Below are 60,948 nucleotides of genomic sequence, written 5' to 3' on the forward strand. Positions count from 1 at the left end.
TGGAATCTGTCCACTATGGAAGGTCCATCTGTAACGACTCAAGGAAAAACGCTAGCGACATCTGCGCTATACTTTAAAAGGACTAGTCACAATTAAGGTTCCTTGTAGTTGTTAATAAAGCCCAGATCTACCCAGTAAATACTCGATGTGGGACTCATTACACACCCACACACATCACACAATCAATCAAATTGGGGTATCACAATCTGCTACCCGTCTCCCTTATATCCATTTAATTGGAATCTGTCCACTATGGAAGGTCCATCTGTAACGACTCAAGGAAAAACGCTAGCGACATCTGCGCTATACTTTAAAAGGACTAGTCACAATTAAGGTTCCTTGTAGTTATTAATAAAGCCCAGATCTACCCAGTAAATACTCGATGTGGGACTCATTACACACCCACACACATTACACAATCAATCAAATTGGGGTATCACAATCTCCCCCACTTAAATCCTTAACGTCCTCGTTAGGGCCCACTTTGTGGGATAGTGTCTCTGAGCCCACACGGGATTGTTGGGCTGGCTCTGATACCATATGTAATGACCCAAGGAAAAGCGCTAGCCACATCTGCACTATACCTCAAAAGGACTAGTCATAATTAAGGTTCCTTATAGTTGTTAATAAAGCCTAGATTTACCCAGTAAATACCCGATGTGGGACTCATTACACATCCACACACATCACACAATCAATCAAATTGGGGTATCACAATCTCCCCCACTTAAATCCTTAACGTCCTCGTTAGGGCCCACTTTGTGGGATAGTGTCTCTGAGCCCACACGGGATTGTTGGGCTGGCTCTGATACCATATGTAACGACCCAAGGAAAAGCGCAAGCCACATCTGCACTATACCTCAAAAGGATTAGTCATAATTAAGGTTCCTTGTAGTTGTTAATAAAGCCTAGATTTATCCAGTAAATACCCGATGTGGGACTCATTACACATCCACACACATAATACAATCAATCAAATTGGGGTATCACACCATCCATCTTCCTTCTTCTCCGTCCTGGACATAAACTGTTTCCTCCGTTGTCTTGTTCGTATTTTCCGACCATCCCTTTCCTTAATACCATCACCTATGGTTGGCCTTATTGAACGGATCTGTCTACCTCAATTTTATCCTCTCTAGCTGCCCCCTCACTCTATGGGTTCGTCGCCTAATTTTACAGATGAGCCTGTGGAGTGATGGTCTAACTTAACCCTTGGGAAAGGCGCCTTGATTGACAGGCTAGTCTAGGGTCATTAATGCAGGAGGGGCACATGACACATTTTCAGTGGTTGATTACTTGAACCAAAGCATCCCTTCATTTTCCGTGCCGTTTCCTATATATATATATGTGTGTGTGTGTGTGTGTGTGTGTGTGTGGCTTTTCCCTTTCATTTTTACTTTCCGCAACAAATTTCCAGTGTCAGAGCGCTACCATCTCCTACCGGGAATCAACATACCGTCTACTTAGTGTGACCGTCCGCCATGCCTTTTCTGTTGTCTTATCATTCAATTGTAAGTATCCTCTGCCTTATACTGAACTCTTTTTTTTTTACTATTCACTTTGAATATTGCGTGCCTGTCGCATGTGTAGACCTATAGAGTCTTAGGGTTCTATTCGTCACGTGTAGGTGATAGATGTCTAGTGAGGTGTCAAGTGAAAAATTGTTTGTCCACAAAGGAGCGGGCTACGATGAGGTGTATTCGTCAGGTCAGGATGATCCTGACACCTTTTATGATGAAAGGGTTTAGTTGGAACACCTTTCGTGGAGGAGGATGAGGACTTGGACGTGGTCGGATTAGAGGTGATTCAGGTGGGGATTCAAACAGTGAAGACGTATACAATGCTAAACCTCCCATCCAATCCGTCATAGGTCTTGATGGCCTTAGAGAGTTTCTCCTCCTCCCGTTGTGGACGATAAATGACTTCAATTCTAACATCAAGAAAAAACACTTTGAGACCCTTAGGGAAAGATACCAGACTCCCGTCGGCATCCCTATTCATTTGCCTTTCAACTCTGAAAAGTGCTACTATCGGGATGCCGAGGATGTCAGGGTGTACGAACAAATGTTTAAGGTGGGACTTAGATTCCCTCTAAGTGCTTTTCACTGCCGTCTACTTCAATACCTAGGGTTGGTCGTCACCCAGATCTCTCTGAATGCCTGAAGAGTTTTCCTTGGCGTGGAAGTTTTATATGGAGTCTTGACTAATGGGGAACGTAAGATGACGGTGGAGGAGTTCTTCCACTGCTACTATCCATCAGAAATCACCCAGTCTAGGGGTATGTATAGTTTCCTACCGAGGAAGCTAGTACTTAGGCTAGTGTACGATACCCACAACTCAAACAAAAACTGGAAAAGCCAGTACTTCTTCATTCAAGGAGACGATTGGATGTGCCACCCTGACGATCAGGATTACATGCTTGTGGACAAAACTTGGGGTATAATGCCCTCGTCTGGTATAAATTTTGTTTATTATTTGTGTCGTGTTGGCCTAACCGTCCCCTTTTTGCAGCTCGAGATCGTACAGAGGTGACTCTTGAACAGTGGAGTTTTTTGGAAAAGATCTTTAGGATTAAGTTGGCAGAGAGGACATGGGAGAAGCTTGTTACCTTGGACACAATCCACTGGTATTGTGACGGTCCTGAGCCTACCACAGCTACCCGTCGCTACAATAGTCAAGCACGCAGACGTAAGTCCGTTGCTCATTACTATTTTCTTTTATTTATAGTAGTTTACCTAACTTTTTCTTTCTGTCCATTTTGATGTAGAAATGGAAGATGACAAGAGGAGGGCCTTCATCAAGTAACAGGCTGCAGTACGGAAGAAGCAAGAAGGAAGCTTGCCTCCCAAGGGAACGGGTCCGACTAACCCGTCCACCAAGAGGAAACCATTGGACAAGACCAACTGTCTCCCTAAGAAACCCAAGGTGGTGGCGGGGTCAACCGTTGGGGAGACTCCTGGAACACATAAGTTGCCTCTGTCGCCTGGTCTTGGGAAAGGAAGGGCCTAATGATAGATCAGGGTCCCGTCATTGGAAAGCGCCTTATCCTCCTCTGTGAAGACGCACATTATGCATTCAAGCAACTCTCTTCCATTATTAAGGACGACGACTATAAGGATTTGAGCAATTATGCTACTGAGACCATGGGGGAGACAGGCCTTTTTAGTTCGGCACAAGTAGGCATATCTGTCCCTCTCTCCGTTTTGTCTTATTGTTACCTCTTGTTCTAACCTTTGTTTTTGATTTTTTGTAGGGGGTGCTTATGATGAAGGGGCTGATGGACCGTTGCACATCCCAGGGGATGGTGGTGGGCCGTCTGAGAGAGAAGGTGAAGGCCAAGGAGATGAAGTTGTGGGAGCTGATAGCCTGGAAGAAGGTCCAAGTCAACAAGCTTGACTTGACGAGAAAACTTTTAGATAAGTCGGAGGCGTGAACCAAGGCATTGAAGAAAATACTTAAGGATAAGGAGGGAGAAATTTCTAAGTTGAAGGAGCAGCTCCATCAGGCTAAGGGGGACGCTGTAAGGGAGTATCGTGATTCTGACGCCCTTCTATATGAGTTGGGTGGTTCTTTTGCTGATGGCTTCAACAACTGCTTCCGTCAAGTTAAGGCCTCCTTCCCGAACCTGGATCTGTCCGAAATCTCTATTGACACCAAGGCTTAGACCCCAGCCCGTCTTGTTGACCTCGAAGATACCGATGAGTTGTTTGTGGACGATGCCGCCCTTGACCTTCAAGGCGACGAAGTGATTGCTCCTCATGTCGATCAGGTCAAGTCTGTCGAGGATGAGACCCGTCCATTTGAGGGGAGCCAGACGGTTAAAGAGAAGGACGGAGAAACCTCTGTTGATTAGTAGATTTTTTGGATGTTGGATGTTCTCTATATATTTTTTGTTCTTTTTTCTTTTTAAATTCGTGGAAGAACAATATTTATTCCTTCCGTCACCCATTGTTTTTGGGCTTCTTTGGATGTAAACTTTTGCCCTTTATGGGCTTTCTATCTATTGTCTTTATATCTGTTGCTTATATTTTTTGTTTACATATCTGAAAATATTGTTTGCTATGGGTTGTTTCTAGGTTTTCCTGTCCCCTTGAGGACCTATAGAATTTTGTGATACTTAGGTGTATCCGACCATTTAGGGTGTATCTGTCCCTTTTGAGTGTACCCATCCATTTGGGTGTACCCGTCCATTTTAGACTTGGTATTTTGAAGGTATCCATTAGTCTGTCCTACTAAGGACTTAGTAATGAACCCATCCTCTCAAGGATTTGGTGTTTTCAAGGCATCTCTCGGGATGAACGCATCCACAAGTGGACTTTAATATTTTTCAAAGCATCCCTTTGGGATGAACTTCTCTACTTTGTGGATTTAATAATAAACCCGTGCCGTTGAGGACTCAAATCACCCCTTGGGATGAATCCGTCCACTTAGTGACTTTGTAATTTGAAGGCATCCCTTAGGATGGACCCGTCCACTTGTGGACTTAATAAATCTAAATCATTCCTTGGGATGAGCTTTTCTACTTTAATAATAAACTTGTCCACTTAAGGATTTATTAATTTCAAATCACCCATTGGGATGAACCCGTCCACTTAAAGATTTATTAATTTCAAATCATCCCTTGGGATGAACCCGTCCATTTGTGGATTTGATCAATTCAAATCATCCCTTGGGATGAACCCGTCCACTTGTGAACTTAAATAATTATAGACGTAGTTTTGTAGACATACACATGACATATTTGAATAACTCCTCTTATTGTGATAAATACGAGTGTAGAAATTGTTCTTGGAAAATGAAAAACTGCCCTTTGGGCTTAAAAAGTAATGTAGATAGTAAAAATTAACTAAAAGAAAATAAACTAGAAATGAGGAGTATCGTTGTCCGTGCCCTTGTCTATTGGTAGTACTTCTTCAGGTGCTTCGTGTTCCATGGGTGGTGCAACTTTTACCCATCTAGTGTCTCCAGGTGGTAGGTCCCTTTCCTCTGCCATGAAGCGATCTTGTAGGGTCCTTCCCAATTAGGTCCTAGCTTTCCCTGGGAGGGATCTCTTGTGGCGCCTGTTACCTTTCTCAAGACAAGATCCCCAACCTGGAAGTCTCAGTTTTCTAACTCTTAAGTTGTGGCGCTTGGCCATGAGGTTCTAGTATCACGCTAATTTTTGTTCAGCCATTGCTCCGACCTCATCTACCAAGTCAAGCTGCTAGCATATGCCTTCATTGTTCTTACTCTCGTCATGGTTTCCCACTCTGTAGCTTGTGAGTCTGACCTCATCTGGGATGATGGTCTTGCTTTCGTATGCTAGTCGAAACGGTACCTCTCTTGTAAGTGTCCTTTTCGCTGTCCTGTAAGCCCATAGAACGCTTGACAATTCTTTTGGCCATATACCCTTTGCCCCCTCGAGCCGAGTCTTGATAATTTTGAGCAAGGATTGATTTGTGATCTCAACTTGCCCGTTGGCCTGAGGGTGGGTGGGTGAAGTAGTGATTCTTGATCCCTAACTGTAAGCAAAAATCTCTGAATGAGTCGTTGTTGAACTGCTTCCCGTTGTCTGAGACCAGTACTTTAGGTATACCGTACTTGCAAATAATGTTCCTCCATACAAAGTTTCATATGTTCTTCTCTGTGATGGTGGCCAGGGCTTCGGCCTCCACCCATTTGGTGAAGTAATCTATGCCGACTACAAGGAATTTCAACTGTCTGATTGCTATTGGAAACGGGCCCATGATATCCAACCCCTATTGAGCGCAGGGCCATGAGACCGTCATTGGAGTGAGCTCCTCTTTTGGTTGTCTGATGAGGTTGCCATACCTCTGACACTTGTCGCAAGTTTTGACATATGCATGGGCATCTTTTTGCATGGTAGGCCAATAATATCCTGCCTGTACCACCTTGTGCACTAAAGACCGTGATTTGGAATAGTTCTCGCAGATTCCTTCATGGACTTCTCTCATAACATAGTCTGTTTCCTCAGAACTAAGACACCTTAGGTACGGGTCGGAGAATCCTTTTAATGGTGTAGTCCAGTTGTTCTTGGAACCTATCTCCTGCACACTGACGCCGTCTATTAATGGTAAGATCTGAACAAATGATAGTACTTGACTGGGGATGAGCATATGCTCTACTGATGTAGTCTTGGCAAGACGGGAGCTTGCTCGTTCTCCTCCCTTGGGATTTGAACAAACTTCACTTGAAGGTTGTTTGTTCATTTCTTCACTTGCTCTAGATACTTCTTCATCCGTTTACCCTTGCACTCGTAGTTGCTGTTTACTTGATTTGTGACTACCTGAGAGTCACAGTATACGACCACATTTGTGGCTTCTGCTGCTTTGGCGAGATCCAGCTCTACTAGTAAAGTTTCGTACTCCGTTTCATTATTAGTTGTAGGGAAATTAAGTCAAACCATGCATTCGATCTCGTCTCTTTCTGGGGAATGGAGTACTATACCAGCTCCGCCTGCCTATCTATTGGATGACTCGTCCGTGTGGATACTCCATTGAGGACACGCTCCTGCCCTTTGGCCTTCCATGTTGGTGAATTCCGCGATGAAGTTAACAACAACCTACCCCTTTATGGCCGTACATGGGCAATACTGTATGTCAAACTCACTTAACTTAATTGCCCATAGTGCCATTCGTCCAGCGGCTTTAGGGTTGCTTATCGCTCTTCGTAGAGGCTTGTTTGTTAGGATGACCACAGTGTTGGCCTGGAAGTATGGCTTAAACTTACGAGATGTAGTCATTAATGTGAAGGCGAGCTTCTTCATTAGGGGGTACCTTTCTTTTGCACCTTGGAGCGCCCGACTAGTGTAGTATATACGCTTCTATACACTGTTTTCTTCTCTAACCAAGGCTGAGCTGATAGCTACTAGGGAGACAGCTAGATAGAGAAACAATTCTTCCCTTGGTTTGGAGGGACTCAGCAATAGTGGGGAGGACAGGTATGCTTTTAGGTCTTCAAATGCCTGCTGACATTCAGCTGTCCACTCGAATAACTTCTTCAATGTGCAAAAGAAAGGCTGGCATTTTTCCGTTGCTCTTGAGACGAATCTGTTTAGTGCTGTTACTTTGTCGTTGAGGCTTTGTACTTCCTTGATGTTTGTTGGAGGCGTCATCTCCATTATTGTCTGTATCTTGTTCGAGTTGACCTCAATACCTCTTTGGGATACCATGAACCCCAGGAATTTTTCAGCCGTCACTCCAAATGTGTATTTGTCCGGATTCAGCTTCATGTTGTAAGAGTGAAGGGTATCAAAGGTTTCCTTGAGGTCGTTCAAATGGTCATCTTCCTGTTGGTTTTTTACCAACATGTCGTCCACCTAGACTTGAACACTCCTCTCAATCTGATGTGCAAACATCTTGTTCATCAGCCTTTGATACATGGCACCTGTGTTCTTAAGTTTGAATGGCATTTTTTTGTAGTAGAGGAGACCCTGGCTGGTGACGAATGAAGTCTTCTCTTGATTAGCCTCGTCCAGCTTGATCTAGTTGTAACCAGAAAACGCGTCCATGAAGCTCAGTAACTAGTGTCTTGCTGTCGAATCCACCAAGATGTCAATTCGCGGAAGAGGATAGTTGTCCTTTTGGCATGCCCTGTTTAAGTTCATGAAGTCCACGCATATCCTCCACTTCCCGTGGGCCTTTTTGACCATCACTATGTTGACCAGCCAATTGGGGTAGTATACTTCTTGTATGAACTCTGCTTCTTGTAACTTGCGAACCTCTTCTGCTATGGCCTTGTTTCAATCCTACACGAACACCTGTTTCTTTTGACGGATGAGAGAAAAAGAGGGCGATACATTCAACTTGTGGACTATGACCGAAGGATCAATTCCGGGTATGTCTTCGTGAGTCTTTTGCCACTACATTCTCATCTTCGTCTATCACTTGGGTTGCTGCATTAATGCTCAGATGCCTTACAAATATGAACATTTGGCAATCATAATATGCAATATTTCCTTTCAACATTCGAATCATTCCAACTGTTAAAGCAAAGAAGAAAAAGATTGGACTCTTCAATAAAAAAAATCACAGTATGTTTAATATAGTAGAGAGAGAAAATGGGAGAGAGATTTAATAAAAAGGGTTAAGTAGCTGTATATTTTCCACCAATACTTACAATTTTTTGAGTGTGATTATCTACTTAGAGCATTCATATCAGGCTCAACATGATTTTAGTTAAATTGTTCTCAAAAATTCCACTTTTTCTATTTTTGCAAACATATAATTACATAAACGTCATCATAATCAACTTTTATTTCTTTACTTAATTTTATATTATTTTTTCCTCTCTCTAACCTCCTTCACCCTTTCCCCATTTTCAATGAAAACTTCCTAGTAGTGCTGTAATAAATCTTCACAAATCACCATATAGGCCTTTATCCCAATCACATAGACTTTAAGGGTCTGTTTGAATTGAGGGGAGAATGGAGGAGAGTAGAGTAGAGTAGAATTGGCTAAAAATAGGTTAATTTTGGGCCAACTCTACTCTACTCTACTCTCCCCTTCTCTCCATCCAAACCAACCATAACTTTAACAAACCCAATTGCACATACCACCACAAAAGATGACTCTAGATCTACAACACCAATCCTTTATCTATTCTAGGCCTGTCCACGGGTCGGGTCGGTTCGAGTTTGGGCTTGAACCGAACTTGACCCATTTGAATCGGGTGGATGAATCTTAGACCCGTATTCGACCGAATAGTTGGGTCGGGTCCGTGCTTCGGGTCACCAGATGGGTGGGTCGGAGTTGTCAGTTAGGCGGGTTGGGCCATTAATATGGGCCCAGTTTTTGAACTTCAATGAAATTTTTGTTGGTAAAATTTTATCAGCCCTTTTAGCCCACTTTTAGCCCAAATTAAGGAGTTGGCAGTTTTAAAAATTATTTAGGTGTCATAATTTTTGAACTTTCCATATAAAACAGATTGGGCCTCCGTTTTCCCTAATTTTTTTATAAAAAAATGGGGCTTTCAACTAAACTTAAATTAAGCAACTTCACTTCCAAATATATTGGACCTTCAGAACAAAAACTTCCTGGAAAAATAACCTTACCAAAGGTCACAAAATAAGCCAATTTCTACCACCTGTTAAGCATTAAATATCCTGAACAAAATACCCCATAACAACACAAAATAAACCTATTTTTACAACATCCGTTTAGCCTCCACAAATGGACCACAAAAACTAAACTCATCAATATATATTGTAAAACCTAAACAAAGAGCACAACACAAGTTACACACAAAATCCTATTTTCACCACCTGTGACTTGTTAAATAGCCACATTGACTACCCAAAAATTACCACAACAAATAACCTGGACAAAATAGCAAAACAATACACAAAACGTGTATTTCCATTCCAACAACCACACAACAAGTGATTAATTATAAGGCAGTAAAATCAATGTTTCCACAAGGCAGTAAATCATAAGGCAGCAACCTTGCTGGCTATACGATGTTCCCAGCAATATAATTAATTACAAATTATAAAATATCACAGGTATTTAAAAAAAAAAATAGCTTTTCCCAAACATTAAATACAAATTCTCAAGCTTATAACTAATAGAAAAGAAAACCTATATGATTCCTAGGATTTCTTTCCTACAAGCATTAAGACTAGTATTGTTAGAAAAGAAATTTACAAAAAAGCTTCCAAAATGTTCCCAAAAGGTTCTGCCTCATTTACAAAATAAGTGATTCCGCCTACAAAAGACAAAAAAATATTTAACAAATTACTACCAAATACAAGACCAAATATAAAGGGCAGCAAGCCAGCAAGCTTATAACAGTAAGAGGCCAAAGGCATTAACATACCAAGTCAGTTATCAATCTTCAACACTAATTATGGGTCGTTTGCCTAAGCTAGAACCCAATTTGGAGCTGGTACTTGCTGATTTACTTGATGATGACTGTTGATTTAAAACTAGAAAAGAAAAGAAAATAAATACAACATATTAAATTTTGTTTGAACATGAGACATAGACTATAGGTTCTAGAATTTAAACATATTACCTAAATCATGAAATTCCTCCTCCAATGCCTCAACCTCATCCCTTGATTGGCGATGAGAAATTGGCACTGTGGCTTGAAGCCAATTTTGTGCACATACAAGGTTTTGAACCATGAAAGGAGAGAGAGAACTTCGAAATGGATCAATAATGCGGCCTTCGGTGCTGAATGCTGACTCAGATGCAACAGTCGAAACTGGTACAGCCAGCATATCCTTAGCCACTTTGGACAGCATTGGGTACCTACTAGAATTGTCCTTCCACCACCCCAACACCTCAAAATTCACATCCCTTCTACCATCACAATTTTCAGCTAAATACTTATCAACCTCATTACTACAACCTATAGATTGCTCAGCTTCTAAGAAAAGCTCATATCGAGAGTGAGCCATCACATATGGATCACTTGCGTCACCTACCATTGGTGTCCTCTCAACCCCACTTGGTTCTTGCACATTTGGGGAATTAACAGAACAGAAAAAAGTATACAACTTCATCAAAAGAGCTTTCACCTTATCAACCATCACATTCCCCACTTCATTCCCATAAATTTCAGAAAAAGAAAACTTCAAAAATCTCAATTTTTTTCGTGGATCAAGAACAACAGCCACATACAAAAGAGGATTAATTTTATCACCTTCCCCCCAGTACTTCTCAAATTTAGTTTGCATGTTTGTGGCCGTGTTTTTCAAGAGGGTGTTTTGGGATTTAACTAAATGAGAAATACTCTCCTGAATAACAAAGATCTCATCAAAAAAGGCATTTAAGGTCACATACAAAGAGCCAGAGAACTTCTTTGTTGCATTGTAAAAAAGTCTCAAGAAAGTCACAAATGCCCTACAATTTTGGAAATCACTCATACAAGGAGATCCCAAACCACCACTATCTTCCTTGCTCCTAAAATATAATGAATAACCATCATCTTCAAAGTCCATCCTAAGGAATACTTTCTCGAATTTTTCAGCAGTTTCTAACATAAGGTAAGTTGAGTTCCACCTAGTAGGTACATCTAAACAAAGAAGACTCTTGGACTCCATACCTAACCTCTCCATAAAATTCCTAAAGGTTTGATTTCTATTGGGCGAGGACTTCACATACCTCACAGCTTCACGCACCCTAGCAACAGATGCATCAATTTCTTTCAAACCCTCCCCAACAATGAGATTTAGGATATGGGCACAACACCTCATGTGCATTAACTCATTTCCTAAAACTGTCCCATTCCAATCTTTTGTTACCCTTTGTAAAAATTTAATTGTGGTTAAATTGGAACTAGCATTATCCACTGTCAAAGTGAATATGCCATCAATACCCCACTCACGCAAAGACATCTCAATCTTTCTATCTATAGTCTCCCCTTTATGATCTTCAACTTGACAAAAATTTAAAATTCTCTTATGCAACTTCCAAGCATCATTAATAAAGTGACATGTGAGACACATATAATTCAAATTTTGTAGAGAAGTCCATGTGTCCGTAGTAAGACACCCTACAACCCTTCAAGGATTTCCTTAGCTTCTCTCTCTCACTATTATAAATTCCAATCACATTTCTAGTCACAGTTTGTCGAGATGGAATATCTTTTAGACGAAACTTAGGTTGTAAGGTAGTTACATATTTCTTAAACCCATAACCCTCAACACACCTAAAAGGCAACTCATCAATTATTATCATTTCAGCCAGTGCCTTTCTAGAAGCCTCAACAGAAAAAGTTGTTGACACAAGTTTGAACCCATCATCTCCATCATTTTTGGGTTCAAAAGCTAATGTTTTCTGCCCTTTATCTTCTTTATTAGGGTTCTTAGGACAGATTGTCACATGAGCTAACAAATTACTAATACCACAACTCTTACTATCAGCCAGATATGATTTTTTACAATAATTACATACAGCCATAGTGACACCCTCGTCTACCTTTACTTTTTCAAAATGATTCCAAGCTAAAGACTTTTTCCTACCACTACCAGTACCAGTCTTACTCACTACACTAGGTGGAACTAGGGGCAACTCACCATCAGTAGCTTCAGCTTGGGTTGCAGTAGCAGCCTCTTGGGTGGCAGTGGCAGTAGCACCATCCGCTTGGGTGGCAGTAGCACCATCCGCTTGTGTAGAAACAAAGGGAGCATTAGTGGAGGAATCCATGACCTAAAAAATCAAACATAGAAATTAGCAAACTAATAATTAATAATAATAATCAAACAAACCAAAAAGGAAAATCTTTGATGCTTGAATCTAGATAACAACATTCTACATAAAACTCTAACATAAAAAAAGAACAAAATCCCAACTTTTAACACAAAACACAAAGGGAAACAAAAATCATACCTTAAAGAAACTAGGGGTGTTGGAGTTATGAATTTGAAGACTGAAAACCCCACTTGGACAACTTTCAATTCCTGAGTAAAATTAAAATAGGAGCAGAATTAATCAAACAAATAAACAAAGAACAAAAAACATGGGAGTTTATTTGATTTTTAACAGTATAAATTTTACTAAATAATAAAAGCTGAAACATTGAACACATCCACAACAGCTTAAGTTACATGCATCAACTCTACGTCTCTAACAAAAAAAGAACAAAATCCCAACTTTGAACACAAAAAACAAAGGGAAACAAAAATCATACCTTAAAAAACCGTGGGTGTTAATTTCAAGTTTAAAGACTGAAAACCCCACATGTACAACTTTCAATTCCTGAATAAAATTTAAATAGGAACAAAATTAATCAAACAACTGAAGTTATTGAACAAAGAACAAAGAACAAAAGTAAATGGTTAAGGTTTCAACTATTTCTAGTTAGGGTTTCAAATTATAAAACTTAGGGTTTATTTGATTTTAACAGTAGATTTTCATGACATATATAATCAATGAGAGACTGAAAAAAAGAGAGATGAGAAAAGGAGAACACATACCCTAGGCTCAACCCATATGATCGGCGGCAGGGAGAGGAGTGGCTGCTGGTGGCGGCGGCGGCGGCTAGGTGTGAAGAACTTGTAGTGAGAAGCTAGGGTTTGGACCTTGGAGTAGAGAGAGGCAAAGTGAGAACTGAGAGTTTGAGAGTGTGGTCTGTTCATTGGTGAGAAGACCGAAGATGAAAGCTTTTAAAGAGTGAAGATTGAAGACTGATGAAGATTTGAGATTTCGTATGAAATTGGTGAAGGGACTGTAGAGATTAGAGAGTGAGAGACAGAGAGCATTCGTGTGAGACTAAAGGATTTGGTGAAGAGATTCCAGGTTTTGAGGATTTGAGATTGAGATAGAGAGAGAGAGAGAGATACAGAGAACGTTACTTTGAGAGTGAGAGATATGAGATTGCGATTAGAGAGAGAGAGAGAGAGAGAGAGAGAGTGAGTGAGGTCTGAGGCCATGGATATGGTGAGAGAGTGATTAGGTGAAGAATGAAGAGAGATTGAGGCCGTTGATGACATGTTGATCACTTGATCTTGATTCGGTGAAGACTGAACTCTGAAGAGTGAGAGAGAGTGTTAGGATATGAGATTAAGATTGAGATATCTAATCAAATATTTCATCTTTAATTGTGACTGTTAGATTTTGATATTAGTTTAATTTTAATTGTTGATTTTGATATCTCTGACTCTCTGTGCTGTGCTAGGGGGCTGTACTGCTGTAGAGTAGACTGAGTAGTATTATAACTGTTGATCTTAAACAGCTATTTCTTAAAAAAAAAAAAAGATTTAAATGGTTGGATTTGAAATTGGGAAGTTGTGCCCAAAAATGGTTGATCAGTAGTTCAGCACGTTACCCACTAACTAGCTCATGACATGACTTATATCAGACTGAGTGGACTGTGGTGGAGAGTGGTTTATTATTTTATTTTACCAAATATTCGGTCGGGTCGGGTTATTCGGATTTTTTATTGTGTAACCCAAAACCCGAACCGATTATTCGGTTCCTCTTAAAACAACAACTGTATCCGACCTGTATATGCACTCGGATTCACCCGTGGACCTTCGGGTCGGGCGGGTCGGATTACACGGGTCGCTGGACAGGCCTAATCTATTCCCTCTCTACCATGCTCGCCGAGCTCTAACAAAGCCCTTTTCATCCTCCACGACTCTCATTGCATGCATTGATGAGTATGGATGACCAAGCAAAAAAAATCCCTACTCCTTGTCATAGCCAAGGAAGTCTCATGCGTTGATGTTACAACTAAGAGCTGGCAAGGCAGCTTTCGTCACTGAAGGATCTAAGAAAATAGTAATTTTCTTTGGTGTAGCGATGAACAGTAACTCAACAGAGGTATTGAGATACTGTTCTTCTGTTAGTTTTGCACACTAAAATGTTGAGCCTATTGCATGCAGCTTTTGACTGGGTTTAGCTAGGTTATTTTATTTTATTTTATTTATTTATTAAATGTTATTTTGACTACCCTATTGCTAATCCTCTTATCTCTATATTCTTAACGTTTATTTTAGTTTCTATCTGTTAGAATTTAAACATTACTATCCTTTTATCCACCCTCTCACTCACAACTTTATTATATCTATGGAAAAGAGAAGCACTTCATTTTTTTTTTTGGTTAATAACGCTTGGAATTAAAACTATTGAACAATAAGTCTATAACAACAAACAATGCCGGCTTTCTCTCTAGCCAGCAGCTTAGCCACCACATCTGGTGGGTTATACTAAGTTAGGAAGTCAGACGTAAATTCTGTTCCCATCCTAACTAACTTGTCAACACAGCTATTAACTTCCCTAAACACATGCGCCACCGAGGAATTAGAGAAGGTCTTTATCAGGTTCCTACAATCAGTTAAGAGAGGTTCAAGCATTAGATTGACCACATAAGGATTTGATACGAGATATACTAGAAATTCAGCATCTATTTCTGTACAAATGTTTTCTATCCCCAACTACTTGACCACGTTAAGGCCATCCCTGAAAGCCCATAGTTCCACCACGGTGCTTGTTATGTTTCCGAGCTTCCTAGCAAACCCAGCAATCCAATCTCCATTACTGCACCTCAGGATACCATCCCCGCCTGCCTTAATCGGATCCCCAAACATAGACCCATCTGTGTTTAGTTTCACCCATTCCATTGGAGGTTTAATCCATTTCACTTGGATTTGAATCCTACTTGGTTTGTTTGGGCCGTTGAGGACTAATGGCATAAAACTCCACTCCCTTTTTTACATAGCGAGCACTCGTGCCTTCTTCCACTCTCCCAGTTTGAAAGATTGCCTTTTTTCTTTGAAGCTAGATAGCCCAAACGGCTTGAGGGAACGGGGTCTTGGGAACATATTGGAAGCTCTGCAATTTTTTTCCAGCCAATCCTGCAGGGGTAGACCATAGAATTCCTGATTCGATTCCTCAATTCCCAAATCTCTCCACACTGTTCTTACCACCTTGCAATCTCTAAGGGTGTGGAGGATTGATTCAGGACCTTTTGGCATAACTCATAGGTTGGGTTAAGATTTAACCCTCTTGAACCAAGAACTTCCTTTGTAGGAATGCTGCAATGTGTGCACAGCCAAAGAAAAAAAAATAATTCTAGGAGATGTGCTAGCTTTCCACAACTGCTAATGAGGACTAGAATCAAGGTTCAAGATGTTAAATCCTTTTGCGATGAGATAGGCTGATTTGAGGGAAATGGAACCATCCTTCGAAAATGCCCAGATAAGAATGTCCTCCTGGTTGGGATTCGCTGCAATAGGAATGCCTTTCATTTCTTGTAAGATTCTGTCTGGGAGATTAAAAGAAATCTCCTCCACATTAGATAACAACATCTTCACAGATATTCTATCCTCTCCTTCAGTTAGAGGGCCTTCAATTTGCTTCCGGAGTGGCCTAAAAGGGAGCCAAAAGTCTTCCCAGGCACTGACATTTTCACCATTAGCAATGGACCATTTTAAACCTTTGTTAAAAATAATACCCCCTTCCTTACATGCCTCCTAAATATGAGAAGCAGGTTGCCTCCTTGCTCCTTCCCTCACTCTCAACGGGGTTAGGTACTTGCTAATTAGCACTTCAACATGCATGTTTAACTACATCAAACATCACAAAAACAAACATAGCCAAACATGTACTTTGCATTATCTCTAAATATTTGAATAACTGATTAAATAATAACATTGTGCATTCTTTTAAATGATTTTTAAAACCATTGCACATTGAGGTTATTTGGCCACTCAATTCAACAACTGTTTGACATTTTTCACTAACATTTTCCCCTAAATTTCTCCGAATATTATATATATATATATATATATAGAGAGAGAGAGAGAGAGAGAGAGAGAGAGAGAGAGAGAGAGAGAGAGAGAGAGGAATACCATCGGTCAAAGTTGTTATAACTTTTTGTTAATATTACATTGCTTAATAACTATAAAAAATATCATTGTTAAATAGTATGTTCTCAATATTATAAACACGCACACTAAGTTTCATGTTTATTGGGTGATATTATCTATTCAATTCATGAACTTATTTTTTTATGTATAATTTTAATATTTTATAGAAGAAATAATTATCAATCTCTATCGTATTGAAATTTTGCAAGTATCGAGAGTATATGAGAAAAAGAATAATATAAGAGTAGAATTCTGTGTTTTGGACTAAATCAACATTCAAAAATTGATAAATCTTGAGTATTAAGAAAAATATGATTAAAATGCTGCCTGGTTGAATCAATTGGCCCCGCCGGCTGTTGAATGAGATGAATTCCAAAATAAATAAGTACTTCTTATTTCACATGATTCTTGGACTATCTTGTGGATCAATTTCATATCTTTATTCACTGAAAACATTATTTTATTACGTTTAGAATCACTCTTAAATATCTTTAGTACATTTCTCAATGGTTGGTTCTTTTTTTATAATTTATTTTTTAATAAAACATAATATGTGGGCCTATTTATCCCGATGACAGGGCAACATAAACCATTGTTACCAATTGGTTAGAATTAATTAAACTAAATTATATTCTTTAATTCTAGGTTTGTCATTTTATGGAATATCTCCTTTAAAAAAAAATCTCAAAGACACAAAGAGATCTTGCTAATTAGTGGGCAGCTGCTCTCTCTTGGATTTTTGGGGGCTAAATTAATATAGATGCAATGTAAAAAGATAAGATTCTAACCTTATGAATATTTAACCACAATGGATGAAGTTGCAAAGAAGATAATGCGCTCACATCAGTCAAGATTACTTAGAATATAAAAAATTTGATAAAAATGATAGCCAGCAGAGAGAAACACGTGAAACCTATACCAAAGATCTAGTAAAAGTTCATGGAATGGGACAATGAACATAAAGAAAAAAGTCGAACACCACTTTGAATAAGTTGAATAAAATTCTGTTCCAAACACATTACTATAAGAAATGTCTGCTACTTGTTGGTAACTATAAACGTGATATATGGGACATGGAAAACTATTTATTTACTCCAGTCCTTCGCACCTGGTTAATTTCAAAGATCTAAGTTAGGTTATTTAATTAATCTTGGTGTTAGCAATGTCTCTATATGCAAGGCCTAATTCTGAATAAGGTGCACGCAGTAAGGCCTAATTCTGATTTATAATTTATAATCTTTGTCCTGCACGACCACTTTATCAACTTATTGGTTTCGTTTGACTTTAATTAGATGAATTCTATTGATGCATAATTCGTAATTTATCTGAATATGGTTGAAATCAACATCATCCATTATGTAAGAAACCTTCTTTTTTAGGAAAAAAATAATAAAAAAAGAGAAAAGAAAGCTTATTTGATTTTGGTAGAGCCATTCTATATCACAAAAATATTACTATCAATAATGGAGCCACTATTGATGAAAGTTATAGCCTTTTTTTTCTTTTATTATTATTTTTTATTTCTTCTTCTTCTTATCATCAACATTATTGTTGTCATTACTACTAGTAATATGAATTTTCAATTTACTTAAAAATTATGTGAGACAATAGGATCTTATTGTGGCCTAATCATATTATAATGAATAGGATTTAGTATAATATCAAATTTTTTTTTTTTTTTTTGAGAAACATAATATCAAAAAAATTTGATTTGCCAAAATGAAAAATGTATAATATATTGACAAAGCAAATGAGAAATGGTTTCGGCACGCAAACAGCAGCAACAGCCAGGAAGGACTTAATAGTTGACAGAGACAAGGACAATGAAATCATGACAAAACAAGGGTCTTCCATTTGAAATTTAAACCATGGTTTAAGGATATAATAAGTTTGTGTAACTTAGAGATGGTAGCGGAGGCAGGAATTTTTGTTTGGTGGCCAAATTATGACACTAATATATTTACCAAGGCAATCCCTACACGCATGTGTATATATACACACACACTACACACACGCTTTTTATTATATATACACACACTTTTTTATTTGATAAGTTATATATATATACACACTCAACCAAAAAAAAAAAAAAAAAATTTAGTATTTTCAATCAAAATTATTTTTGATAGCGATCTTTTATAAAATAAAATTCATTTTTTCCATTTTCATAGTAAAATTCTTAAAAAGTTTCATTTTAAATATAAATTATCAAATTTTATACTAAAGTAAGTAAAAAATATTTCAATTGAATTAATGAAATTTTCAAAAATATGAATGATCCAAAACTTGGATAAATAAGTTAGACTTCAAACATATTTGAAGTTACCTTGCTCTGACCCATTATGTGACAACTAAAAACACATTTTATGTGTAATTTTAGTGACAAGATTTTTTTAATGAGCCAATGACTTATAAATCGCCATATAATGAGTTGAAAAAGATAAATTAAAACATGCTTGATGCTAGACTTTATCAAATATTTAACAGATATAAGAGCACATTTTACAATAATAAATAGAATTGCAAAAAATAAAGTTATATCTTTTTAACTATTTGACCAATTATTTTTTTTTAAGAGCATTATTGTACTAATTCAAATATTTGGGAGGATCAACTCTTATTTTTGTAGACTAAATTTTGAAAACATTAAGATAATTATATATATATATATATAAATTTCAAAATTGGGGGGCCATGACCCCACCCTTGTACATACCTCCGCCCCTGCTTAGAGAGATCGATGCACACCAATACAGCTATAAATATTGTGGTTTGAGACCAATTCATCCACACTTAATTAGGTCTCTCTCTCTCTCTCTCAACACAACTCTAGCTAGAGGCACACACACCATGGAGATTTCCTTGGGAATGAATCCGAAGCTTGCAACAATGGTTCCAAAGCTACCTAAAACAGGGTCTAGGAGAAAGGGTTATGAGCTCAAAACCGTACTATGTAGAGCTAATGAGTTGACCATGCAAAAAAAGAACACCAACTTTTATCAAGTACTTTCTCTTGGTTCGGAGGATGTTGGTTTCGATGAGATAAAGAAGGCATACAGAAGCATGGCCCTTCAATATCACCCTGATGTTTGTCCTCCCTCTGCAAAAGAAGAATCCACAAGACGATTTGTTGAGATTCAAAAGGCTTATGAGACACTCTCTGATCCAATCTCACGTGAAATGTACGATTACCAGTTGCGTTTGGTCAAGTCAATGGGATCTGGAGTTTGTATGGAGGAAAGGAAGTCCAAATTTCCCAAGGAAGTTTGGGAAAGCCAACTCTACGGACTAAAGAAAAGGTCTCAGGTCCGAATGGAGAAGAAGAAATATTATGGATACAAGTAGAAAGAAGATTTGTCATTTTTAACATTTTTTTTTCTTTTATAAGATGTGCGATACCCTAGATTATATGAATTGTATGAGCCGTATATTCCATAATCAACATAGAGTCTCATATTGAAACGTTAATTAGATTACAGATTTCTCTCTCTCTCTCTCTCTCTCTCTATTTTTATTTGTGGTTAATTCGATAGTTGCACCTTGCAACTTGCAACAATATGAGAGGAAAAATTTGAACCAAAATTCTTCTCCTGAAAAAGAAGTAATACCACTCAATTACAAGACTCTTACATGTGATTTTTTTCCTTCGAATCATGACAAATATCATTTAGTGATTATTGTAGAAAATGCTAGCTCCATATTAAATTATGATTTGGGAGGAATTTATCTTTGTTTCTTCTTGAAATTAAGTTGTTAGAGTTTGTTTGGTTAGGTAATTTAGAAGCTTAAAAACGCGTTTTTAAAACTCAAAATATCATTTTGTAATTGTAATTTTTCATAGTTCTTTTACAAATGTTCATTTTAAATCCAAAACTTTATTTCACAACAACTTAATTATATAAACACACTTTTAATAGTCTTGTATCATTTTAAAGGAGAGCTTGACATTAGATCAATTTTAAGCCACTCACAACAGCTTATATGAACACACCCTTAATTTATATTTTTTTTTAAGCCATTCATTTTTCTTTTTTTAAATTAATTTTGACTTATAAGGTTTAAGAATTGTCCAAATTAATCACTCCATCTTAATTTTTGTTAACTATAATTGAGAGAAAATTGTCATGTAGTGTGCATGTGACCACTTTACTATTAAAAAAAAAATTATTTTTAAAATAATATTCACATGATCATTTTCTGTCAATTAAAATTAACAAAATTTAGATGAATGGGTCAATCTGAACAATTCTTAGAACTTGAGAGTTAATAATACAAAATTGATGGTGTAGGAGTTAGTTTGTAACTGGTCCAAACCCTATGGGTCTTTTATCATTTTCCCCCTTCCCACCATTGTTTTTAAGAAGTTTGGTGACAAGGAACAATATTTATTCCAAAAAATGGAAAAGATTATTATTAACCATGAGTAAGGTTTGGTCAAGCGAATCTTTTCAAAATTTGAAATATTTTGTTACTATTGTAATTAATTGAATGACTAATATATATGTTGATTTCCCAACTCTCAAGGGAAGTGAGTCTCGCATCATTCTACTTAAGTTTATGAAGGTTTGTGTAATTTACCCTATAGAAAATAACCCTCCTCCTCTCCTCTTTATTCTTTCAAAATCCAATGGATCACAATCCTTCAAAATACACCACGAAAATGAAAATTCCCATCTTCCTATCCCCTTCTCTTTCTTCTTTCAAAATCCAACAAATCACTGACTTTCCCTGTTTTCCCTAAAGAAGATGCCACATTTGACATTACATAGTGAACGATCATGAACGGAGACACAATTTGAAATTCATAGCATTTTTTTTTCTTCCATTTCTTCTTATCATGAACAATATTACTGCTTTTCTTTTCCTGACTTTTTTTTTTTTTAATTAAAAAAAAAAGTGACGGGGGCTATCTTACATGAACGTGGCCATAGCAATTCCTTTACCCCAGAAAAGCCTAGGATCAACATTATTGTTTTATAATTATTACCCTAAGTATTAGGATTTCTCAATTTACTTTAAAATTAAGAGATAATGGGATCTTATTGTGGCAAAATAATATAAAAATCAAGTGGATATATAGCATAACTTCAAAGAATTTGATTTGATTATGAAAAATAAAAAAAAAATAAAAAATTTCTGTCACACAATGAAAGAAATATAAAAATAGCAATTCAAATGGGTTTGATTTGGCCGCTGAATGAGCGCAAAATACAGGAACCGCTTGGAAGGATTTCAAAGTGACCAGGACAATGACATCATGACAAAACCAGGGTCTTCAATTAAAATTTAAACCGTGGTTTTAGCAAATAACAAGTTAGCATAAATGGTTTCAGCAAAAAAAAGGTTGGCATAAATGGTTAGGTAGATTAGGTAGATGTAGGATAAATTCCTTATTATTATTTATTTTTTTTTGCCTTTTCTTTTCAAAGATAACGGAAAAATGATGTTCAATTTTGATTTTTTTATTAAGAAAAATTCAAAATAATTTAGAAGCTCATATTGAAAATGTAGTGTAGTTAACATGCATCTAGTATGATGTCCCAATTTCTAAAATCCATCAATTAAATTTTTGAAAGATCACTATTGATAAAATTGGTAATAGTTAATTACAAAATAATCTAGAATTACCACAAATATAATTATGACGTTAATTTACACAATGAAATTGAACAAGCTTATGTTAAGTTTGGTATATACCAACTTTTTTTCATTTATACTTTGGCCCCTCATTTTCAAATCTTGGTTCCATCCTTGCATAAAGAGAATGTCTCACATCTGAATGAAGAGGAAAAAAGAAAAAGAAAAAAGGATATAGTTGATACAAGCACAATAATAATGGAAATAATGTAAAAAGAAACTGAATAAAAATACTTCTAAATATTATTTATTTGAAAATGAAGAGATACAAAATAACATTTCAACTATACATTAAATCTATTAGAATTATTTTGCTATATTCAGACTAATACCAATCCAAGCAAATTCATGAATAAAATGTGACCAATTAACCAACCAACAAAACTACTTGTTACAAATTATATCTTCTTGTTGCATGAAAATATATAAATGTTGACTAATCTGACTAACATTGAACTTGATAAAATTAAATGGTTGAAGAATTGAAAAATGAGATTATTTAGGAATACACATTAAATGCTAAAATCTGTTTACAACAGATACATGTAGAAGAGAAAATTTGTTGTTTTAACTTTTTTTTCCCCCTCTATATAACATGTGTGATTACAAGGTTATAGATGAATTGAATTCATTGAATTGTATGACTGAATATTGCATAAGCATATATTGAGTCTAATATTGAATGTTTATTAGATTGATCTTCTATTTTTTAATTTAATTTAATTATTATTTTTTAAGTAATTTGATAATCACCACTACAAGTTAGGGAGGCCCGTTAATTCTTCTCATAAGCACAAAAACACAGCCACGAAAGCCGTCTTAACTTCAGCCCAAGTGGACTACCAGGATCATCTCTGCCCAGCAATAGCTATTGGAGGCCCATTTCGCTTCGGGCTAGTCTTTTGGAAATATGGACCAGAAGTTGAAATTTTTTTTGTAGAAACAAACATACATAATGGTTCGAGCTTCTGAATAATATTGGACTCGAACTAAAGCCTAGGCAGACTTTGATATATCGTACTGGGCCAACTTCAGCCATCAAAACACGTCACATTGTATCCTTCTTATTTTTCCAATCATTGCCATTAACGTTTATTTCATTTTAATATCAGTCTTTTTATTTCGAGTACTAAAAATATATATATATACTTCAAAGAAAATGCCTCTGCATTTTAACCAATTTAGCTGCCATGGCAATCTCAACAATATTTCGAAAAGAATAATTTTAGAGACACGTCTAATTCTACACTAAATTTCACAATATGCCAATGCATACAACTGTGATTGGTGGACATTTTTTGCTCACTCCTATTTACATAAATCCACAACTTTTGATCATTTGTGAGGTGCTAGACTTTTGGCATGTTAAAAATTTCATTATTATAATTATTAAGACAAGATAGTGATTTAAAGTAATAAAATAAATCCTACAAGATAATTTAATTTTTTGTATTTTGTATTTTTCTTCATTGTTAAAAAAAAAATTAAAAATGATTTGGAGAAAATTGTAATTATAAGTGCCTAAATAGAGTTTTTAAACTCATAATTATCTTGAAACAAATTAAAAAAAATGGAGCTAAAATCGCACCAAATTCAAAATTAGAGCCAAAGCTGCCCAAAACACTAGGGCTCATGGAAAACATTTGTGTCTAGTATTTTGCCATATTCAAATTTTGGAGCCTATTATTAGCTCAAAATTCATTTTAAACATGCATAAAGGTAAACACAAGTTCAAAAGCTCCTAGAGGGACGGAAAGGAGGAAAATTTAAACACTTTAATCCATTTAACTCAACCTCCCTTCATCAAATTAAAGGACTTTTAAGGGGAATTTCACCCCATTTTTCAAATTATGGAAGTTTTGCAAAAATTTCTTCTGAAGCTTAAGAGAGACATTAGATTGCTTCATGCAACATCACTCTCTTTAAGCTAATCGTTCCCAACAACATTAGTCTATATTCACTCCTCAAGCACTTCATTCATACACACCAATCTCTTCAGTCATCTTCAAAACACTACTACAGGCACTAATTAAAAACCTTCTACATTTATCAACATGCACAACTCTCTCAATCACCCAAGTAGAAGACTCGTGGGTTGATTCGAAGTGCTTGAAGGAAAATTACATCAATAGAATAAATTTGCCACCAAATCTTTAGTACGGAAGTAGATCTTCGGTTGATGCTTCAAGATAGATGGAAAACTCCAAGATTTGTGTACAATAATACTTCTCATAATGTCTTGAAAAACATGCTTTTAGGGTTGCTTTTATACTTGTCTTGTAATCCAAAAACCCTGGATCAAGTGGATGAAGGAAAACATATCATTACCAAATCTGCATGAATCTCGATCAGTCGAGATTCTACTTCAATTGATTGAGTTAAGCATAACTCAATGGATTGAGTTGTGGTTGAAAATTTGGTTCTTTCGGGTCATTTATAGCTTGAATCTTGACTTACCTTGCACTTGAACATATCTTCAATACTAACACAAGACACAATAAGATTCTAAAAGATTACACAAAGTCACAGTTTACCAATCTAGTCCTATGGACCTAGCAAATATTTTTTGCTCCCTTGATTAAGTGCACCTTGACCATTCGATTCTTGGGGTTGGGATTGAGAATTTATTCCTTATTTGTTTTGCTTTTTAGACAGTAGTTATAGGTTCAGTGGTTGTGATGACTGGCATATCTATTTTATGAGTCATGGGCAATGGAAGTGAATTGTTTAGTCCATCAGTGCATATATTGGACACAATGTGATGCGGCGGTACATGGATCGAATCTTCACTCTCAGGGTGTTTAGTTACAAGGAAAGGTAAGGAATGTTTATACTGTTTGGGTATAAAGAAAGTATATAAAAAATTTGTTTGACGCATCAACATATTGAATTGGAGTTGAGATGTATATTGTTTTAAATGATTAGGAATTTTATTTGTAGTGCTACGTACTGACTAGTAATTACAGAAATTGTATTTCACCTAATTTCATGCAAGTCTATAGATATAAAAAAATTCACAACTGTTAGATCACTAGCAATGGGGAATGTAAAAAAAAAAAAAAACCTATTTTACATCCTCAAACATTACTCTATCTATTTTACCAACCCATCCAACAATACATCCAACATCCCAATTTTTATTTTTACATATAACTCAATAAAATAATATAAACTACTTGTGAGGGAGCCGAGGACCGAGGAGCCCAATCCTAGGACGAAGGTGTCCAATTCAAATAAAGAAAAATAGGAAAAAAGGGACTGCACCCACCTAAGGAGAGCAAAAGAGCAAAAGGATGACTGGCACCCTATTGAGGCCTAAGGATAAGGGAAAGGACAGCAGCAAGGGAGGACGAGGCCTGCAAGGAAGGTGAGAGGACGTTTCTTAAAGAAGACATCTCTCACCTCCACATTCAATACTTTGCACCAATCTAACCAGCTGCATTAATGAGGAAATGACCCCTGAACAACAACATCATAGCTAACAACTCTCTCTGCCACCTCTAGAAGGGTCCTGATAGGACAAGTATCTTGAAAGATCACCTGAGATGTATAGGTGGAGGGTTGGGATGCCAAGGAAGGGATTATAAAAGAAAGGGAATCCCCAAGAAAAGGGGGATGAACAATTTCCAAGAAAGAAGAGGCAATGGAGAGAACTATTGAGAACCTTGTAAAGGAACTTGAGCCTAAGTTATTAATAAAAATTCATCCTAGGACTCGCCCAAAGGGGGTATTATCCACAATTGTTGTTCTAAATTCAATTATCTGTTACTCTGGGTTCAATAGTCTTAGACTTGGGTCTATCCTACATTGCACATGAGTTGAAGACCCACTCTCTTAAAAATTTATTGTTTGGGGCAAGATTTAAAGTGTTTGTTTTAGACCCCTTAAAACACAATCAGATTAACCTAGTCATTTAGCCAAGTGATTAACTTAGGTAAATTATGCAAATCTAGGTTAACACATATAAATCATATCATTGACAAGAGCGGAATATAAAGAACACAACAATATGATAACCTAGGAAAACCAAACCGATAAAAAACCTGGGGAGGATTTAACCTAGCTATCTTCAAGGTAAAACTAAATCTACTATGAAAGAATTGAAGTTTACACAATAGCGACTTAGACCACTAACATCCTATTGCTACCTCAAGTAGGAAACTTACTACCACGACCACGTGACAGCTCTATGTCCATGGACTACTTCTTTATTGGATTCCCAGCAAGTACAAACACTCCCGCTTGTGTATCTTTAAACTCTTGAATCTGCAACTGATTTGATCACCAAGTTTATGACATAATCTTGAATCTTAGAAACCCTAAGTATGTGTGAAGGTAACCACCTCTTGATCTCACAAAAGATTCACATATACAGCATAAAGAGCAACCTAAAAACGTGGCTAGGGTTTTTCCTTTTATACTTAAGACAAAACATAAAACCTTACATGTCAAACAGGCTTGGGTTGAGTTGGAAATTCTACAGAAAAAAACAATTTGCATGACTTTTGATCGATCGAGTTTAATTCTCGATCGATCGAGCCAGGTAGATTTACACAGTAAATCCTATAGCAACTTGATTCCAACTTTACATAAAAAGCATATACTTTGAACAAGTCTAAACAAGACTAAAACGTTTTGATCATAGTTTGCCAACATTACAAAATGAAGTTCTAATACATTAGTTCCTAATTCCTTAGAACCTAACATAAAGGATAAGGTACCACTATTATAAGTGGGCTTGGGCCTTTCTTTTTGGAGTCCTTACACTACCTAATAAAAAAATAAAAAGTAAGAAAAGAGAGAGGGTGAGAGATTAAATTTTTTCTTCTTCTTTATTTTACACCCCCAATGCTAGTACTCTTAAGGTGGTAAATTGTTAATGGTAGGTAAGAAAACATGATGTTAGTGTCGTGGTAGGCCCAAATAAAAATTAATAAAAGCTTGCCCACTTAATTGTTGTGAAAATAATTGTATCATATCATTACTCAATTGCAGGTTATACGCTCGAGGAATAAGTTTAGACTAGGGCAAAACAAACCGTGGAATAAGTGGTTAGATCTTTTCTTTTTTTCTTTTGCTGAGTTGTAGTAATCATACATGCAATAAATCCAAACACATTGCTTCGAAATATTCCTTATTATATTTTAAAGAGAATCTACTACCATTACCTCCACAAATTCTTAATTACGTAATTTGGAGGTCGGAATGCATGATGAATGAGAAGTGCTACTTGCACAAATTTTTTATTCTTATGCTTGTTATTATAATTGAAAGAATGAACTATTAACTCCATATATTCCCACTTACATAATTTGGAGGTGTAAAAGCGTGATGAATAAACAAATGCTACTAGCGCAAATGTGTTAATCTTACATTTTGTCCTCACACTAACTTGATCATCGAATAAATAACCTCTGTTCCACTTATTACACGACTCTAAGCTCATATAAATTCAGAAAATCCATTGGCTACTATACTCATTTCGATATTCAATAACCATATATGTCTTTGCATCTAATAAAAAATATTTATGTATTTGTCATGGAAAAAGATTTATGTCATTCAATTCTTTATCAAGATTCAGGATTCAACTGAAAATATTATTTGGAATATAAAGTATCAAGTGGAAAATGGGCTTGGAGATTTATTTTGTCTCCTTAGTCCTTTAACAGGCAGCTTTACCTCTCAAATCTCAATAAGCTAATTTTAAAAATTCCCAAATTTTGTTAAATAAGGCTCCCCAGATTTGAAAGAGACAATATACTCTGAAAATTAATAAATATATATAGTTACGAAAGAGTAGGCAAGCTTCACTATCCGATTCTAAAATAAAAAGTATTTTTAATATTCCTTTTTAAGATGAATACGCATTTTCACAATATTTGTTGTTATTTTTTTTCTAAGGAAGAGTATTTATTTTCAATTGAAATGATCCCATCAAATTTAACCCTGTGGGCAACGAAAGGCTGGTGGACAATTTGTCGTTTACACTTAAAAGTTTAGACATGGCAATATGGTGTAAAGTATTGGGCTTGGCCGCCAAGCCCAATACATGAGACCATGGTCCATGGTACTTGTGGAGTTGGTCAGAGTTCAAGGAATTCTATGGTGGGTATATCGGCATATATTATATAATAGTTTTTCTTTTTAAAGAAAAAAAGAATTATGTACATAACTTATTTCAAGCATTTTTTTTATACATTTTTTGAAGCAATAAGTTGTGATTGGTGGATAAAAAGGTGATGGTAGTACTTGATCTATAATCCTATTAATCACAACTACAATAAATTATGAAAAGAAAAAAAAAAAAATCGCCTCCCTAACATTGCTAAAAGAAATTAAGAATACCGTATTTGAGCTTTTTAAATAAGCTTTTTAAGTTAAAAAAGGGAAATAAAGTCAAAATTTACGGAAGAAGTGTATATTTCAATCTAGCTACTTTTTCAATGATACGAAGGAAGCACATATATTCACTTAAACTAATAATTTTGGAGTTAAATTGGCCCTCTCAAAGCTTTCTTTCAATAAAGACTGCAATTCTTTATTGAATTCAAGCACTAAAGAGTGTCTTTGTCAACCAAAAAAAAAGTACTAAAGAGTGTAATAGGTTTATGTTGAGGTAAGAAATTAGAAGAAATTTTAAACATTGGAATGACCTTTTCTTTGTGCTTATAAGGTCCTATTTTCCATGCATTTTAGCACCACACCATTCTCTTCTCACTAGAAAGAGAGATATATATCTCTCCAGGTTCTCACAAAATCTTCAAAGAATTATAACTATGGTTGTGTCAGTAGTGGCCCCTTGCAGAGTAGATGAACTGCTTGACTTAGAAAAGAATGGCCCAAGTGAGAGGGCTAAGTGGGTGTTGAATGGTCCCGAGCCCCCAAGTCTATGCCATGAGCTCATGTATTCCATGAGGGAAACTGTGTTACCCCAAGGTAACATATTCTAAGCTCTCAAGAATCAACTTAGGCCTAAACGCTTGGTCTCAGCCATGCAACTAGCATTTCCAATCCTTAGTTGGAGTCAAAACTACAATATAACAAAATTCAAAGCTGATTTTATTGCTGGTTTAACTCTTGCGAGCCTCAGCATTCCCCAGGTAAACACAAGTTAAAGTGTTAAACATAAAAATGATTCTTGTTTCATGGTTAAGATTTTATTTTCTAGATTTGACAGTATATAAAGTGTCACATTATTTTAAATTTTAAATTACATGAATTTAGATATACTTTTAGATTTATAATATTCAATATAAACTATAAAACATATTCATTTTAAATGGAAAAGATCCTAATAGACAAAATCTATATTATGAAATATATTCATTTTAAATGGAGAGGATCTTAATAATTATGGACAAAACTGTTAAATTACCGATTGTCTCAAAAGCTTAAACTAGTAAGAAATTGTAAATTTAATCACTTAAACATAAGTCTAACACTCCCTCTCACTTGTGGGTCTAAACTTTCCCTTAATAAGTGGGAGTCCAATAAGTGGGAATTTAACATTTTAAATAAGAGATAGAGTAAAGTTAGAGATCGAACTCAAGATCTACTGCTCTGATACCATGAAATTATCAATTGTCCTAAAATCTTAAACTTGTAGGAAATGATAAATTTAATCACTTAACCATATATAAGTCTAACAAAAACTTTTGATGTATAGTAATCAATTAATATCTCCATTTAACTAAAGGTTGAGCTGCATGCACTGTATTGGATATACACTTATGGAAAAGCTTGAACCACAATATGGCCTATGTAAGCTGCTTTATTGAACTTGTGATATCAAGATGTTTACATATAGACGTGAACATGTTGATTTTATGTTGTATGAAACTATAAATGCTAGTGCTTCTCTATGTTTTAATCAGATACAAGCGCTGTCCCACCTCTTATTTATGCTGCACTGGGAACTTCAAGGGACATAGTGACTGGACCTGTAGCTGTGGATTTGCTGCTTCTATCCTCAATGATTCAAAAACTGATAGATCCTAGGACTGGTTTAGAGGCTTACAAGAGGCTTGTTTTTACTGCAACTTTCTTTTCTGGTGTATTTCAAGTTGCCTTTGGAATCTTCAGGTCACTACAACAAAATGTATTTTCAGTAACGAAAAAATTCATCACTAAAAGTCCAGTTTTTTTTGTCACTAAGGACCTTTAGCGACGAAATTGGACTTTTAGCGACAAAATTCATTTTGTCACTGAAACTCCATCACTAAGAGTCTTGGCGATGAAAAATTTCGTCACTAAAAGTCCGATTTGATTTTTTTTTTTTTTTTTTTTAACTTTTAGTGACGAAAACGTTTTGTCGTTAAATGTTTTCCTTGCTAAAAACACTATTCAGTGACGAAAATATTTCGTCATTGAAAACACTTTAGTTTATTAAATCATATTTAGTAACGAATAATTTCATCACTAAAACTATGTTCGAGTACATATAGTGATGAAAAAGTTCGTCACTAAAACTATTTTAAAGGAAATCCAGGCACATATAGAGATGAAAATTTTCGTCATTAAAACCATTTCTTACAAAATTTTGCTACATTTAGCGACGAAATACTTCGTCACAAAAACAATTTTTTGTTGCTATATTTGTGACGAAAAAATTCGTCGCTAAAACTTATTTTCTGTTTTTATTTTTTTCATGGCTTTGATATTAACCTGTAACCTGTCATTACATTATTAAAACCTCACATTTGAATAACACATTTATTTCAACAACAAATTTATAAAAAAAGATCTATACATTCCACAAGTAAAAAAATAAAACAAGTATCCAATTCAAATTCCTTCCATACAATAATTGTTTGCAATACATACAATAACTCAAGATGTTTTATAATAATACAAAAAGTGTAGCATAATATAATTAGAACTAAAGGAAGATGTCCTCATATGTCTTCAAGCAATGCCAAAAGTAAATCTCCTAAAAGTCACCAATAAGAAATTTGCACAAATATAAAAATAATACTATATTAAAATCATAAAGTAAAAACATTAACTATGTTATAAGAAACATTTCTAGTAATGCATTAAGAGTAGCCACACCAATGAATTAAAATCACAACTCCTAATGTATAAGTTGTAAAAAGCAAATATAGATTTTCAAGTGTATTATAATACAATTAGTTTCAAATAATGCATCAAAAAAAGTAATCACACCATGTAGTGTGGGTCAATTGTTAAAATAAAGTACTAACCAAAAAGTGTTTTAACTTGAAATTGAATCACCCCCATAGGTAAGAGCATCATCATAACCCTTGCTCCTCAAAAAGTTAAGAATATTCTTTTGGACCTCTTTTTGCTTAGCTCGTGCCTCTTGGTCCCTAGCTCGCTCCTCTTGGTCCCTAGCTCTTGCCTCTTTGAGCTCAATTATCTCATTTTCTAACCGTTGGATATACTCTACCAAGAAATTAGATGAGGCGGTGGTTACTAGAGAAGAGAAAGGTCTTGTGCCAAGTCCTTTTACAATACCAGACTTCTTCTTAAAACCAAGTTTGAGATCTCCTCTTGTGTAAGGGGAATTGCATTAGGATCTTGACAATGATCCGCTTGCACTTTGAGAATATTTTCCTATCATTTGAAAGAGAGAAAGAAACAAACAATCACAACATTAATACTATATATGTTATAGCTTTACAAACATGATAGGGATGGAATGATACACATATATATGTCGCTTCATTCTTATGGTGTATCCACATATTTGTATTTAGATTGAAATGAACATCTCTGAAGATTTTTGCCAATTCAGGAACTTGACCGTCATTATTATTTGTCTGATTAATTAACATTCAAGTGTTAGATAGATATACTTAAGTAATCACAAAATGCAATATACTAAGGTTTAAGAAAATGAAAAAACATGCACCTCCTCATCAACCCTAACAATAAGTGCCTTTATTCAATATATGAATGACTTAATCTGCCATCGGGTGTCTTACTCATTGTCATCCAACTTTTATCCATGTTTGATTACAATTACAAGATGAATGCTACTTTAGTAAAATAAGGACAACTCATGCATATTGTATTCTAACATCTAAGTTTATAAGCTACTTAGATAAAGTTCAATTCCATTCATGAATGCACAAGTCTATATTAATACTTAAACAAATATATATTGCACACTCAAACACTCCCAATATTAGTTTAAACCACCTAATAACACTATGTAAGCCACCCGCTTGCTCCAACACAACAAACCACCACAAAACCGACTTCCAACATCACAAGTATAGAGTTTTACAAGTATTTAAATCAAATAAAATACTATTCATTACATCTAATTAACAATACTCATTTACATTTGCAAGAATTGAAAAACACTCCCAATATGTATTTAAACCACCTTATAATATTATGCAAGTCACCCGCTTGCTCCAACACAACAATCCACCACAAAACCAATCACAAACATCACAACTATAATACTTACAAGTATTAAAATTAAATAAAATACTATTCATAACATCTAATTAACAAGGTTCATTCACATTTGCAAATAATTAAAAACAATCCCAATATGTATTTAAACCACCTTATAACACCATGCAAGTTATCCGCTTGCTCCAACATAACAACCCACCACAAAACCAATTACAAATATCACAACTATAATGCTTACAAGTATTGAGATCAAATAAAATACTATTCATCACATCTAATTAACAAGGTTCATTCATATTTGCAAAAAATGAAAAACACTCCCAATATATATTTAAACCACCTTATAACACCATGCAAGCCACCCCCTTTCTCCAACACAACAATCCACCACAAAACCAATCACAAACATCACAACTATAATGCTTACAAGTATTGAAATCAAATAAAATACTATTCATCATATCTAATCAACAATACTTATTATTCACATTTGTAAGAATTGAAAAACATTCTCAATATGTATTTAAACCATCTTATAACACCATGCAAGCCACCCACTTGCTCCAACACAATAACCCACCACAAAACCAATTTCCAACATCACAAGTATAGAGTTTTACAAGTATTTAAATTAAGGTGTAAATGCACTTTTAGTCCCTACATTTTGACATTTTTCCATTTTAGTCCCTACATTTTATTTTTACCACTTTTAGTCCCTAAACTAATTAACGCCCTTCATTTAAGTCCTTGAAGCACCTTTCCGTTACCAGACTAACGGGGAAACTGACGGATCAATAAAATATTAATTTTTTTTACACGTTGGTCAATAAAATAAGGGAAGAAATCAGATGAAGCCAAGCAATAACTCACGTGAAGCACTTACCTACCTCTCTAGCGCGTAGGTAAAGAAATGAAGCACACAATGGTTGACACATCCCGCCCCACTTATGTGTACTCACCTACCTCTGGCGTGCAGGTAATGACCTTTCCCAAATCAGACTTAATCCCTACTGAAGCTTTCTGCTTCTGTCGAACAGCCATTTCTGCTTAGTAATAATACAGATTGACAAAGGCACATCCAAAAAAATTAGAAATTTAATCAAACACACAAAAAAATACAAATTCTTGCATACATTCAGCATCCAAAAATACATTCAAAAAAATTTCTGCTGCAAAAAAATTTCAGCATACATTCAACATACAAAAAATATAGAATCTGCATACAAATTTCTACTACAATACAAAATCTGCAATACATTCAGCATACAAAAAAATTTTTGCAATACAAATTTTTGCCTGCTAAAATTTCTGCTGCATTGAAAATTTCTGCAATACAAATTTCTGCTGCTGATAAGTGGTTTGAGAGAGAATTGGGATTTTTCTTTAGGTTGATGATGATGGCTGTTCGGCAGAGGCAGAGAGCTTCAATAGGGATTAAGTCTGATTTGGGAAAGGTCATTACCTGTGCGCCAGAGGTAGGTGAGTACACACATGTGGGGCGGGATGTGTCAATCATTGTGTGCTTCATTTCTTTACCTGTGTGCCAGAGAGGTAGGTAAGTGCTTCACATGAGTTATCACGTGAGTTATTGCTTGGCTTCATCTGATTTCTTCCCTTATTTTATTGACCAACATAAAAAATATAATATTTTATTGATTTGTCAGTTTCCCCGTTAGTTTGGTAACGGAAGGGTGCTTCAAGGACTTAAATGAAGAGCGTTAATTGGTTTAAGGACTAAAAGTAGTAAAAATAAAATGTAGGGACTAAAATGAAAAAAAGTCAAAATGTAGGGACTAAAAGTACATTTACGCCTTAAATCAAATAAAATATTATTCATCACATCTAATCAACAATACTCATTCACATTTGCAAGAATTGAAAAACACTCCCAATATGTATTTAAACCACCTTATAACACCATGCAAGCCACTCGCTTGCTCCAACACAACATACCACCACAAATCCAATTTCCAGCATCACAAATATAGAGTTTTATAAGGTTTTCAACTAAAATTTACTTACTTTGCTCAAGCTAAACTTACAACTTTCAGAAGAAATCTAAAGTTATTGCAAACAATGTGTATTTAGCTTGCAAAAAAAAAGTTAAATTTATAAGTACTTCAGTCTTGAAAATGATCATCTCATAAGTTACTACACAAACTCATAGCTTAGACATGTAATACAGGTAGTGCTTACACCAATCAGAAAAGTGATGAGGGCAACACTCTAACCTACATCAGAAGCAACGCCCAAAGAAGATCCTTTGAGTGCTCACCATATTCAGAGAACACAACAGCGAATTGGACTTATCCAAGTAATTTATCTCATTCGGCATAACAAACAAAGTTTATATTCCATAACCAAGATATATGGGACAGCTGTTATCATGTACTGAACTCTTTAAACTACTTAATAACAGACCCATAAGCAAACAATGAAAAAACCACATAATTTATTAAAATTGTGAAATATCTCAACACTTAAATAATGTGCAAACCCATAAACCCCTTTATAAGTAGTTTCCTCTTTGGCATCCCAAGCCTTACTTTTCACCCGTTATTAACTAACATCAATAGTAGAAACCATAAAACCAAAAGCAATACACATAAATCATAATAATTTACAGCTATAAATCCTCACATTAACATCCAATCTTCAAGTCAACTATAAATATTCATTTAATTATTGCATAACCCTACAACTACAAATAAAAAAACAAATAAAAATAGTTTTAAATATGCTTTAACATACATTATCAACCTGCAAAGCAAACCAAAACACAACAGTACTCATAGGTACAATCCTTGTCTTCCCACCAGTCCTTGATCCTCAACATATAAACATAAAAGTGAAAAGGGAAGGGAAGGGAAGGTGGAAAAAAAAAAAAAAAAAAAAAAAAAAAAACCCTTACCAATTCCGAACAAAGGTGATGGTGAAAGGAGGCGAACGGTCGTTGGAGGTGGGAGGCAAATCGGCGAGCTGTGGGAGGCGAAGGGTCGTTGGATGGCGGTGACGACTTCGGGATCGTTGCGAATCATCAGGAATCGTCGCAAATGGTTGACTTCAAAACTGTCGTTAGTGGTTCGGCGTTGGTGGTGGTTCGAATCGGAATCAGTAAAACTTCAAAACCATCGCGAATGGGTGATGTATCGACGATGGTTAAGCTTAATCGGCGATGGTGGGAGCTTATCGGCGACAGTGGGTTTTTTTTGGTTTGGGAAGAGTTGAGCTTGGTATTTTTTTTTGGACAAAAATGATACCAAGAGAATGGCGCTGGGTATTGAAATGTTTTGTGGTTAGCTAGGTATTGAAATTAGGCTTTTAAGTGTTTAGCGACGAATTTCAGTTTCGTCACTAAAGACCAAAGCTTTGTTAAGATTTTTAGAGACGAAATTCATATTTCATCTCTAAAAACATATAAGTGCAAAACTATCATTACTTTTAGTGACGAATATTTTTTCGTCGCTAATTCTTCCTTATAGCGACGAAAGGATTTTCATCACTAATACGATACACAGCAACACCTACAGTGATGAAATATTTCATCACTAAAAATTTCAACTTTTAGCGACGAAATATTTCGTCGCTATAGATTAATTAAACTCGCGCCAAAGTTTCCCTCCACTGGCGCCCATTTTTCAGATCACAATAGCGATGAAATTTATTTTTCATCTCTAAATGTTATAATTTTTTTCATTATTTGTGACGAAATTCATATTTCGTCACATGAATTTCGTCACTAAAGCTTTATTTTTAGCGACGAAAAATATTTCCTCACTAATTTTCGTCGCTAAAAATACATTTTGTTGTAGTGGGTGGGTATTAATATCTTCTTGTTTCTGATCTTGGTATGTTCTCACAATTGAAATTTTTTTCTTATCAATGATAGGTTTTTCTTTCCCTTTATCTCCTACCAATCTTTCATTGCCACCCCGATTTTACAAGTTGGGATTTCTTGTCGATTCTCTCCTATGCTACTATTGTTGGGTTCATGGCAGGTGTTGCTGTTATCATTAGTCTTCAACAGCTGAAGGGACTACTTGGGAACGTTAACTTCACCCATTATACTGATATATATCCGTCATGATATCCGCTTTTAGAGGACTTCATAAATAGGTAAAGTCATATTCGTGTTATTGATCATAGTCATTCATGCAATGATTATCTGGGTGTATTAAATCATATTGTTCATTACTCTGTTTAAATAAGTTACATGAATTTTAAATAACTCAAGTGATTAAAATTATATATGGATAATCTTTTGAATTGCATACAGTGAGTTAGAGGTACTTTATTGTCCGAAATAAGCTGTTCACTTATCCTTTGTGTTTCTTTGTTTTATAGTGGCACTATCCTAATCTTATCCTTGGGTTCTCATGCTTGAGTTTCATCCTAACTACTAGATTTCTGGTAAGTGCTATTAGCAATGATTATAGATTGTTCATAATCTATCCAAATTGCCTCTCATGAAGTTGCTTATTCCATCAGGGTACAAGGAACAAGAAACTCTTTTGGTGCCGGTCGTTGCTCCTCTCCTGTCATTTATTTTATCAACTATTACTGTTTATCTGACAAACGCCAAAGACCACGGTATTGACATAGTGAAACAAGTCCAAGAAGGTTTGAATCCAAGCTCGGTGCATCAGTTACAGTTTGATGGTTCATATGTCGAAGGAGTGGCTAAGATTGGTTTCATTGTTGCTGTTGTTGCACTCACAGTTGGTGTCCAATTTTACAAGTCCATTTGCAATAGTAACAAATGAATATTACGATTATCTTTGTCGAATGTTACACTTTATACTTCACCAGTTGTCATGTACATACAGTGGAATATATTAGGTTGGGACAAAAGATTTTTATTTGCATTGTTACTGACTTAGTTGCAATTGTCTTGTGCATAATTAGGAAACAATGGCAGTAGGTCGATTTTTTGCATCCATAAAAGGACACCACATTAATGCAAACAAAGAAATGGTATCCTTAGGCTTCATGAACATAATAGGGTCTATGACCTCTTGCTATATTGCTACAGGTAATTAGTAAGCTTCCTTGTACAAATCTTTTTCCTAATACTAATATGTTTAATTTAGAAAAATACAAGCAGAATGGCTTTTCATCTTGCATGAAATTTGAGAAAGCCAAAAATGGCCGGTGACCCTGTTCAAAAGCCTTTCCTTAAAAAATCAAAATGAATTAACTTGTAGTTAAATGTTTTACTAACCAAAAACTGTGCAGGTTCTTTCTCATGGACAGCAGTAAATTTCAACGCTGGCGATGAAACCTTAATGACAAATGCAGTGATGGCATAGCTACTGTTATGATATCGTTGAAATTGTTTACAAGCCTCATGTATTATACTCCAGTGGCAGTGATTGCCACAATAGTTCTTGTTGCAATCCCACGACTCATCAACCTTAGTGAAGCAAGTAATATTTGGAAAGTTGATAAGCTAGACTTCCTTGCTTGCATTGGGGCCTTCTTTGGCGTATTGTTCTCATGTGTGGAGGTTGGCCTTCTAGTTGCGGTAACGTTCACTTTTGCCTTTTGACTTTGTATGCATAATTGACTGTAGTAGTACTAGTCAGTTGAAACAAATGATGGGTCATAAGAGGAGGATTTTGGGCTGAACTAAGTTTACCCAATATTATAACCTTAAAATTTTGTAAAATGAGCCAGTATAATACCGCCAGAGTCCTTAAGAAAAATTTGCATTTGATTTCCCCTCCCTCACTTATTATTAAAGGAAAAAAAAAAAAAATACATATTGTCATACACATATTTTTGTAGGGTTTGAAAGAAGTGATGGTAGACAGTCTTACTCCGAATTTTTTTGGAGAAATTGATTTCTAGACTTAGACTTTTGACTTATCGCTTTTGGTAGTAGGCACTTACCATCGCACTAAAGTTTGATATCTTACCTTATGCTTTGTGTTATACACATAAAATGGGATTTAAAGCTTGCCAAGTTTAACGATGTGGCATCTCATCCCATTAGGCACACAGTTCTTCTATGATCACACATTTTGTCAAAAATTTTGCAACAACTTGATGATAATATGTACGATTGTAATTGGTGAACTGTCACTTTCGCATATATCTATTACTTTTTCTCCACCACTCATAATTGCATAAATCATCAAGTTGTGCAAAATCTGTGTCCACAGACTTTTCTTAGGCACATAATGTAGAATTCTAGCATGACAAAATGGGTTTGATTCAGCAGACCATTGAGCCCTAGAACTTTTATCCTAATTAAGCTAACAATGGAAAGTGTTAAAGGAACTATCATTCAAATTAAAAAATAAAAAACTTACAAATTAATGTGATAACGAATCCAATTGTTGGCACATCTATAATATAATAATAGATTTCCTAGCCAAGAGTTTTGTAACTCAATTAATACCTCCTGGTGTTTTCAATAGAAATATCTAAGAGTGTAATTCCTTCCCCCCTAACTATCAAATTATCAAAAAAAAAAAAAAAAAGATTTCATATTTACTTTTTTGTCTTTGTGTTAAAAAATAGACACATTCATTTGTAGGACTATGTAGGAAAATTTGTACTTATAATCCCTACGTTACTTCTTCTTCTTCATTTTTTTTTTTTTTTTTTTTTTTTTTTGCGTGCTAATCCCCTAACATTACTCTTAGGACCAAAGAAATTAAGAAAAAAAATACGTGTATGCAAACAATTGACAAATCCATTGAGATACTTTTATGTGCTAATAAGAATTGAGTCAATTGCAGGTAACAATATCATTTTTGAAGATCATTCTCGTCTTCAGCCAAGCACAGAGAACCTTGGAAGACTTCCAAGAACTGATACATTTTGTGATGTTGATCAATATCCAATGGCTGTTAAGATTCTTGGGGTTCTAATAATCCATGTCAAATCTGCCTGGCTTTGTTTTGCAAATTCCAATTCTGTTAGAGAAAGGTATTCTATTAGCCATGCTAGTATACATGCACATAGAAAGAACTTTATTTGCAGAACTATCTTTTTCTACTTTTTTTAACGTGTAAATTACATGCATTTGTTCAAGGATCATGGGATGGGTAATTGAAAATGAAAAGGTGGACGTGGAAGGAAAGATCGAAAAGACTATTGAAAGTTCGGATTTGTGTTAAAATACAAGGGCTTGTTCAGACCCCCAAATAAAAATTAAGGCTTGATAGCTTTTACTCTAATTTGTACTAAGTGTGGAACAAGAGTAAATAAGTTCAAAAAATAGTTAACACTACCCTAAGCCATATTCATCCATTATCGACAATAAAATGAAAGCTTAAAGAGTAGGGGAGAGAGATGCAAACACAAGATAACACCGAGATGTGTTATCGAAGAGGAAACTGAAGAACTCAGTGAAAAACCTCTCCACGACTCTCCAAGTCGAAATTGATCTACTAGAGAATAAATTTGAAGTACACGAATAACAAAAAACTCTCCAAGCCTAGTCTACCTAATGTACTTGAGCCCTCCAAGCTCCTGCTACCAATTGACTTCTCGAACCTTTATCTTCTCTAGCTTTCCGGATCGCGCAATTCAGCCCAATTACGTTCGCCTATGAATGGCTCCTTCTAATGCTTCCTAGTAGCACCGAAATTTCACTTTATACTCAGAATGGGCGTGGTAAGTGTTTGGGCTAACAACTTCTCAAAGATATAGAGATGGAGAGGTAGGAGTTAAGGAAAACCAAAAGGAAATGTGTAGATAATTGTGGGTATAACATAGCTCTCAAGTGTATTTTCTAGGGTTTTCTCTCTGAAAAGTACTCCTTATAATTTGTGGGTAATGAGGGTATATATAGTGTGGGTAAAGACTTAGTAAAACAAAATACAACTTTTTGCCAAACGTAAAGTTTTGCGGGTCCTTCGCGGATTGGCGTTACCTGCGAGACAGTCACGAAAATTCCAGCCTAGCATAACTCTTCATCTTCCAATCATGTGGCTCTTTTCGCGGGTTGCTTCTCGCGAGACAATTGCGAGCCAGCCGCAAAATCCACTTGTTCAACTTTTGAAGTTTGATTCTTCAATGATCTCTCATACTCATCCTTTACAATTAATCCCACATACATTGATGGGACTGACGAACTCACCTTTCTTGGACGACCTCATCGAGACCGACGAGGCTATCCTCTGAGACGAACTAACCACATGTCCATATCACTGACGAAGGTAACCAAACCATTCAATACAGCTAATAATGTCCCGAGCGGTTACAAGACCAGCTGTACAGATCGTTGGATGCCTCATTAAGGCACACATTACTAAGCATGAGACGTTACCAAAAGAGACATTAAAACCACATTAACAACCACAACGGCTAGGGGCTGTGGGAGCATATATAAAGCCCTCACAACACCAACACAAGGTACACAGACACACCTCAAAGCATTTCTAGTTATTCTAATACTTTGTTATTTCCTCAAAGTTCTCTTATACTGACTTTGGCATCGGAGACGTTGTGGCAGGCACCACACCAGTGTCCACCTTAAGGGAGCTACCTTACCAGTTTCACAGTGACATCGACGAAACTACGACTCCATCTGGACGAACCTACAAGACTGACGATTTGCACTTCATTAGTTTGGCGTCATCTGTGGGGACGATATTTTCAGATTCATATTTGAAAACGTAGTTTCCATCAACTTCTACGTTCAGATGGAACCCAATCCAGATTCCACAGCCTTGGCCCAGCAAGTTCAAGCTCTTACAGCCACCATTGAAGAACTCACCAATCAAAATCAGGAAATGAAGCTACGGCTTCAACAGGTTCAGCAGGCTCAACATGAGAAGAATCGATCCAAGGATAACGTGGAAGGAGAAGGGGATAGCCATAGGAGGAGCATTCATCAAAGACCAACTACTCCAGACGAACAGAATTCAAACCTTTTTCGAGAGATGAGGAAGGAGATGGACGAACTGAGAAACGCCATCAAGGAAAAGACAGACCGAAGCGTAGACAGAATGGTAAGGGCCACAGATTCACCCTTCACCGCGGCGGTACTTCAATGCCCCGTGTCGTCAAAGTTTCGTTTACCTCAGCTTGAGTCGTTCGATGGACTCAGAGACCCTCAAGATCACCTTAATACCTTCAAGACGACGCTAGGTCTTCAACAGCCACCTGACGGGATATTGTGTTGTTCCTTTCCCACCACTCTCAAAGGAGCTGCAAGGGAATAGTTCACAAAGTTGCCGACATCATCCGTGGACAACTTTGAGCAATTGAGCAATGCCTTCTTGCGTCATTTCATAGGGGGGCAGCGTCCAAAGAGGCCGGCAGACCACTTACTCACCATTAGACAGAAAGAGAAGGAAACCCTAAGGTCGTACGTGAAACGCTTTACTCGGGAGACTCTAGAGGTGGACGAAGCTGATAACAAGGTGCAACTGACGACCTTCAAAGCAGGACTGAGATCCAGAGATCTCGTGGCTTCACTTGCGAAGAATCCACCAAAGACAATGGCAGAGATGTTCTTGAAGGCACAGAAGTACATGAATGCTGAATATGCTTTAGCCGCGATAAAGGATGTGGAAAAGACCCTGCCCAAGGGAAACTCGGCCCAACCTGGGAAGGACCCTACCAGGTCGCCCATTACTCCAGACAAGGCAGTTATCACTTGGAGACCATAGATGGGCAAAAATTACCGCAACCATGGAACATTGGGCACTTGAAGAAGTACCATCAATAGATGTAACAGACAGTTGTATTCATTTTTGAAAGCAATAAAAAATTAAACTATTCAGCCAATGACTTAGCACGAGCAAACCGAGCAGCTTAAAAAACAAAAATTGGCTAAGTAACAAGATTCCGCCTGGACGGATGTAAGTTACTGATGAAGCCAAAACTGGCTAAGTAACAAGATTCCGCCTGGACGGATGTAAATTACTGACGAAGCCAAAAATGACAAGATCCCTTCAATGGGTGTAAGTCACAAAAAAACTGGCTAAGTAACAAGATTCCGTCTGGACAGATGTAAATTACTGACGAAACCAAAACTGGCTAAGTAACAAGATTCCGCCTGGACGGATGTAAGTTATTGACGAAGCCAAAAATGGCTAAGTAACAAGATTCTGCATGGACGGATGTAAGTTACTGACGAAACCAAAAATGACAAGATCCCTTCAATGGGTGTAAGTCACAAAAAAACTGGCTAAGTAACAAGATTCCGCTTGGACAAATGTAAGTTACTGACGAAGTCAAAACTGGCTAAGTAACAAGATTCCGCTTGGACGGATGTAAGTTACTGACAAAGTCAAAACTGGCTAAGTAACAAGATTTCGCTTGGACGGATGTAAGTTACTGATGAAGCCAAAAATGACAAGATCCCTTCAATGGGTGTAAGTCACAAAAAAAATGGTTAAATAACAAGATTCCGCCTGGACGAATGTAAGTTACTGACGTCCTCAAGATTTCTTTGTCTACGTCCTCAAGATCAAGGTTCCCCAGATTCGCTCCAGTTGGGTGCTTGATGAGGAAATTTTTCATCTTTTGGTGGTCGTCATAACACGTCACGACGACCACAGAACCTGGGGGGCATCTGATGGGACTGACGAACTCACCATTTGATGGGACTGACGAACTCACCTTTCTTGGATGACCTCATCGAGACCGACGAGGCTGTCCTCTGAGACGAACTAACCACATGTCCATATCATTGACGAAGGTAACAAAACCATTCAATACAGCCAATAATGTCCCGAGCGGTTACAAAACCAGCTGTACAGACCGTTGGATGCCTCATTAAGGCACACATTACTAAGCATGAGACGTTACCAAAAGAGACATTAAAACCTCATTAACAACCACAACGGCGAGGGGCTGTGGGAGCATATATAAAGCCTTCACAACACCAACACAAGGTACACAGACACATCTCAAAGCATTTCTAGTTATTCTAATACTTTGTTATTTTCTCAAAGTTCTCTTATACTGACTTTGGCATCGGAGACGTTGTGGCAGGCACCACACCGGTGTCCACCTTAAGGGAGCTACCTTACCAGTTTCACAGTGACATCGACGAAGCTACGGCTCCATCTGGACGAACCTACAAGATTGACGATTTGCACTTCATCATACATATAGGGAAAATGATTGAAGAAATTACAATCAAATTTGGCACGGAATTAAAGCTAACACAATATAATTTGGAAACCACAACTTTACAACTATCAAACATGTAATTCTAGACATGTCCAGAAAGTGTTTGAGTGAGAAGGAAAAGATTATTGGTTCCCCATTAAGGTTCATGATGACTGAAAAACTAGTGTCAAACTAGTGCTTGGATTGCCTTTTTTTAAGTTGAGTTATTAAGTCATTTGCTTATGTACAATTTTCTGAATTATAGTTTTTTTTTTTAGGTATATATTTACGTTTGTAACATTCAACAAATAAATAAATATTTTTTAAAAAAGAAAAAAACTAATCCAATACCTTAAAGTTATTTTCTTAATTATCCCAAAAAAAAAAAAAGAAAAAAAAAGAAAAGAAAAAGATTGAGGTGAACAATGTATCCATAGAAAGCTCCAAAAGACTAGCGTGTTTCTTTCTCAACCTGGGGTCCATATTGTGGATAATATTAGAGATGGACTTGGGCATGCTCAAGAAACAAGAATGTTCTTTTAAGAAAGCTTCGGTTAATTTGAATAGAATAAGAATGAAAGGACCTTAGCCCATTTTCTTTTTAGAAGAATTAAGCAAAGAATGTGAGGTGAAACGTTAAATAAAAAATTACTTTATTCAAAGCACCACATACTAGAATCTCAGTCTTTTACATGAGGCTATGCATGTGAGTTTTTTTTTTTTTTCCTTCACCCATTCTCATTCAAGGTTTATACATTTGCCAATCATCACCAAATACATACCTTGGAGATACCCCAATTGCCAATCTCCTTTGAAACACTATGATGTACTAATTAAGTTACGAGACTTTTGGTTGAAAGAATTCTTCCAACATATGATATACTAAAAGCAATATTATTGTACATGACATAAACTTTTCTAGGTGAATATATTCATCACTAGTTCAGGCACTAGGAAAGTTTTCCCTGTAAATTTTGTTAATTCGCACGTAAACTTTACTGCCTTTGAGTCAACAAATAAATGATATATAATCGAAACCTCATCAACCAAATTTGCAAACACTTAAAATGTTTTTCACAACTACAATTAAGCTAGAATCACAAATGTCATTTCGCAATTTACATCCTCATCATATTAATCAGACTCTTAACTCTTTTGTCCTACCCCATTTCCAACTCAAGAGAGGGAAAAAATTTATGGACCTTATACGACAAATCATTTTAGATCTATGTAAAAATGAAAGATAATAACTCACACTGACAAAAGTTGTGACAAAAAATTTACAGTTATTAAAGAACTCATAAAAAGCATAAAGATTAAATGAACAAAAATATTTTAAAAAGTCAAGAAAGTTGATCTTTTATCTTGTTTGACAAATAAAAAAGAATTGTCCGGACCAGCATATATACAAACCAAACATGAGGTTGAGGAAAACAATTTGAATTGCATCTCTCTCGCTCTGTCTCTCTCAATTAAAGAATATTGGTCACGCTTTCATTTGAGGAAAACCTCTGGTGCTCCATTTCCCTAACCAAATCCACCACTGCATGAAAAAGTTAAATGTGCCATTGGATGCGTGGCCTGTGGCCACTCATTTTTGTAGTCATTCACACAGGTCACAGGTGTTAGGTATATTATAAATTTTGGAGAAGGGTTAGGATTAATTTGAACAAAAAAGGCAGTATAATATGTGCAGTTCAACATAGGACCATTCAATAAAATTAGGATTTTTTAGGTGAATTGACGAATTGAAGATGAAGCTACAGTGAAGTGACAAATCATTGTATTTATATATAAAATGATGTAAAAGTTCTTGTAATCAGTAATCACATGTTCCCCAATGTCTCAGTTCTCTCATAAAACACCGGTGGAGCCTATTGCTGTCATTTACACTGCTGATGAATCCCACAAGTCACATAGGTTATTTCTTCATCTAAGCCATTTATTTTAGTGATAATTTCAAACTTGTCTCTCAATCTTCTTTCTGTTGGTCAGTTTTGTGAACTCAATATTGTGCCTCAGTTTTTCAAACATTTAATGGTGTTGATGTGAATCAATATACAAATATATAATTCTTTATCCCAGTTTTCTCTCAAAATAAAAATTCTCTATCCTAACTTACGAGTTTTTGAAAAAAAAAAAAATGCCGACAACAATTTTAACGTATACCTATAATATCAAAAAGAGATCATTTTACCCATTAACTGGTTATGTCCAATCCCCCTTTTCATTGTTGACCCGAGTATAATCAGATAAAGAAAATGAGACCTCAACAATATGAATTAACAGAGCCATTTGCAGCTCATACTATGAACAGGTTGACATGCATATTGTGACTAGCAACATTGAAAAGGGAGTCTATCTACTAGTACTTCAAAGTTCAAATCACAACACAAGCCAATAGAAGGTCCTCAAAATGCTGGGGTCAGTCATTCACGAACAAAACGTGGAATCTATAGATGATAGAAGAGAGAATGCATACCCCAACTCGAGGACAAAGATTATTCAACCATATTTACAACACATTCGATTATAGTATTTCTTGTGCTAATTAAATTCCTCCACCTTTGCACTTTCTACTTTCCACTTTGCACGTAAGCTGAGTGGTCTAGTTGAAGAACCCAATTTTTATAGAGAAACCTTAAATTTTTTTTTTTTTTTTACCAATAATGCGCAATAAATTTCTTTTTCTTTTTTTCACAATGGTTAAAATGACATATAATAATTAAAATTAGTATAACTCTTATTAACATCATTTTTATTGTACACCAATTACAAATTATTATCTTAAAAGTTGTGAAAATTTTTGTAAAATTTGTAGTGTTCTTGAACTTATTGTCTTCTAGATCTTCTCAAAGAAAAAGAAAAAAAAAAAAAAAAACATTATTCTTTTCTGGTACATGCCATGATGAATCTCTGCTGACTTTTTTTTTCACTTCTCTTTGTGGTCCAAGTTATTTTTAGCTGACCAAATGTTCTTATACTTTTGAAGACTCTTTTTGGAACCCATCAATTAGTTTTAATGGCTTCTCATTCAAACGAAAGTAAAAGTTTCCACTAATAGGAAACTAGAAAGCGTCTAGGTTCAATGTATTTGGAGCCCTAAGTCCCTTTGGTGCGTAGTGGCAGAGATGCCATTAGGCATAGGCCATACCTCTTCCCACTTCATTCGAATCCACACTGTAGCTAATAATATCACAATATTATTAGTGACTTATATATTATCATATTCATGATGAAGGGTGCATCCATATAAAACAGGATCCTCTTCATTTCATTAAAATTAAAATTAGAATTAGGCGAGTCATTTTATGATTAATGATTTTATTTCTTAAATCTAATAGTATATGGAATACCACGTCATTTGTAATTTTAAATGACATGAAAGATTGTACTCCTTTAAATTTATAATATTCAATCTAAAAATTGAAATAGATGAATTTCAAATTGAGAAAATTCTTTTTTGCATGCGCATGTACTCATCCAAATAAGAGGGAAATCGTAAATTATATAATATATGTATAATACTAATTAAAGAAGTTTAATTTTTAGCTGAACATCTATTAGAATCTTGCCAAATCTTATTTTCTTTAAATAATTGAATATCTATTTCTATATACAAATTCAATCATTAAAAATCCCTATTAATGGTTACCATAATTATCAAATTTCATATTTATACAAAAATAAAAGAGAGAATTTCTTGAGCAAGCTCTTTCACATGATTTTCCCTCTTGATTTTTTTGAATAAAGTTCTAAGTTTCCTATCCAAAAAAAAAAAAAAAAAGAAAAAAGAAAAAAAAAAGGAGAGAATTTCTATCTTGTAAAAAAAATAAAAAAATAAAAAAGTATGAAAGTATTTATGATGTAACCAAAACCTTTCCCAAACTTCCATGTACATATGAAAAATTAGGGGCCGTTTGGTAACGTTGTTTTAGTAACATTGTTTGTATTTTTTGGAAATATATGTGGGTAAAAAAGTGTGTAGAAATGTATGTAATATTGTTTAAAAACTAAAAACATGTGTTTAAACTCCTATACCAAATGGATCCTTATTCTTTGAAATCCAATAAGCACTCATTGGAATTTCTTTTTTCCAAATTCAATAATGAGAAGGGAGATTTGAATTCCAATTGTCAAAAATAAATTTAAAAGAAACAACTATACTTCTAAGTTATAAGACTCTTTGCTATTAAGCTTTATGTTAAATTCTTGTCCACAATTACATGGCAATTATTTCACACTTGAGGCTCTTTATCCTAATTCGTTTTTTCATGTCGAATCAGATAAACTCAAACCATTTTTTTTTTTTTTTTTTTTTTTTTTTTTGGGGAGAAGCAGATATATAATTAATAAACTCAAACATTAGTGCGAAGGTTCGTGTGCTTAGCACATTAGTGTGCACTATTGCATATACCATACTAGAAATTTTGATTTTGTGTGGCCTATATAAGTAGCAGCACTATGGGTGTAACTTTCTTAGAGAATTCTTAACCTTTTGTAAATTAGGCTTGGTTTGGACTCTTTTTCTGACATAAGAAAGGGTTAGAAACACACACACACACACACACACACACATATATATATATATATATATATATATTATAGAAGTACTTTTCAAGTTGTATATAATTAAGGTGTCCTGTAATTGCTATATAACCCTATAACAATCTAGTAGACTAGTACACATTTGATGTGGAACTCAAGACACATCTGCATAATCCACACTTAATCAATCTAACAGCAATCCAGACAATTTGAGTTGTCACACTCTTCCAGCCACATACATTTCACCTTGCTAGACATTCTATGGCCGTGAATTCATGTTTGATATTTATAAATTTTATATTGTATATGGATGCCGAGAATGTGCACATTATCATTTCTTCTTCTCATGAAAACATCATTAGTCAAGGACACATCACAATTACATTTCTTCAGAGAATTCATTCCCTCGTTCTTTACTTACATATTGGAGCATTATTTTTTTAAAGTACAATTTTACTAAAAAAGAAAAAAGTAAAAATTGAGTTCCTATTTTAAAGCGTAAGTAATTAAACAAGTAAAATAGGATAAAGAGTAAAAAATCTTGTATCTTAGTGACATAATAAGCTACTCAACTCTCCTTTATTAGATGGTCAGTTAAGTGAATAAAAATAAAAATAAAACAATTATGACAATTACAAAAAATAAAAATAAAAATAAATAATAAGCTCTCATCACTCATTGCTTTAACTATAATTACTAAAAAAAAAAAAAAAAAAAATCCATGACAAACCAATAACCAATAATGAAAAATTTTGGAACTTCTTCACCTTGGTCTTGTACTAAAGCTAACATACCATCACCACCAATATTAATATATATATAAAACAATTATGACAATTTTTACCATAATAATCATATATTGCAGTATTAATAACAACAACAATGATGGTGATGATGGTACATTCTTAACATCATCGTCCTCTTCCTCTACTATTACTGCAAATATTATATCAGATTTGACATGTAGTTAAACCCTACAAAAAATGTGCAATATCCACCTCTATGTGAGAGACCCATTATATAGTACTGTTATAACAGATACCACCTCCCCCATAGCAGGTCCAAATTGACAAAAGAAAGAGTTTTAGATTAGGTACAGTTAAAGGTTAATTCGAATAAGTGTTGGATCAATCTCAACCAAAAACTACTATTTGTAGTGACTGAAATTGGAAAATCAACGTCACCTCAATAAATTGTCTGCAAACTAGACAAGACATTACAAATGCATTTCTTTTCTTCTTCTTTGAGAAGATTTGAGTGTTTTTTTTTCTTGAAGATAAGCAGCAATTCATTGGAATCGAAGCATAGATATGAACTTAAATGCACTTTTTAAAAGGGAGTTTCGATCCACCTAAGAATGTTACAGAAATGGCAAGCAGAGTGCCATCATTTTTGGGTTAGGTTTATAGTAATATTTCAAGACGTCTAGTCAGCTAAGTGAGATGGAAAATACTTGCAGCTTGACGAGAGAATGAACCAAGTAAAGGAGAAATTTAGGAAGCACGGACACTTTATTTAAAGTGTCGTACTTATGTTATATCAATGTCATATCGGTGGCATATTGGCTGTTTTATGGTATAATTTTTTAAAAAATTACTCATGTCACCGTATTGTACTTGTGTCCGTGTCGGTGCTTCCTAAAGAGATATCAAAGTGAATGACAGTGTTGCTATCCCCTAAAGTTGGAGAAAGCTAAAATGAAGTTGTAAAGTTGGAGCAATTGAGGAGAAAAGAGAACCATGTCTTGAAGGAATCTTACTTATCTCAACTAGAATTTCAAAAAATTTTGAAAGAATTTTGATTGTTGTCAAGGAACGGGTTTCTACTAGTGTTTATGAATGAAAAGTTGATATATTAGTGTTTATGAAGAGCATAATGGGCACTTGAGTATAAAATGTGCACAATTTTTCCAAAAGAAAAAAATTACACTAAAATTAATTTAATAGAATTGAATAATGTTATAGAGCGATTTGCCTAAAATTAACATGTATAGGCCTTTTGGACTTTAAGCCCACTTTCTCCGTCTTATACAACACATGAACATATTTATACTGCGATCATGTGTCTTGTAATATACTCCTATATTAAATACACAAATTATTCAAATGAGACACTGTTCGATTTCAAATTTTAGAGGGGAAATTGAAGTGAAGCACATAGTTAAGGGGGGAGAAAGTTCAATTAACCCGAATTAAATTTTCTAGAATTTTCACGATAACTATTTGGTAAAGTTTTAAAATCCTATTAATAAATTGTGAAATAAATATATTGGATTTTACCCTATCATTTTTAATAATAATAATAATAATAATAATAATAATAATAATAAAAGAGTAATGTCAAAGTTATTATAAATTTTATTAAATAAACCATAGAAATTGATTGATCAACTTTTAAGCACAAAAAGCTAATTTTAGAAGTTATGAAAAAAATTGTAATAGGGTCTCAATTATTTTTGTAATAATTTAGTATCCTTCATAAACTTTTTATAGTTATAAAACAAAAGTATGGAGATAATTAAATAATAATAAACTCTAGAGTCTAATATTATTTTCAAGTTAAATTCAGAAGTTTCAAGCTCATAAATGTCCGCACCATAGTTTTAATTAAATTACTATAAATTGAACATTTCATGAGTCTATCTCAACCAAAATTACAGAAATTTACTTAAGCTACACTTGGTATTTATCTAAGTACTATGGTAAAAATATAATGTTGGTTCCTAAACTTTAATTCGTTAGTGGTTAATGCCCTTTTTTTTTTTTTTTTTTTTTGTGTGTGTGTGTGTGTGTGTGTGTGTGTGTGTGTGTGTTCCTATGGAGTGATAATGATGTGTCAGTTTTTAATTTGGTCATGTTATTTAAGAGACTAAAAATGACCACTTTAAAATTTGGAGACTAAATTCTATAAGGGACCAACAAGCATATATATATATATATATATATTCAAATGACTTTATTTGTTAAATTGGTCTCAAATACTTTAAATATTTATTTACATGCACGTAATTAAATGAGCATGTCATATACAAATCCTCCCTCCAAGTCAAATCCTGGTTACGCCGTCCGAGTGTACGAAATAATTTTTCTCTTAGGACATGAACATCTGAATTTATTGCTTATACATAATATGTTCAACATGGCCAGTGTTTCCCTCAAGCTTAGCACTGGCCATGTTGAACATATTATGTATAAGCAATAAAGTGTAACGAGTAAGCGTATCCCTTAAATCTTAATAGCCCATCCATAATGTCCACATTGCAACATGTCATTCTTTTATGAGGTTAAAACTTAAAACGGTAAAGCTCATGAGTATGAATGTTTGTTTGGTATAGGATTACTGATTACCATAGAGGTTTTTTTTTTTTTTTTGGGTGCCCTACATGAATCCAACGGAGATCAAACCTAAGATATATACTCATATACATGCAATATCTTATAGGCCGCAATATAAAGAGATCTCTCACAAATTTGTGAACCCCATAAACATGCGATCTTCATTGTTGGGAAATTTAGACCCCAATTGAAAGAATTAACAAGTTTTAAACCCAAGTTATTAATTAGATTTATTATGAATAAAACTTGTTAACAAATAAACATTAATATCATGTCAAAATCATACAGCGAAAAAAAATAAATAAGACAAGATATGATGACTTAGGAAAACCAATGAAACAAACTAGTTTCACAGTAAAAAACTTGGGGGGAAACCTTCCCGAAAATCAATTCACTATAGTAAAGAGAAGTTTCAGATCTAATACAAAACCTTTGTCCCTAGACTCTACAATCCCGTAGATGAACTCACAGCAGAAACTTTCTACCGCTTTAGAACCTCTGAACTCTTCAATATATGAACGCCACTCTTTTTGTTGCACGGATCCCAATACGTGACTAACTAATGATGCACAACTCCCAGTATGTGACTAACACACTAACTAGAAGAAGATGTTGGCTGCAAAGTTCTTCACTTCATCAATAATGAAGATCAAGAAGCACTTGGTTACAAAACCCTAAAGCATAAAGATGTAGTAACTTCTTTTAGAGAGAATAAGGCATCGATCACCTTTTACATATGTTCTCCTTGTATTCTCTTATGTGACGGTCTCTAAAATAAGCCTTATATAGGTCTAGGGTTATGAGAAAAGAAATCCTACACATACATGTCAGCATGGGCCAAAAATCAGATCTGAAAATCTGAATTCCCGTAACCTCGATTGATCGAGAGGTGTCGAGGAGGTGTCGAGCTTTAAACTTCAACAGATACAGCTATCAAGGAGGTGTTGAGTAGGTGTCGAAGGGACAGAAATTCGCTTGATCGATCAACCTAGCTATCAAGAGGTGTCGAGATTGCGATAAGAAGCAACTAAAGAGCTCGATAGATAAGCCAAGTGTCGAGAGGTGTCAAGCAGCTATCGAGCTTTAAAATTCAGCACTTTCTTACTTGATTCTTGGACAGACTTGCATGACTTTAACACTTGAACTTGAAACAAGGTTTTTTGAAGTATTAAACACATCCTAGATCTACCCAAATACAAGTAAAGTGTGTTTTGTCAAAGGATTAGTCAATTACATAAAATAGTGACATATGTTCCTAACAAGTGAATCACATATTTCCTAACATTCATGTTTGTAAGAGGCCCGCTCCATACAACGAGCACAAGAGATACTTTCTCTACCACATGATGGAGTTGTCATCAAGTCGAAAGACCATTAACTATAGGAAAGTATTATATGTAGATATGTGGACAAATTTCAATTACATGATTAGTATCACCTTCCCTTTTTCCAATATATTAACCTTAATTCAAATTCAAATTCAATGACAAAGTTACAATTAATGTATACACAAGAAATATATACAAGATGTGTGAAAATAAAATCTTACTAATTTATTTGTACCATTGATTTTGAATTAAAGTTAATAATGGTACCAATTACATGTGTTTTTAACGATATAGATAAGAGACATGCACAAGAGATGTGGACAAAGTATAAATAAACTCTCTCTGTTCTCCACTATGCCATTTTACAATATCAGATTGTACATCAACTTACCATCTTACCAGACAAAGATTACTTCAACTTTCAAGTAAATTAGTTTCCTATTGGCGCATTTATATTTGAGGGACCAATATATAAAAAGCTGCAAACTCCACAATCACAACCTTTAAGTGTTTAATTTATCTATTAGCTAGTTGGATGATCATTTTCTTATATAATAACTTTAAGAGGATCATGATCAAAGTAGGATATCCTTGATTATTAGTAGCTAGCCAGCCAATTTCGAATTTTTAAGCTTAGCAATAACTAAGTTGTTAGGCATTCAACACTTGTAATTCGTAGCACGAAAGCTGTGTATTCCTAGGACAAGCACAGTAGAGGAGCCGAGGTAAATCATATCAAAAAATTCATAAATATCAATGCTCTAATCTTAAAAAATAATTAAGATCCACTTTAATGTATTACTAATTTATTTGTACCATTGATTTTGAATTAAAGTTAATAATGGTACCAATTACATGTGTTTTTAACGATATAGATAAGAGACATGCACAAGAGATGTGGACAAAGTATAAATAAACTCTCTCTGTTCTCCACTATGCCATTTTACAATATCAGATTGTACATCAACTTACCATCTTACCAGACAAAGATTGTTCTTCAACTTCCGAGTAAATTAGTTTCCTATTGGCGCATTTATATTTGAGGGACCAATATATAAAAAGCTGCAAACTCCACAATCACAACCTTTAAGTGTTTAATTTATCTATTAGCTAGTTGGATGATCATTTTCTTATATGATAACTTTAAGAGGATCATGATCAAAGTAGGAAATCCTTGATTATTAGTAGCTAGCCAGCCAATTTCGATTTTTAAGCTTAGTAATAACTAAGTTGTTAGGCATTCAACACTTGTAATTCGTAGCACGAAAGCTGTGTATTCCTAGGACAAGCACAGTAGAGGAGCCGAGGTAAATCATATCAAAAAATTCATAAATATCAATGCACTAATCTTAAAAAATAATTAAGATCCACTCTAATATCAGTATAAATTAAGATTCACCCCTTGGCACCTCCAATGGATCTGATATTTTACATGAAATGAGTTTAATTTTACAACTGGGGTGCACTTTATACCGAACTAATAAATTATTTTGCATATCTGGGCCTGTATACAATAGTTTTTTTTTTATTTTTTATTTATTTTTAATAAAGAAAGACCCACTATTGCATTTTGCCTTTTGCTGTGTGTGTATATATAAGGTTATGCAATGGTCCTTGCATTTTACACCAAAAAATAGTCTTGTAACATTGTTGCTCACTTTGCCTGAGAGAGAGTCAGCTTTTTTCACGTTCCCCCAAACACTTCAACTATGGCTGCTCCAGCCATGCAACAAACCTCCGCACAGGAGGAAAGCCCAGACCTTGAAAAGAATGGTCATGCTGAAAGGGCTCAATGGGTGCTTAATGCACCCGAGCCCCCAGGTTTATGGAGTGAGCTCCTTGATTCTGTGAGGGACAAGATTTTACCTTGTGGAAACAATTTCATGTCCCTCAAAAACCAGTCCGGAAGAAAACACCTTGTGTCTTTCTTACAAGGTGTATTTCCTATCCTTGTTTGGTGTCAAAGTTACACTGTAAGAAAATTTAGGAATGATCTACTTGCGGGTCTAACTATTGCTAGCCTATGCATTCCCCAGGTAAACAAAAAGTTTAACATGTAGATTACTATAATTAATACAATAAGACTTTTTAAGTTTTCCACTTTCCATATTGCCTTAATGTGTAGTTTCAATGCAGAGTATTGGATATGCAACTTTAGCAAAACTTGATCCTCAATATGGCCTCTGTAAGTGACTTGAATATGATTATTGAATGTCAATCATATATATTCATTAACAATTGTGAAGCTTATATGATTTGATTGTGTACTACTCATAGACACAAGTGTGGTACCACCTCTTATCTATGCTGTAATGGGGACATCAAGAGAGATAGCAATTGGACCTGTTGCAGTTGTTTCACTGCTTTTGCCATCAATGATTCAGAAAATACAAGATCCTGGGGCTGATCCAATTGCCTACAGAAAGCTTGTTTTGACAGCAACTTTCTTTGCAGGAATCTTTCAAGCTACCTTTGGACTGTTCAGGTGAGTGATTCTCTTCTCCTTATTCATGTTGGCCTAGAGTACATGACCAACTAGTACTTTTCTAATCATTATTTATTTTCCTTTCAAATATACAGGCTAGGATTTCTTGTAGATTTCCTATCCCATGCGGCTATTGTGGGGTTTGTGGCTGGAGCAGCCATAGTAATTGGTCTTCAACAACTAAAGGGACTGCTTGGGATTAATCACTTCACAAACAAGACTGATGTAATATCTGTAGTGGAAGCAGTTTGGAGATCAGTTCATCATCATGTATGTTCTTTTTCTATCTTTTCCTTTTCATTTTTTTTTCTTTTTTTGGTTGAGGTTTTTGAAAAGCATATATTCACAAAGCACAAAGAGTGAAAGATTAAGAAATATGAGAGAATCTATTCTCATTTGAACACTTCATTTATTCTCTTTGTTTCTTTATTTACAGTGGAGTCCTCTTAATTTTATACTTGGGTGCTCATTCCTGAGTTTCATCCTAATCACAAGAATTGTGGTGAGTGGCATGCAGTGATAACTTTTTACCTTTTGCTTTATTTGGAAATTCTAACACCCTCACTGAATTCCCCAGGGTAAAAGGAAAAAGAGACTCTTTTGGTTATCAGCCATTGCTCCTCTCCTTTCTGTTATACTATCTACTCTTATTGTTTTTCTGACAAAAGCCGATAAACATGGAATTAAGATTGTGAAACACATCCAAGGAGGCTTTAATCCAAGCTCAGTTCATCAGTTACAGCTCAATGGCCCATATGTTGGAGAAGTGGCAAAAATTGGACTCATTGTTGGTGTTGTTGCCCTCACGGTGGGTGACCAATTAATCAATTTTGCAAATGTACAAAATGATATACCTTAAAACTTCCTAGCTAACAATAATGTTCCAAATGTTAACTGTAGGAAGCGATTGCAGTTGGAAGATCTTTCTCATCATTAAGAGGATACCACCTTGATGGAAACAAAGAAATGTTTGCCATGGGCTTCATGAACATCATTGGGTCATTCACTTCTTGCTATGTTGCAACCGGTAAGATTCTTTTTGCTTTTTTCTAAATTACCTCACTATGGACTTTGCCAACATAACCAAATTAATATAGCATTCTCCTTTTATATTTAATGTCAAAAATTTCACCTTATCCACACATTTATGTTTGAACTTACTAATTACAGTAAGTAATGCTACTAACACAACATTTTCATAATTGTTAATATGGATTATTATGGTTTGAGCAACGCCAATATTTTCACCTAAGTCTGTTAGTTATGTACTAATCACAATAAATCATATGTACAGTTGTGAAAAATGTTGTGTCCCTGTACTTATTATCATAATCTCATTTCATCTTGCATAAAGAACAGTACGTGATGATCAAGCACCTTGACTTTTACTAATTAAATAAACAATAAAATTATGCAGGTTCTTTTTCACGCACTGCCGTAAATTTCAGTGCTGGTGTTGAAACTTTAGTCTCCAATATTGTGATGGCAATTACAGTGCTCGTATCACTGCAATTATTCACAAAGCTATTGTATTACACTCCTATAGCAATCCTTGCTTCAATAATTCTTTCTGCTCTTCCGGGACTCATTGACCTCCATGAAGCGTACAATATTTGGAAGGTTGATAAGCTAGACTTCCTCACCTGCATCGCTGCGTTCTTTGGTGTGTTGTTTGTATCTGTGGAGATTGGCCTTCTAGTTGCAGTAAGACATTTTTACTTTTTAATTTGGTGCAAACATGTGTGTTAACATGTTAGGACATAAATTTGTTTATGTTCTACCTTAACTTTCTTAATTAAATTTAATTACATTGGTACATACATATTAACAAGTGCTACATAAATAGTCTTGTCTTACCAGTATAATTAAATTAATCATGTGATTTATTGGGCAATACAACCATATGGTTAAATTTAATTAGAAAGATTAAATTTGGTGAAACATACCAGCTTATATTAGGAGAACATAGAGGTGATTCAGTGTATGTTTGGATTGCATGCATTGAAAACAACAGACATACTACAGATGTGAGTGTTTGCCTTTTTTTGCGTGGATCCTGTGTACTATTCACAGGATCTGCAAATACGGACTTTAGCAAATTTTTCTTTAAAATTGGGTTTCACGGTACTATTCACACATTTAAAAATTATTTTGCTGCAATGTTTTCAGTTTCTAATAATAAGCGGTATTCAAACATAGTCTCAATGTCAATAAACAGTGACAAGCCTTAAAAAGACTGTTGAAACAAATATTAAATAAGGAAAGAAGAAAAGAAAGAATCATATCCCACAACTCGTAGAAGAATAAAGGCTATGGTTTAAAGTTTCACATTCCAGTTTCAACTCTAAGCAAGTTTCCTTGTTTCTTCCAGAGAGAGAGAGAGAGAGAGAGAGAGAGAGAGAGAGATATATATATATATATATATTAAAAAATAAAAAATAAAAAATAAAAAATAAATAAAACTCCTAGCAAGTTAGGCTGTTTGTCAACTTCCTCTCTGGGAGTGCATTTTTTTTTTTTTTTCCTGTGAGTTTATGAAAAAAGATCCTTTATTTCACAAAAGAATAGGAAGGCTATCCATCTTTAACTCCTCCCAATATAAGTTCTAAACTTATCTGAATTCTTGGACAAATCGCCTTCGGTATTTCCTTTTCGCACCCCCACATAACAAAAGCATTTCACAAAAAAACAAAAGAAGGCAGTAATATATCTTACAGAAAGGGTATCAATATTATATAATAATACCAACTACCTTTTATATTATGAATGGTGGGAAGTCATTTTATTCACAAAACCAGTGAATGTGTGGTTCAACTCCTCATGATGGATCCCCCAAAACGTGTTTTAGGACTTATCAATTTTAATGTTAGTGTACCCCACCATTGTTCTAATGCCATACGCGTCTTATTACAATCAAAGTTTTCTCCAGTGATCCCAGTTCTAGAGACAACAAGCATGATAAAATGGGTTATGTAATGAGTGCATTGTGTGAGACCACTATAATTTTCAGCTGGTGGGTTGGCCCTCGTTTTTTAAAAACACCGAGTACCTTTGAAATGGGATTTGACATCCAAATAGTGATCCCCAGTTTCATTGCAGCCCATTAATCCATTAGGCTTCACCAGAGTATATACTAAATTATATTTATGCAAGTGTTTTTTTATTTATTATTATTTGGTTAAACAGGTAAGAGTTTTTTAATTATATTCCACATTCCACTGCATGGTTGTTCTGTGTCATTTTTTTTTCAAGAATAATTAAATTCAATCATGTAATTTACTAGTCAATAAGAACATATGGTTAAATTTTATTGGAGAACGTAAAATATAACATCTAATGAATTGTATCTAAGAATTGTCTTGTATTATAGTAGTGAAGTGTGTCATGAAAATGATGTTGAAAATAACGACACCAGATATTTTATACATTCCATTTACTGTACATGAACTTAGGTTTTCTTTCTTAATAACAATGGCTAGTTGAAGAAAAAAAAAGTTAAGGAAAGTCTATATGCAAATCAATTTCCTCAAAAAAGGGTACGAGCTTGCAATTCAAACTCATTTGTTGCCGAGCCTGGATGATAATACAATTGGTTAAAGAACTATAAATGTGGTGCATTAAGTATAGTCCATCCTGACAAGCTTTTTAAAGATCCATAACCAATCCTAAAATTTTGAGACTAAAACTGGATTGTTGTTGTTTCTATATATGGCGTACTTAAGTAAACTACAAGTGTGTTGCAGATAGGAATATCATTTGCAAAGATTATTCTCATCTCAATTCGACCGGGGACAGAAGCTCTAGGACAGCTTCCTGGAACTGATATGTTCTGCGATATCAGTCAGTATCCCATGGCTGCAAAGACTCCTGGGGTTGTGATAATCCGTATCAAGTCAGCCTTGCTATGTTTTGCAAATGCCAGTATCATTAAAGAAAGGTATATAGGTGACAGATACATGCACAACATACTCACTAGAAACATTCAAAATCAAAATTATGATGAATAACTACTTGACTGTTGTTTGTTCTAGGATTATGCAATGGGTTACTGAAGAAGCGGAGGACACAAAAGGAAATGTTAGAAGGACTAATAATCAACTCGTAGTTCTTGACATGTCCAGTAAGTGTAGTTTTACTACATAGAGAGAGCAGGGATGTTAATTTGGTATTGATGATGTCCTTGACGAAACAAGTCAAAGTCAGAAGTTTCGAAATGTTAATTTGTTATTGATGTTTGTCTACATCTAACAGATGTATCATCTTTCTCACAGCATATGTTGATTCTATAACCATATAAAATTCATATTTTGTGAGAGAGATGTTGCATATGCCAATTACATGAAACAATTATTGTCGGACCATCATATTTGTTGGACTCTTATTTTAGCTATAATCCGTAAAATTTCAAGAGGTAACTGCTTTCAGGAGTTGGTTAATTTTGATTTCTTGTGTTTTACCATGGTAGGTTTAATGGACATTGACACATCAGGAATTGCTTCCCTGCAAGAATTGCAGAAGAAGATCACCTCACATGGAATGGAGGTAAGGCAGTGATTTTCTTCTTTCTTTCTTTTTTTTTTCTCTCTTCTTTGTTAATAGGGGGAGATTGACATGTTGAATTTCGTTTTGTTCTTTTAACCAATTCTCTCTCTCTCTCAGTTAGCCATTGCTAATCCTAGGTGGCAAGTCATTCACAAGCTAAGGCTAGCCAACTTTGTGAGTCAAATTGGAGGAAGGGTCTTCTTGACTGTTGGAGAAGCTGTGAATGCAAATCTCGATACAAAAAGGGCTGGTTCCATTTAGGTGTGAATGCCTTTATCAAGAAGACTGAAGCTTGCTTATCTCTCGTGTGTGACCGAGTCCCGTACTACTTATGTGCATATAAATGGGACTCAGAAATTAATAATAAGGTGAAGATGGTTTTAATCTACTCACTCCTAGTAGACAAACAGGAGTGGAGTACAAAATAAGATATTCAAACAGCTTTGTTTGTGGTGTGGTGAGTGTTTTGTATTAGAGATATGTACTATATGCACAACAGTACATGTGTCTTGTACTGGAGTTAATGTGATATAAATCTTCTCCTTGTGTTGTATTGTATGTGTAATTTTATATCCAACGAAAAAGTGAGGAATTTTAGGAAAAATTTTTGGTACTCCGGGATTTGCTCCCTCCCTCTCACGTAGGGATGAGCTCCAGAGAGGAAGTATACTCCTAGTGTATCTAATAAAAACACAAAATTTTATAAGGTTCTTTTCATTAATCTGAAACAAAGTGGGAGTGGGTCTTCATTTACCAAACTGGCTAATGGATCATTACCTCCACTGCCAAGATTTCAACTCTTTAGTTGACTCAACAAGTACTTCAATTTTTCTTTAAAATCCGGCACTTCAAATCATTTCGTTGGTGATGGGAGAATAAGTATATGCAATATCAAATAAAGTGTTTATCAGGAAAAAAAAAAAAAATTGCAATATCAAATTTATTGGCATTGCAGGGTATGGGCAAAAGAGGAAAAAAGAGTGGTGCCTTTGAGTTTTCAAATACTTAAAAAGCACATATTGACCTAAGGTTCTCTTATTCACATCCAAAGAAAAAAAATTTCTCGTTTTAATCCGTTCAAATTTACAAATTAATCTCCTAGATTGCGTGTCAAGCAAATGACTTGTTTTCAAGCATTTTCTTGCTGAAATTAAGAGAAATCGTTTCACTTTGATGGATTGTTGATATGTTAAATGATTTTTTTAAGGCATAAGAGAGGATATCATTAAGAAGAAAGAGTAAAGTAGCATATATAAAGTTCACATGGTTAAGGCCCATAAC

At 35.1% G+C, this 60,948-nt stretch overlaps 3 protein-coding genes and 1 pseudogene across 3 annotated transcripts; 3 read left to right on the forward strand and 1 right to left on the reverse strand.

The window, feature by feature from the left end:
* Window positions 1-9,994: 9,994 nt before the first annotated feature.
* Window positions 9,995-11,341, reverse strand: LOC115950440 (zinc finger BED domain-containing protein RICESLEEPER 2-like). The gene has a single exon (XM_031067635.1). It carries the CDS (start codon window positions 11,339-11,341, stop codon window positions 9,995-9,997), a length of 1,347 nt encoding a protein of 448 aa, XP_030923495.1.
* A 7,827-nt stretch (window positions 11,342-19,168) lies between these two features.
* Window positions 19,169-19,663, forward strand: LOC115950441 (chaperone protein dnaJ 20, chloroplastic-like). Its single transcript, XM_031067636.1, has one exon. The coding sequence runs from the start codon at window positions 19,169-19,171 to the stop codon at window positions 19,661-19,663; it is 495 nt and encodes a 164-aa protein (XP_030923496.1).
* A 9,071-nt stretch (window positions 19,664-28,734) lies between these two features.
* On the forward strand, window positions 28,735-40,984 carry LOC115950442 (annotated as a pseudogene).
* A 13,259-nt stretch (window positions 40,985-54,243) lies between these two features.
* Window positions 54,244-60,220, forward strand: LOC115993693 (sulfate transporter 2.1). Its single transcript, XM_031117645.1, has 12 exons — window positions 54,244-54,676; window positions 54,777-54,825; window positions 54,918-55,125; window positions 55,221-55,395; window positions 55,562-55,627; window positions 55,703-55,933; window positions 56,026-56,152; window positions 56,543-56,829; window positions 58,869-59,062; window positions 59,157-59,245; window positions 59,591-59,667; window positions 59,785-60,220. Exons 1-12 carry the CDS (start codon window positions 54,350-54,352, stop codon window positions 59,926-59,928), a joined length of 1,974 nt encoding a protein of 657 aa, XP_030973505.1. The 5' UTR covers window positions 54,244-54,349; the 3' UTR covers window positions 59,929-60,220.
* Window positions 60,221-60,948: the final 728 nt, after the last annotated feature.

The sequence above is a fragment of the Quercus lobata genome, chromosome 6 (assembly GCF_001633185.2).
Source record: "Quercus lobata isolate SW786 chromosome 6, ValleyOak3.0 Primary Assembly, whole genome shotgun sequence".
In the NCBI taxonomy this organism is placed as follows: domain Eukaryota; kingdom Viridiplantae; phylum Streptophyta; class Magnoliopsida; order Fagales; family Fagaceae; genus Quercus; species Quercus lobata.

Bases quoted from the DNA above. Each gene is read 5' to 3' on its own strand.
- LOC115950441 (XM_031067636.1), top strand. From the start codon at position 19,169: ATGGAGATTTCCTTGGGAATGAATCCGAAGCTTGCAACAATGGTTCCA.
- LOC115950440 (XM_031067635.1), bottom strand. From the start codon at position 11,341: ATGTCTTTGCGTGAGTGGGGTATTGATGGCATATTCACTTTGACAGTG.
- LOC115993693 (XM_031117645.1), top strand. From the start codon at position 54,350: ATGGCTGCTCCAGCCATGCAACAAACCTCCGCACAGGAGGAAAGCCCA. The intron at 55,628-55,702 runs GTGAGTGGCATG...TGAATTCCCCAG, and splicing joins TCCTAATCACAAGAATTGTG to GGTAAAAGGAAAAAGAGACT. The intron at 59,063-59,156 runs GTATATAGGTGA...TGTTTGTTCTAG, and splicing joins GCCAGTATCATTAAAGAAAG to GATTATGCAATGGGTTACTG.